The following is a 72,089-nucleotide window of genomic DNA, read 5'->3' as shown; positions in this document are numbered from 1 at the left end:
CGCATCAAGACCAGGTGAGGTCCACAGGGAGTGGGGGTTAAAGGCGAAGACATGGGTTGAATTAATTTATGATTGACTATCGAGTCTGTAGTCTATTGATTGAATGTCCTTAGTTCATAAAGCACATGGGTATGAGAGCTGGGTAGCAAATTACAATATAATAGGTCATAGAGTGTATTGTTAGCCATTGATGTCTTCCCCATAGACACAGGTTTATCAATATCCTATATAGAATATATCCTGTAAAATTGTATTAATTGCAGGATTTGCTGTGATTAACCACATATTTGGTTGTAATTTCATTATACAAGATGCATTACAAGAATATTGACGTCTTGATTTTGCACATAGTAACGGTTAGCAAAATCTGGTAAATTGATAAAGCACATTGCTAGCGAATTTGTCCTGGAAGATAAAATTAACATTCGGTTGATATTTTATCTGAAATGCATGTGGTCCTTTTTTAAGCTGGATCTTTGTAGAATTTTGACCCAGAGTCGTACAGAATCGTGTGATTCTCTACTCTGAGTATTAACACTAGAAAAGCTGGTCATCTAGCGATCCAGTTCTGAGCCAATGCATTCTAACAGTTTAATAAATACATTTCACATATGCTATTCAGGGTTTAATACCGGTGAATATCTGCATGAAACTGACAGCTATAAACTCTCTGGCTTCATTCATACATTAGATCAGTCATCACAATGCTATAGCAGCCGACCATATTTAGCCTACACAACGTAAAGTCCCCAATAGAAAACATAAATTACTTAAATTACTTCTATAAATTGCATTGCTGACTATCGTGTGTAGACTAGGCTACAAGTGATCTCTCCACTCAGTTACTGAGGGCAATCTCTGTCCCACATGAACAAATCCCCAAACTGGCGTTGTGGTACTGGCGGCTACTCACTGTTCACAAAATGGCTGGTACACCCTGTCCACAAACACGATCGAGAAAATAGACATTTGCAACATTGTTCCATGGTGTTACTATAACAAAAGTGCAGGATTGACTAGTCAGATTCGCGGGGATTTGATCAATCGCTCCGCAATCCATGGTGCTGAATCTCCACTACTGAACCTATTTGCTTGTCTGTTTGTTTAGCGAAGATGTTCCTTGTGACCACAATAATCAGGTTGTCATAAAGTAAAAACAGCCACAACCTTCTGATTTTCCCATGACAGCCAGATACAAGAGGAGAGAAAGGGGCCAAAACGCTGGTTGACATATTTAAGTCAAAGCTAAAACGCAAGGGTCATCTGGAAATTCTGTCAAATTCTGGTCGAAAGGGACACACCCCCCCCAAAAATGTGAGGTAAAAATAAAACACTGAAAAAGGTGATGTCCATGGGCTTTTTAAGATAAAACATTGAAAATGTTTGTACAATTTCTCTGTTATACTAATCTTGAATGAGCCTTTGGCTGATCTGCGGGCAACGGTTTTCTGATAGGCTGAGCTGAGGTCACACAAACTCAATTTTAAAGTAAAACGTGACATCAGCAAGAGACCTGCTCAGACTGTCATCAGTTACACAGCCAAGATCATGGAAAACGGAAAGGGTGCCTATAAAGGTATAAAAAACACTTTCCACATTACCTCACTCAAAACTTCACATTTTTTGGTCAAACCGTAAAGTGCATTATCCTCATGATTCCTGTAAATGAAAGTGTCTGTCCAACCTCTGTGCCTGTGCCCTCGCTGGAGCCTGCTGCTGTGATGAGCGAGCCACTCTCCTCTCCCCACATGTGTCCGAGATAAATACGTGTTCTGATCATATAACATTTAAAAATGCAACACCGGGAAAAAATTGCAACTATTTTTTCAACCAAGATATTTGAAATGGAGCGGTGTGCGCGCTAAATGCTCACCGACCATTGCGACGGCATAGGCCTGTGTCTCATGTTTTTTTTAGGACATTACATTTACTGATGGATGAACACATGGCTACTAGCAGTGGGTATTCTATTTAGAGTTATCGATCTAGTTAATGTGTTTAGAGTTTCCGCTTCCTCAGGTGTTAAAACCCAAATTAATTAGCCTATGGCATTAGTTAGTGAACATTAAGATATATGCTGAGTCTATAAAACATTAAGAACACCTGCTCTTTCCTTGACATAGACTGACCAGGTGAATCCAGATGAAAGTTATACCTTATTGGTGTCACTTGTTAAATCCACTTCAATCAGTGTAGATAAAGGGGGGAGACATGTTAAAGAAGGATTTTTAAGCCTTGAGACAATTGAGACATGGATTGTGTATGTGTGCCATTCAGAGGATGAATGGGCAAGACAAAAGATTTGTGCCTTTGAACGGGGTATGGTAGTAGGTGCCAGGTGCACCGGTTTGTGTCAAGAACAGAAACGCTGCTGGGTTTTTCACGCTCAACAGTTTCCTGTGTGTATCAAGAAGGGTCCACCACCCAAAGGATATCCAGCTAACTTGACACAACTGTGGGAAGCATCGGAGTCAACATGGGCCAGCATCCCTGTGGAATGCCTTGTAGAGGCAGCATCCCTGTGGAACACCTTGTAGAGTCCATGCTCCAACAAATTGAGGCTGTTCTGAGGGAAAAAGTGAAATTATGGAGTTTTAATTAATGTCATATTTTGACATTAAACTATAGTCTAATTGTCAACCAGATTCATGGCAATAACTCGATTAGGTTGCACATCAAAATACATTGAATCATGCATTCCTGCTTGGACGTGTTAGATGAAACAACTTATTTCTTGAATTCCTTAGTGTAGTATATTTATTATACTTCTTAATAAAACACTGAATTACTTTATTATATGTAAAAGTGACTTTATAACTGTAAATGTTAGTGGCACCAGTCACACCAGGGGAAAATGTTGGTCTGGAGCCCTGTAATAGTAATTAACACTTAGGGAGACCGGCAGACAGAGAACAAGAAGAAGCACAGTGACAGCAGAGAAGATGCTGACTGAGACAGATAGACAGCACAACAGAGGCAAACAAAATGGCTAGAGCAGATGCCCAGTTATAGTGGTGAGTTGTATCTCCAGTGGTGTTTTTACATATTGTAGTGTTTTTTAAACACGAGCTGGTTAAAAAAGAGGGGGAGGAACATGTCTGGCCAGTCAAGTCACTGGTACAGAAATGGTTGAGAAACACTGTACTGTCAATGTTATGTGTCAGCACTACTGCCTGTGTCTAATTATGGTGTGGAGGGTCATGGTCATATGTGTGAGGGTGGGGTGTGTGTGTATGGCTGGGGGTGAGTTGGCGGCGCGTAGTGATGTGGGCTGGTGTGGATATAATGCCATACCCAATTCTTGTCCCAGTCCGCTCCTGCTAAAACAAATGTAATTTTCACTACAAACGATTATGACCACTCTAAAAAGGGGAGACTCTCACAAACACAAAGGCGTTCTCCGTTTTGCTCTACAGCCTCCACAAGTGTCACAGGACTCATCTGTGTCACACCCTGTTTCACCTGTCCTCGTGATTGTCTCCACCCCCTTCCCCATTATCCCCTGTGTATTTATACCTGTGTTCTCTGCCTGTCTGTTGCCAGTTAGTTTTGTTTGTCAAGTCAACCAGCGGTTTGTTTGTCAGCTCTTGCTCCACCCCACTATGGAAAAGGGAGACTATCAGGACCAAGATGGTGTTCTCCTCCCATACAAACAAATGGAAGTATAGAGGTTGTTAAATGTGTCTCTAAAATGTTTACATTTCCAGAGTTTTCTTATATCACCTAGATATAGGATAGACACTTCAAAACCTTATTTCTTATCATTCCATTTTTGACAGTCTTTTTTGCCTTTTATGAATGTGTTATTCCTTGCGTTTCTATGAGCTATAGTAGTGAAGGCCAAATTTAATATTTTATCAAATCATTTTTAAATACATTTTCTTGATACCTAAAGGGTCCTACAATTCAATGTCAAATAGCTAAATGATCCATGGTATGAACATCTTAAAACAATTCCATATGTTAGGTTAGTACCCACCCAATAAAGCATCCAATACTCATACCAATTAGAATAATCTAGTATGGGTGTGCAGTGTTTGCGTCTCATATGGCACCCTATTCCTTATATATAATCCCTACTTTTGACTATAGGATTTTAGGCAACAGTAGTAGCAGTAGCGATGCGTGGGTAAAATCACTTGGGAAGCCAAGCCAGATAACAAGTCATATTATAACCTATGTGTTGTGGTAATTGCATTGTTTGCTCTCTAACCTTTTCTTTCATATGCCTTGCCACTGTTATACAGTACTAAGGCTGAGACAATATGAAGACACAGTGGCAGAATAAATTCAATCACACCTTTGTTTCATCACAAAACCGGAGAGCAACATCTGTCCGGTGAAGTCCACAAAGCACATTGCATATAACAAACAGTTACATGACCTACATCATGGTCAAGCAAGTTAATGTTTTCGGACTAATAAACAACTATTGATGAAGAACCACAGTTCTTGCAAGTTGCAAAGAAAACGGAAGCTGCATCCACTATTGCAGCACCATTTCAACATCATCAAATCATCTATGCTTAGTCTTATACAATAACAGCGAAAATAAACCAGAAACTATTTAGTCCAATCAACGTAAGCTAAATATGATGTGGCTGTCCCATGTTTCTGATTTCTGTGTGTGTACGTTCGTGCTAGTAGAAAACACATGTTGACTCACCCTACTTGCAGAGAAAAGCCAATGCCATCCTCTCATGTTGACGAAACAGTCTATGACTGTCATACAATGCACACTTATTTTTTGTTGTCCTAGGCTACCTGGCTAAAATGCTTCCTCGCTAGCCTAACATCATTTCATGGGCAATGTTAGCTAGTTAACATTAGCCTTCTACATCTAGCTACATATTGAATTTACATCCACTCAGTCCAGGGACACAATGTACAGTTGAGGTTGGAAGTTTACATACACTTAGGTTGGAGTCATTAAAACTCGTTTTTCAACCACTCCACTAATTTCTTGTTAACAAACTATAGTTTTGGCAAGTCGGCTAGGACATCTACTTTGTGCATGACACAAGTAATTTTTCCAACAATTGTTTACAGACAGATTATTTCACTTATAATTCACTATATCACAATTCCAGTGGGTCAGAAGTTTACATACACTGAGTTGACTGTGCCTTTAAACAGCTTGGAAAATTCCAGAAAATGCTTTCTGATAGGCTAATTGACATAATTTGAGTCAATTGGAGGTGTACCTGTGGATGTATTTCAAGGCATACCTTCAAACTCAGTGCCTCTTTGCTTGACATCATGGGAAAATCAAAAGATATCAGCCAAGACCTCAGAAAAAAATGTGTAGACCTCCACAAATCTGGTTTATCATTGGGAGCAATTTCCAAACGCCTGAAGGTACCATGTTCATCTGTACAAACAATAGTACGCAAGTATAAACACCATAGGACCACGCAGCCGTCATACTGCTCAGGAAGGAGATGAGTTCTGTCTCTCGAGAGATGAACGTACTTTGGTGCAAAAAGTGCAAATCAATCCTAGAACAACAGCAAAGGACCTTGTGAAGATGCTGGAGGAAACAGGTACAAAAGTATCTATATCCACAGTAAAACGAGTCCTATATCGACATAACCTGAAAGGCCGCTGAACAAGGACGAAGATACTGCTCCAAAACCGCCATAAAAAAGCCAGACTATGGTTTGCAACTGCACATGGGAACAAAGATCATTCTTTTTGGAGAAATGTCCTCTGGTCTGATGAAACAAAAATAGAACTGTCTGGCCTTAATCACCATCGTTATGTTTGGAGGAAAAAGGAAGAGGCTTGCAAGCCGAAGAACACCATCCCAACCGTGAAGCACGGGAGTGGCAGCAACATGTTGTGGGGGTGCTTTGCTGCAGGAGGGACTAGTGCACTTCACAAAATAGATGGAAGGATAATTATTTGGATATATTGAAGCAACATCTCAAGTCAGGAAGTTAAAGCTTGGTCGCAAATGGGTCTTCCAAATGGACAATGACCCCAAGCATACTTCCAAAATTGTGGCAAAATGGCTTAAGAAAAATGTTTCATAACCTATTGATGGACAACAAAGTCAAGGTATTGGAGGGGCCTTCACAAAGCCCTTACCTCAATCCTATGGAAAATGTGTGGGCAGAACTGAAAAGGCGTGTGCGAGCAAGGAGGCCTACAAACCTGACTCAGTTACACCAGCTCTGTCAGGATGAATGGGCCAGAATTCACCCAACTTACTGTGGGAAGCTTGTGGAAGGCTACCCAAAATGTCTGACCCAAGTTAAACATTTTTAAGGCAATGCTACCAAATACTAATTGAGTGTATGTAAAATTCTGACCCATTGGGAATGTGATGAAATAAATAAAAGCTGAGATAAATCATTCTCCCTACTATTATTCTGACATTTCACATTCTTAAAATAAAGTGGTGATCCTAACTGACCTAAGACGGGGGATTTTTACTGGGATTAAATGTCAGGAATTGTGAAAAACTGAGTTTAAATGTATTTGGCTAAGGTGTATGTAAACTTCCGACTTCAACTGTATTTTAAGGTTGGATCAGAATCGCCCTTATAATCATTGGCCAGTACAGAGAATGAAGTAAAACCACAAGTCCAAAATGGTTCATTTAAGGAAAGGGACAATTTTAGCTAGCTAGCCACTGGTGGACAACAACACAACAAAATGCAACAATTCAAGTTGTTTCCGTTAATTACGTATTTCTCTTGATGCGATGTGATAGGAGTGAAGCCAAATCCAAACTGGCTTCCCTTGACAATTTGTTTTGGCAAGTCAGGGCCATTCACGGTTTAGCTCGCTCAGTTTAGCTCAACACTGATTGGCTATTATTATTATACTTGATGGCTTCCCTTGCATTCAATGCTACGGTGGCAACAATGTCATACTCTTTATAACCATACAGCATCAGATAGATGGTGTACCCTTACAGAGACAGGGGGGCGCTGTTTCGCTCGCTTTAATGCTTTTTCCAGTGAGATACATTCAGCTTCTTGCCAATTAAAGGAAAATTATGAAAACAAAGATCCATTATTTCACATGCTTTTTTCTTTTAATCACATTTTTCTTCATCATTTTTTTGGGGGAAAGCCTGGGTTCCCTTGGCACACATGAATACACACCACTGATTCAGGAAAGTTTAAAGCTGCTCTGCCTCCTCTCTGATCCGAGCTGCGATACCTTGCGCACCTAGAACCCATAACACTTCAATAGCCTATCGCTATAGCCTATGTATTAACTTTTATGTGTAGCATGAACACAACCAGTCACAATGTGTTTATCTGATTAGGCTAATTCAAAAGTGGCACGTTCGTCCAAAATATAATTCCAGCATCCGAACTGTGCAGATTGTGCTGTTGCAAATGCAAACCATGATGTTGAAGAGCCCGAAGTCGGCATGCTTTGCTTATTGGTGGTGCATTGGCACAGAAACCTGTTGGTGGAAAATTTGTTGCATATATTTTATATAATTATACAGTGGCTTAAGAACAAAACAAGGACAGCGTCTGAACAGAGGGAACAAAATGACATTAATGCAGACACAGGGATCAAACTGAGGAACAGACAGATATAGAGGGGGCAATCAACAAAGTGAAGGAGTCCAGGTGAGTCGGCTGAGACGTGGGAGCCGGACAATCCACCTGAGACATGGGAGCCCAACAATCAGGCTGAGGCATGGGAGCCCGACGAGCCGGCTGAGGCATGAAAACCTCTTGAGCCAGCTAAGGCATAGAAGCCCAACAAGCCAGCTAAGGCACCCTCGGTTCCTTCGGCAGCGGCACCCGGACCCGATGTCACCAACCCCAACAAAAAAACAAAAGAACTCCCTGATGCTTCCAATGTTAGTGTCTGCATTCTGTAAGGACAGATGTTGGGGCACGAGAAGCAAGTACAGGGAGTGAACATTTAATAAATGACCGACATGAAACAAAACAAGGACAGCGTCTGGACACAGGGAACAAAACGACATTCATGCAGACACGGGGATCAAACTGAGGAACAGACAGATATAGAGGGGGCAATCAACAAAGTGAAGGAGTCCAGGTGAGTCCAATGAAGCGCTGATGAGCGTAATGATGGTGACAAGTGTGCGTAATGATGGGCAGCCTGGCAGCCTTAGCGCCAGAGAGGGGGAGCGGGAGCAGGCGTGACACTAACCTAATTGTGAAAAGAAGGAAACAAAAAATATTCCAAAACATGCATCCTGTTTGCAACAAGGCACTAAAGTAATAATGCAACATAATTGGCAAAGCAATTCACTTTTTGCCCTGAATACAAAGTGTTATGTTTGGGTACCACTCTCCAAAACGCCCAATTTTTCAGTTTTTGATTTGTTAAGAAAGTTTGAAATATCCAATAAATGTTGTTCCACTTCATGATTGTGTCCCACTTGTTGTTGATTCGTCACAAAAAAATACAGTTTTATATCTTTATGTTTGAAGCCTGAAATGTGGCAAAATGTCGCAAAGTTCAAGGGGGCCGAATACTTTCGCAAGGCACTGTATCTTTCTTTGCTGCAGATGACCTTACAACCGGACAGTACTCTAAGTGTGAAAGGACCAGAGATTGAATCACCTGATTCAGAGTGCTAGATGTTACATACTCTGAACATTTTCTTGTAACAGCAGTTCACTTACCCATCTTAACAACAATATTATCTATGTGTTCTGACCATGATAAAGCTTGCTCCAACATGACGCCGAGTAGTTTAAAAAAAAAACTTGCTCTACATGCGTTCTATTCATCGACACATTCAATTGGTGATCATCAGCAAGTATATATCTTGAAGCAAATACAATACAGTTAGTTTTAGAAATGTTCAACACCAATTTGTTCATATCAACCCACTCAGACACCATTCTTAGTTCACTGCTCAGTACATCTGTTAGCTCATTACATTCTGATGCTGCGCTATACATTGTAGAGTCATCAGCAAACATGACCTCTCTTGCTTTATTCATGACTGAATGTAAATGTAAATCATTAGTAAAGATAGAGTAGAGAAGTGGGCCTAGGCAACTTCTGAGCACTTGTTGGCTGCTTTTCCTTCACTCTGCAGTCTGACTCCATCTCAATTTGGTTGAGGTCGGGGGATTGTGGAGGCCAGGTCATCTGATGCAGCACTCCATCACTCTCCTTCTTGGTAAAAATAGCCCTTACACAGCCTGGAGGTGTGTGGGATCATTGTCCTGTTGAAAAACAAATGATAGTCCCACTAAGCCCAAACCAGATGGGATGCCGTATCACTGCAGAATGCTGTGGTAGCCATGCTGGTTAATTGTGCCTTGAATTCTAAATAAATCACAGACAGTTTCACCATCAAAGCACCCTCACACCATAACATCTCCTCCTCCATGCTTTACAGTGGTAAATACACATGCAGAGATAATCCGTTTCACCCACACCATAACATCTCCTCCTCCATGCTTTACAGTGGGAAATACACATGCAGAGATAATCCGTTTCACCCACACCATTACATCTCCTCCTCCATGCTTTACAGTGGGAAATACACATGCAGAGATAATCCGTTTCACCCACACCATTACATCTCCTCCTCCATGCTTTACAGTGGGAAATACACATGCAGAGATAATCCGTTTCACCCACACCATAACATCTCCTCCTCCATGCTTTACAGTGGGAAATACACATGCAGAGATAATCCGTTTCACCCACACCATAACATCTCCTCCTCCATGCTTTACAGTGGGAAATACACATGCAGAGATAATCCGTTTCACCCACACCATTACATCTCCTCCTCCATGCTTTACAGTGGGAAATACACATGCAGAGATAATCCGTTTCACCCACACCATAACATCTCCTCCTCCATGCTTTACAGTGGGAAATACACATGCAGAGATAATCCGTTTCACCCACACCATAACATCTCCTCCTCCATGCTTTACAGTGGGAAATACACATGCAGAGATAATCCGTTTCACCCACACCATTACATCTCCTCCTCCATGCTTTACAGTGGGAAATACACATGCAGAGATAATCCGTTTCACCCACACCATAACATCTCCTCCATGCTTTACAGTGGGAAATACACATGCAGAGATAATCCGTTTCACCCACACCACATTTCACAAAAACACGGCAGTTGGAACCAAAAATCTCCCATTTGGACTCGACAAAAGGACACATTTCCACCGGTCTAATGTCCATTGCTCGTGTTTCTTGGCCCATGCAAGTCTCTTCTTCTTGTTGGTGTTCTTTAGTACAGGTTTCTTTGCAGCAATTCGACCATGAAGCCCTGATTGAAAGTCTCCTCTGAACATTTGATTTTGAAATGTATCTGTTATTTGAACTCTGTGAAGCATTTATTTGGTCTGCAATTTCTGAGGCTGGTAACTCTAATAAACTTATCTGCAGCAGAGGTAACTCTGGGTCTTCCATTTCTGTGGCGGTCCTCATGAGAGCCAGTTTCATCATAGTGCTTGATAGTTTTTGCAACTGCACTTGAAGAAACTTTCAAAGTTCTTGAAATGTTCTGTTTTGACTCACCTACCTTGTCACAACACAGCTGATTGACTCAAACAGATTAAGAAAGAAAGAAATTCCACAAATTAACTTTTAAGAAGGCACACCTGTTAATTGAAATGCATTCCAGGTGACTACCTCATGAAGAGAATGCCAAGAGTGTGCAAAGCTGTCATCAAGGTAAAGGTTGGCTATTGGAAGAATCTCAAATATAACATATATTTTGATTTATTTAACACTTTTTTAGTTACTACATGATTCCATATGTGTTATTTCATAGTTTTGATGTCATCACTATTATTCTACAATGTAGAAAATAGTAAAAATAAAGAAAAGTCCTTGAATGAGTAGGTGTTCTAAAATGTCTTTATCGGTAGTGAAGTACTCTATCTTTGACCAGAGCCCAATGGGTTTCCCTATGGGACCTGGTCAAAATTTGTGCACTATATAGGACAAAGAGTGCCATTTAAGATCCACACATTGAAAACTCTTGAGCCTATACACTACCACCTCAGCAAACAGCTCTGTGTTGTTCAACTCCTAATGAACAATCAACAGGTCATGTTATTACATGTATGAGATTCATTTACTCCAAGCAGCAGCACACAGTGATGTTATTACAAGGTAATCAATGTCTCCCTGCTTGTGATTTCCAGATGGACCGGAGGACAGAGTGTGTCTCCCAAATGACACCATTCCCTATATAGTGCACTACTTTTGACCAAGATCCATAGGGACACATGGTGTATGCTAAGCAACTTTGGCTAAACTCTGCTGCTCTGCTCCTCTCACAATACAACTGCTGACCTTGCTGTCGTAAGAGAGCCAGCCAGGAAGCCACATGCAGCCAAATGGTGGTGGCTGGGGTTGTTTATCAAACCTTTATCATGCTGCTCACACACACGCACACACAAATGTAGACACATGCACACACAAAAAAACGTGCTTTCACACACACACGCACCAGACAGTGACACCAGTGTCAGACAGACAGAGAGGGAGCGTGTCGTATCCTCTCTCTCCCAGCCACCACCTGATAAACTTTTCATGACAAGTCTCAAATAGCACCCTATTCCCTACACAGTTAACTACTTTTGACCAGGGCCCCAAAATAGTGCACTATGTAGGGAATAGGGTGCCATTTGGGACAGAGCCTATCTCTCGGCTGGGGGCAGCAGGAGGAGAAATGGGTTGGGTTTCATTTTGGAGAAAAGCTGTTATAACATGTTCAGATGATCTTCAATTGCTTGGGCAAAAATAAATGATGAAAATGTATATTTAGTCATAACTGACCATAAAACAATTTGAGGTTAATGGCTACTTTAGCTGACTGAACTCCACTCCATGGTAAAGGTATTACTAATGAACTCCACCAACAGAGTGGAGCAGAGACCAGGCTTTGTTGAATTCAGCTCTGACTACATAAATTGGCCCAAGGTCAATACTTTCATACTTTTTCAATAAACTTTAATCAAATACAATCACTGACCGTTCGCTCATTGCTGTTGCTCTAAGATGGCAACTCAGCGGAAATGCGCATGTGCCAATTGAGTCTCAACAAGGAAACAGTCGGTGGTTGTATTTGATTAACATTTATTGAAAAAGTATGGATTTCAGCAAACAAAGATAGGCACGCAAATACGAAGGACAAATATAGGCACAAGTTAAGTGTTTTCTCATTTACATTTTTGGAGGTATTGACCTTGGGGCGAATTGATGCAGTCAGAGCTGAATTCCACAAAGTCTTCCCACTTGGCACACTACATCATTTCAACTTGGATAATTGGGTAATATTTGGCTGAGACGTTGATCAATGAGATTACAAGCTATATCCACCCACTCAAAGGGATAGCCAAAAGTTAGTTGAATTTCCAATGTGTCACTTTGCTTTCAAACTGTGACGTGGTGAGGTGCAAAGAAGAGACCAGACGAGGAAACAGCGGTTAAGGATAAACATAAACATTTACTGAGAAATGGTAATGAAAAGATCACAGTAACACTGGGAAAACAACAAACACTAAGTCTCGATAACTCACTGAGGAGACAAATGCACACAATTCAAGCTTCAGCAAAGGACAACAGAAAACACGCCTATTTTAACAGGGAAATCATAATGAGTAAATGGGACACACCTGAATGTCGTTAATGTCTCTGGGACGGTCTCTACCGCCCTCTGGTGACAGGTGGAACCATGACAGTACCTCCCCTTCTAGGAGCGGCTCCAGCCGCGGAGCCAGGGTGACCACCAAGTAGTTGGTTGAAGTCCCGAACGAGTCCCGGATCCAGGATGTCCCGGGCAGGCATCCACGCCCGCTCCTCGGGGCCATAGCCCTCCCAGTCTACCAGGTACTGCAGGGTGCCTCCGTTTGCCCATTTGACAGTGGGTGGAACCCCGAGTAGAGACTCAACAACACCCCCAACAGGGAGCATAAGGCTTTCCAATACCGTGCAACGAACTGGGGCCCACGATCCGAGACAATATCCTGGGGAAGTCCGTGTAGTCGAAAGACATGGGTAATCATGAGATCAGCGGTCTCCTTCGCTGAGGGCAACTTGTGTAAGGCAATATCATGGGCTGCCTTGGAGAACCGATCAACGACCACCAGGATAGTGGTAAGCCCTTGGGATGGAGGCAACCCTGTGATAAATAGTCTACGGACAGGTGGGACCAGGGCCGGCTGGGGATGGGCAGAGGTTGGAGCAACCCAGCCGGTCGCTGTCGTGAAGACTTGCTTGGGCACAGGTGGAACAGGCTGCAACAAAGGATCTCACATCCTCAATCATGTTAGGCCACCAGAATTTCCACCTCAGGAACTCCAGTGTCCAATTAACCCCTGGATGCCCAGTTAATTTAGAGGAATGTCCCAATTGTAGCACTCAAGAACGGGCTGATCGCAGAACATGAAGTATGTTAGTGGGACCCCTGCCGGGCTCAGGTTCTCGGGCTTGTCGTACTGTGGTCTCTATACTCCATTACACGGGAGCCACAATCCTGGAGCTGGGGATGATGGGTTCAGAGTCCCTCTCCCGTGTTGGCGGGACAGGGCATCTGCTTTCTGATTCTTGTTACCCTGGCGATAGGCTAAAGTGAAGTTGAACCTGCAAAAAAACAGAGCCTGGCGAGCGTTCAACCTCCTGTCTTCTTGAATGGAGACCAAGTTCTAATGGTCCGTCCAGATCACGAAAGGATGAAGTGCCCCCTCCAACTAGTGTCTCCACCCCTCAAGGGCCCACTTGACTGCCAAGAGCTCCAATTTGCCTACATTTTAGTTGCGTTCCTGCTGGCGAGAACCGCTTGGAAATCCTTGGGGGTCCAGCCAAAACGGGTCTGGGACTTGCGGGTTAGGGCAGAGGCGATGCCACCGCACAAAGGTTCTGTATAAAACGCCTGTAAAAAATTGGCAAACCCGAGGAACCGCTGGACTTGTTTGAGTGAGGCGGGACGGGGCCAGTCAGTGACCACCCTAACTTTAACAGGGTCCATTTGGATGTCGGCGGTAGATATAATGTGACCCAGGAAAGACACTGGAGATATATGGAACTCACACTTCTCAATCTTGACATATAGTTGACTCTGCAGGAGGCATATCAGGACTTGGCGGATGTGCAGGATGTGTTCCGGAAGGGTCTTGGAGAAGATCAGGATGTCGTCGAGGTACACAAAGATGAACCGATTCAACATATCCATAAGAGTGTCATTGACCAATGCTTGGAAGACTGCCGGTGAGTTCACAAATCCGAATGGCATGACTAAATACTCAGAGTGGCCACTCCGGGTGTTAAAGGCAGTCTTCCATTCATCTCCCTCCCTGATTCTCACCAGTTTGTAAGCATTGCGGAGGTCCAGTTTGGTTAAGAATTGTTCCCCCTAGGCCAGCTCCAAGGTGCCGGACATCATGGGTAGGGGGTAACGGTTCTGAACCGTGATCCTTTTCAGCCCTTGGTAGTCGATGCAGGGACGCAGACCTCCACCCTTCTTTCCCACAAAAAAGAAACCTGAACCAGCTGAGGATATTGAGGAGCAAATGCAAAAAAAATCAAAAAACCTGTTTTGACTTTGACATTATGTGGTATTGTGTGTAGATTGATGAGGATTTTTAATTTTTAAAATCCATTTTAGAACAAGGCTGTAACGTTACAAAATGTGGAAAAAGTCAAGGGGTCTGAATACTTTCCAAATGCACCGTGTGTATGCTATCTTGAACATGCACGCTTTAAATGATTTCATAAGAAGAAACTTTAACTTTTTTCTAAATATCATTCAATTTGAAATCAACCAGAGCTTGAAACCCTAGGCCTATTGTATTGTCTATTTTTTGTTAAATTCTGTGTTGAATTGAAACAATAGCTGTGGATGGGAGACCAAAAGGTAGCCGTAGATAGATAAATTCTCCAAAGGAGAACACTACGTTGACACATTACATTTAAACAACGTTGGTTTTACCAGTTTGTGCCCAGTGAGTGGTCTCTGTTCCACTCCGTTGGTGGAGTTTAGCAGAAACTTCCTTCACCATGGAGTGGAGTTTAGTCAGCTATGGCTACTTTAAACAATCAAAGAAATGTGACCTAAAATATGTTGTAATGATCTCTATCTGCCTGACAGAAGAGTGAACTTTTGACATTTACTTTCCTCTGTATATTAACACATTTTACTGCCAATCTCTGAAAGGGATTGCCTAGTGTATAGAAAGTGAGTCCAATATGAAACATTATACAGTCCCTTTAAGTACACTTATATAGTATACAACTCCTCTAGCCCTTCTGGTTCAGGTCCTCAGGGAGGATGTAGGGCTTGAAACAGTATCTGGACAATAGATAGAACTGAATTCAGACCTCCATTGCCCCTTCCCTTCCCACTTGTAAAAACATGTAAAAACATGAATGGCTCATTCATGATACAGGTATGAGTCTGAGGAAGCCACAGCAGCAGCAACCCAGTCAGAGGTGTAAATCATCTCTATGTACATCCTAAATGGTACCATATTTCCTATATACAGGTATAGGATCTTAATTGGGCCTCTCTGCCTCAGTTTGCTCCTCAATTCATGCACCTTGGTTAGAAAGCGAGGTAGCAGCAGTGATCCATTCTCTCCTTTGACCCAACTGTTGCAGCATAACTTTCCTGCAATTCAGGGAATGTAACACTTGTAGTGTATTTGAGGTTAAAAAGCTTTGTTTGATATTTTTTGGGGACCTTCAGTGTAACGTGGCTCATTTAGCGAACATCGCTAGAATATGTTGATTATTTAAGACACATAGGGAATTGTTTCAAATAAAACATATTATTAATAGTTGGGCCTTTGAAAAGAACACACACCTTGACTAATATGTAACCTATTTAAATATTTTACAGGTCTGGACATCAATGACAAAACGAATGGGAAACAAAACAAATCGTTATGGCCGGTGAGAGAGCGCAACATTCTCTCCCTGTCCACTGCAGATGAAGGCAACACAAACCAACCAGACTGCGAGACAGACACCCCTGCACACTGTTTCCGTGACGTGCCCAATTCGAGTCTGGGTGACGTATCTCCGTTAGTGATGTGACGTTGCGGGGCTCTAGATGTAGTGGTTTCTAGCTGCATCTTGTTGACGCTCGGTATTACAGAGGAGAACCGAGAGAAGAGGAGCCGAAACGACCTCACTCAGTCTTTTTAATCGGGGTTCGGTACGTCCTTATTTGCTTCTATGTACATGATGAAATGGGTAATGTGATGTATCGGGTGTTGGATTATTTTGACGGTTTACCGAAATGGTGGCATGCTTTAAGGGTTTAACAAGCGTTCGCTAATTGTTAACTAGCCTAGGCTAGTTTGCTATGGCTTCATACAGCGCAGGGTGTGTAACAGTAGTGGCTATGCTAACCTAACCTGGCTAATCCGTTTCCCCAGCTCGGGTATAACGTAGTACATTTTTGTAGCTAAAGCAATGCTAATTCGAGCTATCGAATTGTCTTTATCTGTTTTCTGTTACGCGGTCCTCAGATGTGTTGCCATAATCATTGTAACGTTATTGGTTTCCTTACCATTAATACCCAATATTCGATATTTTATGTTTTATTTCCTTCAAGACAAGTATTTATCGAGGTTCGCATTTGCCAGCTAATTCTCATGTCCGCTCAACTTGCTGCTACAAGCCGGGTATTTGGTTCTACGTTTAGCTAATGTTAGCTGGAAATTGCAGGTAGCTAACTAGGTCGATAGACCGTCCAGTCGCAGATGGTAGTTGAGCCAGTGAACGTCATTATCAGTGCTGTCTGCATACCGGTGCCACCGTGGCGAGCCAGAGGAATGGAACAGAGCGCAGGCTGTGCGCGGTGTCCTTGCTAGCTACGAAGAAGGGGGTGACACTGCTCGAGATGGAGGGAAAACGACAGCAATGGAATCTCAGCGATATTTTCTGGGGAAATAGTTAGATTTGTAAGAATATTAATATGGTCTAAAAACCTTTCTTAGCCGGAACTCTATTTTGTTGCGTGGGGACAATGTCAGTTTTGGTTGTAAAATCCACGCAGGAATCACGGGTGGTGAAGCTTGCATCGCCGCATACCTCCTTGCATTGATAGTAATGTAATTATTACTGCGACCAAAGCCTGCTCTGTGGTCCGACTTTTTGTACCCGGATAGTGCTAGCTTTGGTGGAAAGATCTGGCGGCGGTGTACTTACTGTAATTACTGCATGGAGGTCAGTGCTGGTTCTGGTATAATCTAGCTAACGCGTTAGTGTTGTCGCTGTAGTCCGCACAGAGCTACATTTGAACTGCCTAAACGCATGTATAGTCTCTCTTCAGTTGTTTTTATATATATATATACATACATACATACACACACACACACACATGTAACCCCATTTTGTATTTGGCAGTCGATTTTACATGGATGATATTGCAGTGTAAAATACATTGGTCACCCACAAGCAAATACGATTGTAGCTTTATTGGAGGGTGGTTGTTTACACCGCCCAATGTTGAGGGTTCCCAGTGAAATGTTGTAGCCACATATGTACATGATCCTAAAATTGGATCACAGTACAATTTCCTGTTAATAAAACCATCGTTTATAGATGTAGCTAGGTATGAACAGTTTTTTATTTGAATTGATGCAGTGTAAATGCAGCTAGATTCCGGGGCATAGGGAAGATACCTCTTCAACATCCATTCCATGTCACGCTGTGCATTTCGATAACAATTGAACCGGTTGAATGAGAGCCTTTATTATACTCCTTTATCAATTGTTTTCACATAGTTGATGGGGTCAGCGTGGGGTTACCAGCAGAGCAGACATTGGCTTGAGGACAGCAAGCAGGACAACTGGTGGGGTTGGGGTGGCTAGCTATTTGGTCAATTTACAGCCATTTGGGCAAATTGTTAATTTGATTACCTAGGCTACACCAAGTGTGAACTTTTTTGTCACAGTTTCTAGTGACTGAAAGAAGGCCAGAGAGAATTGTTAGAAACTAGTTGTTGGTTGCCTGGCCACCTGGTTGGTTTTACTTGACAAAACTAGCACTTTCTGTTGGCAATGAAATGGTGTGGTGGGTGAAAACTTGTCATTGCCCCATGGGGTTCAATGACAAGGGCTGAATGGGCAGATGTTTGGGTGGTGAGGTATGGTAAATAGCCATTTGGCCCCCAATGGGTCTATTGAGCCACTCAACCCCCAACCAGGATAGCCTCCATAAAACATGTAAACACCTTCAATGTTGTTTTATGCTCAGAGAAAAAAGGCATCTGATGGGATAGTCTTCTACTTAGACAAATCCTTTCAGTTGACATGAAAAATGCTTCATGCAGGCTTAACATAGTTTGAGTTTTACTAGGGAGAAAAATGTAAATGTTCTCCCTTCGGTTTGTGTTAACGCCTGAACCATTCCACTCCCCCACTACCCCACCTCTCGTCCCCTACAGGAAGCAGACATACAGACAACAATCTGAACAGAAACACAGCAGTCTCCACCATGTACCTTTCTGAACACCAGAAGATCTGGAACATTTGAAATGAGAATAAAACAAACTAACAAAACCCACATTAACTCAAAGGGTTCTATAAATCCAAGTGAAGGTGGTATTGGAACGAAACGGACCTCTATCAACGCCGACATGGCCAGTACTCAGACGAGTCTGAAAACCTCATTCAAAGATCTGACCTCGTTCAAGGGCAACATGAAGCGGCTGTACCGAGAGAGGCTAGAGGACGCGCCCATCAAGAAGAGGCTGATGGCTGAGATGAACCTGAAGCGATGCAGCCTAGACACCCTGCCCCAGACCCCCAAGGTGAAGAGGGAGTCTGGGGAGGAGTACACCCAGCACCGGGAGGCAGATAGAGGCATGGATAGATCCATAGAGATGGACAGTAGAGGGGAGCTCCAGGTATGTGGAGCCAAGGCTCTGGATCTCAGTCCTGGGCTGAAACACACACTGGCTGCCTTCACCCTCAGCAGCCAAAGCTCTCTGGGGGGCCCAGCAGCCTTCTCAGCCCGCTCCGGCCACGAAGCCTCCCCCGAGGTCAGCCCTGATTCCTGCCCCAGCGTGGCCCCTCTACCCTCCCCACCAGTCCTAGGAGGTGGACCCCTCTTGGTGCCCAGCGACAGCTCCACAGAGTTAAGCCACTCCCTTCTAGAGGGGGAATCCATCTCCTGCTTTGCTGTCGGTGGGGAGAAACGCCTCTGCCTCCCCCAGGTGCTCAACTCGGTGCTCCGCGACTTCTCCTTGCAGCAGATCAATGCGGTGTGCGACGAGCTCTACGTGTACTGCTCGCGCTGCGACGGTGAACAGCTCCACATCCTCAAGGTGCTGGGTATTTTACCCTTCAACGCCCCGTCTTGCGGCCTCATCACCCTTACCGACGCCCAGCGCCTCTGCAACTCCTTGCTCCGCCCGGGGGCTGCCCTGTCCTCTGACCCCAGCACCAAGCGGCCCGGCCAGGGGCTCCTAAAGGAGACGGAGTCTAGCTTCCAGGTGGAGCACCAGTGTCTAGGGAAATGCCAGGGTCTGTTTGTACCCCAGTTCTACACACAGCCTGAGGCGCCCTGTGTTCAGTGCGTGGAGTGCCAGCTGCTTTTCTCACCGCAGAAGTTTGTGATGCACTCACACAAGTCCCCGGACAAGAGGACCTGTCACTGGGGCTTTGACTCTGCCAAGTGGCCGTGCTACCTGCAGCTGGGGAGGAAGTATATGGGAATGCCTGAGGAGCCGCAGCTCAAACTGCTGCTAGAGGACATGAAGGACAAGTTCCACTACAACAGGACCACTGACAAAGTAAGCACTGATTCTCTTATTGTGTGTGTCAGACTTCTTTACATTTTATCAGTTCGTTTGGTTGCACTGTCGATATAACTACCAATACATGGTATCTATTGAATCTCTAGAAGCCAGCCCCCAACTATGGGTTTCATTAGGTAGGTGTGTGTGTGTAAGACAGGGGACAGGTGTTACCCCTCCTGCTGGCTGTAGTGTAGTAGATCCGAGCATTTCGCTGCACCTGCGATAACATATGCAAATTCGTGTACGTGATCAATAAACTGATTTTGAGGGGCGGACAGGATGACCGCTGACCAGCTGGTCTCTCTCTTTCGGTTGGTCCCTGTGTGTGTGTGTGTGTGTGTGTGTGTCACGGGGAAGGGCATCATTTGTCTTCCAGGTCAGCTGGAGGTCACTAGAACCATCACTAGACAATAGGCCACAACACTAACCGAACTAGTGGACTCTCTCACAGACCTTTGGGCTTGAATGGATTGGCTGACAATTTACATCCATTGCATCCACCCCGCTTCACCCTTCCATATTTAAATTACTTTTTAAGTATTTTTAAGTAATTTAGTTAATTGATACTTAGGGATCGTTAAAAGAAATATATATATATATATATATATATATATATACATACATAAATACATACAGTGGGGCAAAAAAGTATTGACAGCCACCAATTGTGCAAGTTCTCCCACTTAAAAAGATGAGAGGCCTGTAATTTTTATCATCATACACTTCAAGTGTGACAGACAAAATGAGAAAAAAAAATCTAGAAAATCACATTGTAGAATTTTTAATGAATTTATTTGCAAATTATGGTGGAAAATAAGTATTTGGTCACCTACAAACAAGCAAGATTTCTGGCTCTCACAGACTTGTAACTTCTTCTTTAAGAGGCTCCTCTGTCCTCCACTCGTTACCTATATTAATGGCACCTGTTTGAACTTGTTATCAGTATAAAAGACACCTGTCTACAACCCCACAGTCACACTCCAAACTCCACTATGGCCAAGACCAAAGAGCTGTCAAAGGACACCAGAAACAAAATTGTAGACCTGCACCAGGCTGGGAAGACTGAATCTGCAATAGGTAAGCAGCTTGGTTTGAAGAAATCAACTGTGGGAGCAATTATTAGGAAATGGAAGACATACAAGACCACTGATAATCTCCCTCGATCTGGGGCTCCACGCAAGATCTCTCCCCATGGGGTCAAAATGATCACAAGAACGGTGAGCAAAAATCCCAGAACCACACGGGGGACCTAGTGAATGACCTGCAGAGAGCTGGGACCAAAGTAACAAAGCCTACCATCAGTAACACACTACGCCGCCAGGGACTCAAATCCTGCAGTGCCAGACGTGTCCCCCTGCTTAAGCCAGTACATGTCCAGGCCCGTCTGAAGTTTGCTAGAGAGCATTTGGATGATCCAGAAGAAGATTGGGAGAATGTCATATGGTCAGATGAAACCAAAATATAACTTTTTGGTAAAAACTTAACTCGTCGTGTTTGGAAGACAAAGAATGCTGAGTTGCATCCAAAGAACACCATACCTACTGTGAAGCATGGGGGTGGAAACACCTTGCTTTGGGGCTTTTTTTCAGCAAAGGTACCAGGACTACTGATCCGTGTAAAGGAAAGAATGAATGGGGCCATGTATCGTGAGATTTTGAGTGAAAACCTCCTTCCATCTGCAATGGCATTAAAGATGAAACGTGGCTGGGTCTTTCAGCATGACAATGATCCCAAACACACCGCCAGGGCAACGAAGGAGTGGCTTCGTATGAAGCATTTCAAGGGCCTGGAGTGGCCTAGCCAGTCTCCAGATCTCAACCCCATAGAAAATCTTTGAAGGGAGTTGAAAGTCCGTGTTGCCCAGCAACAGCCCCAAAACATCACTGCTCTAGAGATCTGCATGGAGGAATGGGCCAAAATACCAGCAACGGTGTGTGAAAACCTTGTGAAGACTTACAGAAAACATTCGACCTCTGTCATTGCCAACAAAGGGTATATTTTGTTATTGACCAAATACTTATTTTCCACCATAATTTGCAAATAAATTCATTAAAAATCCTACAATGTGATTCTGGATTTTTTTCCCTTCTCATTTTGTCTGTCATAGTTGAAGTGTACCTATGATGAAAATTACAGGCGTCATCTTTTTAAGTGGGAGAACTTGCACAATTGGTGGCTGACTAAATACATTTTTGCCCCACTGCATATATATTTGACCGATATCAGATTTTCTTTGCCAAAAACGATACCAATACCATATATATATATATATATATATATATATATATATATATATATATATATATATATATATATATATTTTAGCTGCCTTTTTAAGCTTCTAGAAGGCGGCTAGTACAGTTAAATAGTTAACACACACATGAATGCATTGGTCTAAGGCACGTCATCTCAGTGCAAGAGGCGTCACTACTGTCCCTGGTTCGAATCCAGGCTGTATCACATCCGGCCGTGATTGGGAGTCCCACAGGGCAGCGCACAATTGGCCCAGCATCGTCCGTTACCGTCATTGTAAATAAGAATTTGTTCTTAACCTTCTTGCCTAGTTAAATAAAGGTTATACACAAACACACCACACTGACCAAAAAGGTTTTTTGTTGGCATTTACGTATGTCCCCATTACCGGTAAAACAATCATAACCTATTTCTTTCACATACTTGCTGTGCTGTTTCATTGTTCAGTTTTCATTCTCAACCAGGTTTTCTATGGAACGCCGTTTGGGTCTTTGCATGTCAAAAAAGATTCAAATGAGCTTCCCTGAATATGACTGCACGTCACATAATAATTTAACGCGTTCATACATGTTTTACATAGTGTAATAACTATCACTGGTATTTCATATGTTACAGGGATTCTTCGATACATATGTTATGACGCTGGTAAAGTTGTCTCGCGCATCTACAGTGCTGGTCATTTAAAAAAAGCTAGCTTGCTAATTGATACAAACAATGTTCTTCCCCCAAAACATAGCAAAACGACAATCTCTTTCAGTAGCTATAGTTAGCTAGCTAACTATTTAGCTAGGTGTCATCATCTAAAATAACCCTAATTTATAAGACATTTGATTAATGGTGGTCAGAACCATCTTTGTGAAGCTAGTCACAATAAGGATTTGCTGCAATAGTGGACTTTGCGGTTAGCCTTCAAAATAAAAGTATGGCATAAATATTTATTTTGACCGCGACCCACAATTTCCACTATTGTGCCTAATCCTTATTTTGGCTAGCTTCATAACAGATAACCCGTTCAGGTCGAGCCTCACTAGCCAGATGAAGCTAGCTGGCTGCTTATAACGTTAGCTTTGGGAAACCGGGTTAAGTAGCTAGTTAGCTATTTATTTTCATGAACTGAAGTTCAATTTCAGTAGGTAAACAACAAGTGGCAACCTAGCTAATACTTACTCACAAGGATTCCTAAATCATTGCTAAAGAATAATGAAAATGACTTCAGTTTCTAATGGTCATTGTTTTCAGGCTGGTTGTATTGGTGCTAGCTAGGTACCAAGCTAAAGCTATCTACCCCAGAAGTTGCGGTCAAACAAATGATGCTTTATTACCAACGAGGTATTGTAAACTCATCGTTCTTGGCCGGTGTTTGCTTGTTTGCAGACTTTTTTGTACATCATTGACAGTGCTACCGTATCTTTTTTGATATGCAAAGACCCAAACTGCGTTCCATAGTATGTATGTCATGAAGCTAATAGCAGCGACGCTATTACTGTGTAGCTCTGGTAGGGCAACATCTGAAAAATAGCGCACTTAGTAATGTGTACTGGTGCTCGTTCAGTCGGCGAAAGCAAACATCACCCACGACAGAGAACAGTTGATTGTCAAGGGGATGAATTCCATTATCTCGGCTTTAATGGATTTCGCCTTTGAGTTGTCTTGCTGAAATGTTCTTACTTTTTCAAATGACTGCTCGGTTTGTTGACTGCTCGATCCACACAGCAAACATTGTGGGCTAGGTTAGGAATGCTGTGTTGCTCATGTAGCGCACAATTTTACGTGGTATCATTGCACGGTAGCTTTGACATCGGTTTTTAACATCGGCGTTACACTAGACATCTGGCCGATACTGATGTTGGCATTTTTAGCTAATATCAGCCGATTCCCATATGTTCACCGATTTATATCGGTGAACTGTCATAAATTTGAAAAATATCTTGATATGAAATTTAGGCCATATTACCCAGCACTACCCTAAACTAAGAAGCATTCTCAATGTAGATTCTCAATTAATATATATAATATATATATACGTTGAATGCTTCTTAGTTCAGGGTAGTGCTGGGCAGTAATGGCCTAATTTTCATATCATGATATTTTTCAAATTTATGACAGTATTTTATGTTTTTGAATAATACAATTCTAAATATGAGTTGTTCAGTACCCTAGAGTGGCAACACCTATATAAGTGATTTCAATATGGCTTGCTCCGTTCTGATAGTTTTATACTGTTCAATCTAACCTCAACCCCCTAAAAATTCAGCATTTTTCATACATTTCTGCATTTCTTGCCCTTTTTAAAATATTTTCCACACTGTGCCATGTTGGGCTCCATAATGGATATGGGCAAACAATCTAGGCCTAGTTTATTGGTGAACTGTTGGAATCATGGACATACAAGGATTCTTGTAATTCAGTAGTTGGAATATAGCGGACAGCACTTTGAATACATTTTTGTTTGACATGACACGACAAATGAATAAGCCTGGAAGGAATTATTGTGACAGGGTATTGTTGGTCAGTGTTTCCCAGGGGATCCTATACGATGTTACATATTTTCTCATGTAACTAGCTAGCTCTCTGGCTAACATATTAATACTAAGCCTGTTCCTTTCTGATTTAGAAGATACTGTTGTCCAAACCACATGCTGATCTAGGCCTACACCAGTACTGGTATCTGGCTCTATTAGTTAGCTACGTTTGCTCTGACTCTGAATACATTTAGCTAGTGATTAGCATTAGCAGATAACATAATTTATTTTAGTCATGTGCTAAGAAAAGACAAACTAGCTGTTTGCAGACAAACAAACTAACAGTGTAATTATGTAACGCTTGAAAGCAGCATCCATGTCACCAACATTTTGACCATACAGACTGCAGAGTGAACGGCAAGTGAAGTGTTCGTGACTTCGTGGTCAAGCAACAACATGCTCTCCTTGAGTGACCGAGCAGGGCTTTGTGTGGGAACCGGCATGCTATATCCGGGATCCTTGGTCTCTACCGTAACCTTAAACCTTAACCATAACCTTTACCCTACCTTAACCCTTTTAAATGTAAACTTCAATGGGGGGGGTAGGGACGTCCCAAGGGTCCCAGATAGCAAGGACCAAAGCGGCATACAGGAGGAGCGATGACTTGCATGTTGCAAACGGAGTAAACTATAAAAACGGACATTAAACTCGCCGGAGTTGCGTATCACATTTAACAAACCAAACATTGAAATACTGTTATATGGTAAATTTAAAAACCCAAATCTGTCAAATCCATCAAATGACCCCGCAGTGGGAGATGAGAAGTACCGTACTACAAACAAGCCGCCTTTATGACAGTCACACATGTGACTAGTAACTACAGTAACTGTTGGCATTTAATTTACCCCTGTAACCGAGCTGTGATTCCATACCGCAATACATACTGAACTTTGGGTTTGGTGAACCTTTTAGACCCCTAAATACCGGTGTGTGTGTGTGTGTGTGTGTATAGAAATAATACGGTATACCGCCCAACCCTAGTTTAGGGCCCTATCATTTAAAAAAAATTATTATTATTATTATTTTTTTGCACTGATTACAGTTTCACCTGTTTTTTGCTCTCAAAACCACACATTTTTAATGTAAAGCAACTCAATTTTATGTTTTTAGTTCACAACAATACTTAAAACGCATCAGGAGACTTTTGAGGTCCGTAAAAAGAGGAGGAGACCGTTGTTTGGTTAGCAATTTTTCTGTAGCGCTCATGTGATTGCAGAGTTGGCAAAACAAATGGACACTGGATTTATGCAAATAATCATCATTCTGCCATGTAGGCATAGGCTACTTTGTAGTTAACATTTCATTTAGGTGGTTTTTGGGAAAGCTGTTCCATCTCTACCAGAAGGTTATGATTAGCATCATCACTGGCAGCTACACAAAGTGGGCATTCGTGTTCCATTTCAGAAAGTTGCAGGAAAATACGAATCACTGGTTCATTTTGTTCATGTCTTGTGATTATCTTGGGCAAATTATCTTGGGTTGGCAAGTAACCTAGTGGTTAGAGTGTTGGGCCAGTAACCGAAACGTTGCTAGATCGAGTCCCCGAGCTGACAAGGTAAAAATCTGTTTTTCCTACCCAGACAAGGCAGTTAACAAGGCAGTTAACCCACTATTCCTAGGCCGTCATTGTAAATAAGAATTTGTTCTTCACTGACTTGTCTAGTTAAATTAAGGTTAAATATATTTAAAAAACATTTATATTTTTTATAAGTTCATTGCATTTAAGTTTTTCATATAGTTCAATAAAAAAAAATCTATTGTTGAATTATGTTTTAATGTCTTCGCAACGGGGACTAGGCTTAAGATGTTTCCGGGAAACCATCCTTTGATCTTTTTTTGTACCACTTAGCTGGAAGTGCACAGAAACAGGCAACCCAAGCCCTTGCATGGGGGAATGCCCATGTTGCATCACCACCACCACCAGTGCTTTCCACTAAAGACCAGATAGGGGGTTTTGATGTTTTTTTTCTTTCCGTCATTCTTACAAAAAAGAAAGTGACAGTGGGAGAGAGAGAGCAGTGCACAGGCTGGGACCTATAGAAATGTCAGACACCCTGAAGAAGGCAGGGATGCTGAAACGTTGGTTCTTTTACTCAATAAATTACTTGGAGTTTATACATCTATATGGAGTGTGCGACTCTCTTTTTTGTTTTTATAGCTGAAAACACAAAAAGCTATAGATTGTTTCCCTTCCATTGACTGGTTCACATCCATGTCTCATGTTTTCTTCTTGACCAAACCGGACTATCATGTGCGTCCCAAATGGCACTCTATTCTCTATATAGTGCACTACTTTTAACCAGGACCCATAAGTCTGATCAAAAGTAGCGCACTATCTTTGGAATAGGGTGCCATTTGGGACGTAGGCTCAGTTTTGTATTGCTGAGATAAACACTGTCTTTAATTGGTGTTTTCTAGGTCAAGTAATTTGTCTTCTCTGTAGCCGCCTGGCACATGGGTTAAATAAGAGACTATGGACTCGGAGCAGACAGGCTTTAGTTTCTGTGTGTGTGTGTGTGTGTGTGTGTGTGTGTGTGTGTGTGTGCGCGCAGACAGGTGTGAGAACACTACCTGCTGTACAGTCATTTGGCACTCCCTGTCCACTGTGTTTTGTGTTTGGCAGAAAGAGAGAGAAAGAGCGTGAGGAGAGAGAGAAGCCCCAGCCTCCCCCTCCCTGTGTGTTTGACGTGTGTGCGTGATTCTGCCGGAAATACTGTCTGGTGTCTAGTCTAGTGCCCAAACCACATTCCTACCCCCCCTTTTCTCTCTCCCTCTCCTCCCTCGCTCCTCGGCTTGTCTCACTTTCGTCTGAGAGTGTCAGACAGATCGACCTGGGGCCACTCAGTCACGCAGACACGTCTCCACCACAGAGCAGACTAATCACACACACACACACACACGTACCTTATGGTGTATCATGTAGCCTACCACTGACTGGTTAGGTAAGCCTATCACATGCTATCCAGTCAGCGGTTCGTGCATATATTATGATGAGATTTTGTGATGTTTTTGTTAGTTTAGGTGTTTGGCTGTGTTTTTTTTGTGGCTGTTCGCTACGGCCTGGACGATACCAGTATCGCGAGACTCATGGCAAGGAAACAAAATCCAAAGCAGATTTAACTTCTTGAATGAATCATAAATAATGAGTGAGGAAGTTTGAGGCATAAATATCATACCCCCCCCCAAAAAATGCTAACCTCCCCTGTTATTGTAATGGTGAGGTTAGCATGTCTTGGTATGGCATTTGAGCGTCTGTGACTTTCTCACTCATCATTGTTCACGATTCATTCAGGACTTACCGTATTCATGGTAACATCCATATTAATGTAAACGTTTTTAGAAACATATTCTATTCTTATTTACAGTAACAGTGACTCCAAAATGACACACTACGTTATTTACCATTCATTTCTATTTACCATTCATTTCTATTTACCATTCATTTCTATTGGGCACAAAATAATCAGAAACGCAACCAAAACAGCAAATGCATCCAACACATTTGTAGAGTCCCAAGCTAGATGTAGTCATTGTGTGCTAGGAATACGGGACCAAATACAAACCTTTTCCTTCTTTAATACACATACACTAGGTGTACAAAACATTAGGAACACCTTCAGGTTATGGTTACCCTTTGGGTTAGGATTCCCAATTATCAGTCGTTCTCTAGTAATGATAGTGTCAACCGAGATGTTGGTGAGACAACAGACAGATGCTACAACAGATGACTATAACTGGCGGCTCTTTACAGCGTTTGTGTGTTTGGCGTCTAAAACAATGATGTAATGAGCCTGCGGGGATGACAAGCAGCTTGTACTTCCCTCTCGGACAGACACGCACACAGATTGATAGGGTGGCGTCATCTATGTTGGGAGGCGTTTTGTCTCTGTTCCCTGATTAGAGGAAAGCAGAAATTCCCAGTGTGTGACTCCTCCTTGGCCTGGTTGTGAAATACCTGCTAGACTGTCTGGAGGGACACAGTGTCCTGATATACACACATTCAGATTAGGAAAAACACTTTGTGACGTACTTGTTAGGATAGTGTGTGAGGCTGGGAACATTTACATGTCTGTCTGTGTGCCTGAGAGTTGTCCAGAAGAGCCAGCCATGTTGCCCTATAGCAATCCACCCCTGTAGTTCTAGCCCTGGCACCATGTCAGCTGTGGTAGACAGACAACACTCCCTGTGCGTGTCTGTGTCGGCAGGTCCCAGACGACGACGACTGCTGTTCAGACAGCTGCTTCTCTATGCTTCCTCTATTGGCTATTTACACACCAGTGACTGCATTACCACAGACCAGACCTGCATTCTGTCTCACGTGCTCTCTCAAGTTCTCTCTCTCTCGCTCTTGCTCTCTAATCAATTGGCTTTATTGGCATGGAAAGTGTTACCACATACATTGCCAAAGCAAATATACACACATATCAAATCAATGAGGATGCAGATTGATAATAGGAAAAATGATAATACTCAGTAGCAATTAACAGGACAATGCAATAAGAAATGAATGAGGACAATCATGAAATAGTGAGAAAAACACAGGTAGAAATGTTATTACTGTGGTTTGTCATTCTGCTGGTTGTCCCTACCCGTGTGTCAGGATTCAGGGAGCTACATCATTTGCAACTAATATGGCAAAAAGGGGTTTTTCAGATTTTGTTTAAAAATCTTTGGATTTTTTTTCAATTTTGGGGAAGAAAAAAGATTGCCACTAAGTCTGTGTAGTTCTCGCAGCTCTCTCTCTCGACCTCTGAGGGCAGAGTGGGCACAACCTGTCCTCTCTGGGTAGCCAGATCTGCTGTGATGGCCTGTTTCTATTGAGTCTGTGCTCATTGAATCTGTACATAGTCAATGTTTTTCTCAATTTTCTATTGTGTACCAAATCGCATGGAGGTTCGACCATTTTTTTTGTTTGTGTGTCTTTCCAATAGGTGATATATTTTGCTTTGTGATCATTTGGTTGGGCCTGATTTTCTGAGTGCTGTCCTGAGGCTTTATTGGGTTGGTAGTGGTTAGTGAACTTAGCTTCAGGGCCAGCTGGCTGAGGGGACTCTTCTCTATGGCACCTCATGGCATTTGAGGGCTTTGGAATTATAGGAGTGGGGGTCACTTGTCTGTCTCTTCCAAATTATTCTAGACTAGAGCATTCTACTCTCTGCAGATTTCTTGAACAGAACAGACTTTCCCACTTCGTGTCTGGAGCCCTGCCCCACCACATTTTTTACATTTTAAACAGTCAACATCCCTGAGGGCCCAATTAGAAGACCATAGCAAAATAAGCATTGAAACTAGACGATAAGTTGATGCTTACATAACTCAGCAGACCACTCTTGTTTCTGACTCTCTCTTTCGCTCTACGCACGGCTCAGGCATGCAAAACCCTCATGAAGTATGTTATAAAGCCGCTTTACCCCCTCGTCTCCCACTATACTCCCAGTGTTTGTACGGTCATGGAAAAGTGATGGAATTTTAAAATGGTGTGGAAAAGTTTTGGAAAATGATCAAATCTGAAAAGTAATGGAAATTCACTTAATTTCTGTTAATATCAGTTATTTAGGAAAAGTTTTTAAATATTTTAGCAACCAAATAAAAATCTACATATCAGCCAGGATCTGAATGACACATTATCTGGTTGTGCGCATCACCAGCATGTGTTTGTGAGATGTGTAGGCTGTTCCTCAAGGAGAGAGAGACAGTCTGACAAGAGTGTGCAAAGCTGTCATCAAGGCAGAGGGTGGCTACTTCAAAGAATAGAAAATATATTTTGAATTGTTTAACACTTTTTTTTTTTTTTTTTTTTTTTTTTTGGTTACTACATGATTCCATGTGTGTTATTTCATAGTTTTGATAGTCTTCACTATTATTCTACAATGTAGACAATAGTAAAGTAAAGAAACCCTTGAATGAGTAGGTGTGTCCAAACCTTGACTGGCACTGTACATCAAGGTTGGTCAACTGTCCTTCAGGAGAGCTAATGGGCGTGCAAACTTTTATTACAGTTCCCCTCTAACAAACCACATTTTCGAAATGAGCTGCTCAACGGGACCTTCGTAAACTGGCTCTGATGTGTTTGTGTTTGAGCAGGGCTTGATCAAAAGCCTGCACACCCAGTAGGTCTCCAGCCTTAGGGTTGACCACGTGTGTGTGTGTGTTATACAGTTGACTAACAACAACGACAGGAGGTGGTACATGGCATCAGAGAGCAGCCTCCCAGTGTTGTTACCACAATATGCTTACTTTTTTTGTAAATACATAGAGACGCTGCCAATTGTTGATCATGGAAATTTGGTTAAAAGTCATGAAGTCACAGAAAAGTCATGAAATTCCATCTGTCAACATGTGTATGAACCCTGCTCTCCTCTCCCTCTTTCCTCCCCCTCCTCGCTCCTCTGCTCTTCTTCTCCTTGTCCAGGGGGAGACTAACCTCACAAGACCTCGTCTGAACGAAATACTCAGCCTGTTTCAACCCTCATGTTCAGCCAATCACACGCTAGAGCTGGACTCCTCCCTATGTCTCCCTCTCGCTCCCAGCCTCTTTCTCTCGCCCCCCCCGTGTGGATGTGTTAGTCTTTTTTTTCTCTCCCCGTTTTTATTTATTTTCCTCTGCTGTAATAACAACCTGCTCACAGTTGTGGTTGTAGATGTTTAATGAGAGTCACTACGTTATTTCTAAACAGCCACAGCTAAGGAAAGGAAGGAAAGTTTTTTGACTAACACCAGTGGTTACACTAGGTGTGTAATGGTTCATCAAAACCATGGTTCAGTACGTATTGCGGTTTTTGGGTCACGTTTTGGTACAGCTGGGAAATTAAATGCTATTGACAATTTTCCGCAGTCACAATGTTTCTTGCGTTGTCTGTTGAGACCGGATTGTTATAATGTGCCTCAAGTTTCCACTCTGATGCTGTGTTTGTAGCCATGTGGGAGGTGGGAATTTACCAGTTGTGAAGTTGTAAGTACCAGTTGGATGCGTTCATGTGATTTTGAACTCATTGAGAAATGCCGATTGGCTAATGGCCAATAAACCGTCAACCATAAACAAAAAGTACAGCTATCATGCTTGTAAACAAATTTTTGTGTTAAAAAAAACACATTAATAGATTGCTTTTTATAAATAATGTTTTGTTGCATTTAACTGCCGAAAATGCTGTTGGAGGCCCTTTTCTTAGTAGGTGACATCAGAGGTCACCATGTGTGAGAAGTGGGTGCTCGGGATGAAAGACGAGTTTCCCACTAGTAATTACCAGTTTGGTTACACTAGGTGTGTAATGGTTCATCAAAACCATGGTTCAGTACGTATTGCGGTTTTTGGGTCACGTTTTGGTACAGCTGGGAAATTAAATGCTATTGACAATTTTCCGCAGTCACAATGTTTCTTGCGTTGTCTGTTGAGACCGGATTGTTATAATGTGCCTCAAGTTTCCACTCTGATGCTGTGTTTGTAGCCATGTGGGAGGTGGGAATTTACCAGTTGTGAAGTTGTAAGTACCAGTTGGATGCGTTCATGTGATTTTGAACTCATTGAGAAATGCCGATTGGCTAATGGCCAATAAACCGTCAACCATAAACAAAAAGTACAGCTATCATGCTTGTAAACAAATTTTTGTGTTAAAAAAAACACATTAATAGATTGCTTTTTATAAATAATGTTTTGTTGCATTTAACTGCCGAAAATGCTGTTGGAGGCCCTTTTCTTAGTAGGTGACATCAGAGGTCACCATGTGTGAGAAGTGGGTGCTCGGGATGAAAGACGAGTTTCCCACTAGTAATTACCAGTTTGAGGGCCGTTAAAGTGGATTTTCCCCAGTTGTATGTGGTAAATTCCCACTTTCCACTTGGCTACGAACGCACCATGACACTGCTTCCTTCAGTGCGGGATGGGTCCGTGCAATCCGGTATCCTTGAAGTTGCCATTTAAAATGGTTAAGGAAGGGTTATGGTGAGGTTAGAGGTTGGCGTTCAGTGTAGGGGCGATCCAGGATTGCACTGACCGTGCCAGATGTGCACTCGTGATTCTCATAAAGGTTGCGTGTCTGTAGCACGGTATGTCTCCCACTCTGGGGTAATGTGATGGGCTAACACAACAGAGTGCATTGGCCAATTCAATAAAAACTGCAAGAGGGAAGTTTGTAACGTGGCTCAAGCACTTTCACGATGTGCTGAAACCCTCTATTCTCAACCACCGAAAACGGGCGCATATCCTCGGCTATAAACCAGAGACTGTAAATATATAAACCGCCTACCTATCGCTCCTTTAATTTCTTTGGCCCGTTCAGAATCAGCTGCCAAGTGCTACTTGAATGCAGAGGGGGAATGTTTTTTTTTTTTTTTTGCGTTTCCATCTTTCTCTGGTATACTGGGGGGGTGTCAGCGTAAATGTGTCAACATATTGGAGGTATTGGCAGCTGCATAGGCTATTCTCATTGAGCGTGGCGACATGCTGTTAACATTTTATCCACATCTGTCCATCACCGTTTTAATCTACTGGGAAGCCAACATTTTCCCAAACTGTTGGTTTAAATGCTGATTTGAGGATCCTCCTGGTTTATCGACCCCACCACTCACTGTCGCACAGAACGAGTTCTCGGCTGCGCCTCGCAAAAGGACAGTTTGAAATGTGCCAATTAAGATTATAGTTTTGAATAGGACGTGCGCATAGGCTCTAGTTTTAACAGAATAACCTGAAATGTGTTTTCAGTTCAGATTTACTTCGAGGCATTAGGCCTACTTCGAGGCGTAGGCATAGCCTGTTACCTAGTGTTTTATTGCCTGGCCTAGTGTTTTTTTATTTTTTTATTTTCATTTTGTACATTTTTTTTATTGTATTCGTTCAGGTTCACGGTCTGAATGGTACGGTAAGTGTACCGTTACACCCCTAGTACACACCCTTATGTTATACTAGAGAAATTGTGTTTCGATAGCTTGGGTAATACACTGAGGTAAATCCTGTATGGAAATGCGCTGTAGAATTACTAGGGAAACTTCACTTCTCTCCATAGAGCTATGCTCCTGCCCTGTTGTTTCTGGCAGTGAGGGGCCCTGTCAGGGGGAGGGGGAAGGGGTTTTCTAACTGCAGCTTGCTTCATACGCACTCCAGCCCAGAGCCAACCAGCCAGTCAGGCAGCAGACTAAACACACACAAACACGCCTGTTCCCTTGTCTCACTACCTAAAGTCGACAGATAGACAGAGCTGGCTCCAACAACATAGAGGAAGGCGGGAGGATCGAGAGGAGAACATGGAGATGAGGTTGTTAGCATGGGACCAGGGTTGTGTCCCAAATGGCACCCTATTTTCTATATACAGCCTGAGCCTCGATCAAAAAGTAGTGCACTATATAGAGAATATGTTGCCTTTTAGTGCTAGTAGTACATAAATACATTGGTCAATGAGAAGATTAACTGCCCAGTGTCTAGTCTCCCAGAGCAACCAGACGGATGTGTGTATGCACACACACACAGGAACATATTAAAACTGCACATTCTCTAGTCTCTGTACATCTCTTTTCTCCATCCTTCTCTCCTTCCACCATCTATCTCTCCATTATACATGATGCAAATGTGGGAAGAGGGAAAAGACCGTATTCCATTAAAGGAATCCTCTTCGCTCCCCTTTACTACTTCTATATCTGCAGCAGGTTCTGTAATGGCTGTCATTTCCATGGGGAAGCGATGACGTGCATCCTAAATAAATAATCCCTTTTATAGTGCACTACTTTTGACCAGTGCCCATTAGGGTCTGGTGAAAAGTAGAGCACTATGAAGGGAATGGGGTCAGGGTCTAAAATTAACACCCGCGACCTGCCAAATGTCGGTAGATTTTGGAATTGGCAGGTAATATGTATATTTCGCCAGCCACGTTGGTGCGTGGTCAGGGCTCCAGAGCGCAAGCATTTCATTCGCAGTCACGTATGAGCTCAAATTCTAGCGAAATGAATGAAGCAGTAGCTGTTTTCAAAGTGTTTGTCATTTTGTTTCATCGCTGGTGGCTAATCACACAGAACTATTAATCCTATAATACAGCTGAAGTTGGAAGTTTACATACACTTAGGTTGGAGTCATTAAAACATTTTTTAACCACTCCACAAATGTCTTGTTAACAAACTATAGTTTTGACAAGTCGGTTAGGACATCTACTTTGTGCAGAACACAAGTAATTTTTCTAACAATTGTTTACAGGCAGATTATTTCACTTATAATTCACTGTATCACAATTCCAGTGGGTCAGAAGTTTAAATACACTAAGTTGACTGTGCCTTTAAACCACTTGGAAGATTCCAGAAAATGATGTCATGGCTTTAGAAGCTTCTGATAGGCTAATTGACATAATTTGAGTCAATTGCAGGTGTACCTGTGGATGTATTTCAAGGCCTGCCTTCAAACTCAGTGCCTCTTTGCTTGACATCATGGGAAAATCAGAAGATATCAGCCAAGACATCAGAAAAAAAATTGGAGACCTCCACAGGTCTGGTTCATCCTTGGTAGCAATTTCCACATGCTTGAAGGTACCACATTCATCTGTACAAACAATCGTACTCAAGTATAAACACCATGGGACCACGCAGCTGTCATACCGCTCAGGGAGGAGACGCGTTCTGTCTCCTAGAGATGAATGTACTTTGGTGCGAAAAGTGCAAATCAATCCCAGAAGAACAGCAAAGGACCTTGTGAAGATGCTGGAGGAAACCGGTACAAAAGTATCTATATCCACAGTAAAACGAGTCCTAGATCGACATAACCTGAAAGGCCGCTCAACAAGGACAAAGACATTGCTCCAAAACCGCCATAAAAAAGCCAGACTACAGTTTGCAACTGCACATGGGAACAAAGATTGTACTTTTTAGAGAAATGTCCTCTGGTCTGATGAAACAAAATAGAACTGTTTGGCCATAATGACCATTGTTGTGTTTGGAGGGAAAAGGGGGAGGCTTGCAAGCCGAAGAACATCATCCCAACCGTGAAGCACAGGGGTGGCCGCATCATGTTGTGGGGGTGCTTTGCTGCAGGAGGGACTGGTGCACTTCACAAAAATGCAAATGCTACCAAATACTAATTGAGTGTAAGTAAAATTTTGACCCACTGGGAATGTGATGAAAGAAATAAAACCTGAAATAAATCTCTCTACTATTATTCTGACATTTCACGTTCTTAAAATAAAGTGGTGATCCTAACTGACCTAAGACAGAGAATTTTTACTGGGATTAAATATCAGGAATTGTGAAAAACTGAGTTTAAATGTATTTTGCTAATGTGTATATAAACTTCCGACTTCAACTGTTTATCCCACACAGCCACACTGCCTGGCTGGGGAGCTGTGCGTACTGTGATTTGGCTCATTTTTAGAAGCGCTGTGCACAGGCATGAAAGTTAGTGTAATTTTCTCAAAAGTACTAAAGTGAAACTTTATCCTTGTGTCTTGGCTATTTACATTGTTTTGTTTACAAGAAAGGTTGTCTTCCAATGTTTGAGTTTGCTTCAACTGCTAGCAAAGATGCATCGGCTACTGGTCAAATTCTCTACCCCATAGGCACACTGTCACAAGACTTGAGAGTTTGAGTGCCCTGCCCTCGTTGCCAAGGTAACCTCCCGCCCTTAAAGTGACAGCCAACTTTTTTTTTTTGTCTGTTCAGTGATACTCTGGTTACAAAAAAAAGGAAATAAAATGTATCAATATACCACATCACTTCTTACTAGTAATACATTTATTGTTTAACAAACATTACAAAGCATGCTCATTCATGTAAAACAAGTAATTATGACAAAATATTTTGTCTGGTAAAACATCTGTGGCTGTTTTTTTGTTTGTTGTCTCCCTGCCACAGTGGCTGGTGGACCAAAAAGTTTGTTTTAGGCTCTGAATAGGGTGCTATGTGGGACGCACCCACCCATGGTGTGTGATTAGGTATTCACACTGTCTGTGTGTGTAATGGTGTGTGTTAATGGAATGCGTGGTGGTAGCTGGTTGCTCTCATGTCCCTTGTTTTAATGAAAGCAAGTTTGTCCTCATTTTGGTTGGTAGCTCCCATGTCAACATGGCTGCCAATGTGTTTGAATTTGAAGCTTGCTAGTTACAGAAGCAACAGTCTCGCATTACTTTACTACAAAGTCTCGTTCATCACTATGGCTTATTGGAAAAAAACACGAGGAAGCCTGGAAGCAGAGGCGATAGAGGCGGAGGATCTTCTGCGAGCTAGCTGCACTTACACCGTGTCCTCTTGTCATTAGGAACCTCAGGAGAATCTCCTCCAACCTTTTGGGCTCCCAGAATAGAACTGTTTTCCCTCCTTACCCAACTGGGTGCTGACAGTCAGGCCTCTAGTCGTGAGGTAGCTGAGGAAAACACAGCCTTTAGGAGAATATACAGTACTGTTGTATCTGTTGTCATAAACGGATAGTACACACACTGCCTATTGCACATCACTGAGACACTACACACACAGCATGTGTGTCATCCATGGACATGAGGGGGGTTCAATCCTGTATAGTTTGGGCACGTTGAGGGTTTAAACGGATCCTTAACGTTAAGAAGAAAATAAACATTTTGACGTCGATGCAGAAAGTAAACAGTGTAGTGGTTCAATTTCTGCAACAATTTAGAGTGTTGAAGTTAGAGGCTCAACTTCTCCACTATTTTGGTGCCCTGGCTACCATGCTGTGAACAGCCTGAAGTGAACCTGTGCGGAGATGCTGTGTGAGAGCGTCGTGTTGCATCTCACTCATCTCAGTATCCTAGTTTATTAATTGACGATAGGCTTTACTGAAGTTGGGAGACATTGCAAGCCACGAAATTGCGAGATACAGCATTCCATTGCGAGATGCAGCTTTTGATTGCCGATAGATGGGCCTAGTGCACTAACTCTGCCTGGTGGTTGATCCTCTCTCGCTCGCTATGAAAGATGCAGGTATTTGTGTTCTTGGAAGTACGGCAACTAATCTTGAAACTCAGAAATAGGAGTTGATGTGCAAGGAGTCCACTACGTCATTGTCGTTATGTTGGAGAAATGGCAGCGAAGGCAAGCCACATGAACGAAGTGGAGAACCAGTCTTTTTTTTGTGTTTTGTTTAAACATTCAGATTTTTCTCTCCATCTGTCACATCCCTAATGTACGTTACTTTGTTGCTACTGGACTGTGAAGGTATGACGTGGGGCCATTATCAGCATGCTCGAGGGAGTGACACACTCTGTGTAGTGGCATCATCAGGGTTCCTGTGACACACAGGCTATGGTACCCATGGGCAGAGGGTCAGGGCCATCTGTCTACACACACACAGCTCCCAGCCTCTTCACTTGGGTCACTTCCTCCCCGTCACTGCTCTGCTTCCTGTAGCTCTGTAGCCTGATGACTCATGGATGGCTGTGTGTGTGTGTGTGTGTGTGTGTGTTACTTGCTTGTTGCATGCCCTCTGCTTCTCTCCTCTCATCATCACAACAACATGACAGATTCATCATCAGATGGGATTCTGACTGACAGGAATCAATTCCTCCGTTTGTACATCCATTAGAGAAATACTACTGTACTGTACTCCCAAAGCAATATCCCCTGGTGCCGGTCCTGTCCGTTTGTCTATGTCCCTTTACTGTTTGTTTACGTTTGTGTGTACACTGGTGTGCTTACTGTGAGGTGCGTCATCATCCTGTCCTCCCACTCACTCTCTATGTGTGTGTGTTTTTTGAGATGACTCAGAGGTAAGCAGTGACAGCTGGGTAATTAATTATCTAGACGAAACTAGGCTGCAGACTAGACGAAACTAGTCTTCAGCCTGGAGATGGCTGAAAAGGGAGAGATTGGACTGAGGGGCTGGGAGGGGCAGACGGAGTGTGTGTGACGCTGCCACTGATGACAGGCGTCTAGACAGTGCCCATGTGGCCTGAAAAATGTGCCTCAGGCCAGCAGCCAACTCTGGTCAGGAACAAACCTGTCCTTATCTCTGTGTGTGTGTGTGTGTGTGTGTGTGTGTGTGTGTTGACTGATATTTATGTCTGTCTGCTTTTGTTTTTCCTTCCTGTGTTTGTATGAAGGAAAGAGACAGAGGAACAGGTGTGTGTCTGTGTGTTTGTTTAACCAGACAGTCACAAGGGTTATTTCAGCATGTTTTTCTTAGGGCACAGAGAGAATCAAGTGAGAGAGAGACACACACACACAGAGTGAACTCTGATACTGCTCTAACAACAGTGAGCTCTGGAACAGGATGTGGTAGACTGCAGACAGGGCGGACCCACTGACTGCTGTGTGTCTTTTTCTCCCTTGTTCTCTGTCTGGGAGAGGGAGAATACTAACCCAAACAGAGTTTTACTTCCTTGTAGAGACCAGCTCCTCTGTCTTTTCCTGGCCCCTTCTTAACCGTCTAGAGTCTAAGCCCTGTCTAATCCGGGGGTGTGGGGTTCTAGGGTAACATATGGAATTGTTAAGATGGTCATGCCAATGATCATTTAGCTATTTGATTTAAAATTTTAAGACCCCTTAAATATAAAAAAAATATAATAATTATTGGGTGAAAGAATGAATTTGGCATTACTGCTATTAGCCAATGCAAATGCATTGAATAACATATTCACTACATGGAACAACAGATATCCCCCCCAAATCTAAAATACCATTTTTCTAAAATGCCATATATCTGAGAGAGATTTTTTATTTTACCTTTATTTAACTAGGCAAGTCAGTTAAGAACAAATTCTTATTTTCAATGATGGCCTAGGAACAGTGGGTTAACTGCCTGTTCAGGGGCAGAACGACAGATTTGTACCTTGTCAGCTCGGGGGTTTGAACTTGCAACCTTCCGGTTACTAGTCCAACGCTCTAACCACTAGGCTACCCTGCCGCCCCTATATATAGAGATATAAGAAAGATCAGGAAACTTTTAAGTGTTTTGTATCTCTGTCTGTCTGTCTTTTCCTAAAATGGATTAAAATATTTTTCCCCCTCATCAATCTATACACAATACCCCATAACGACAAAGCGAAAACAGGATTGTAGAAATGTTTTATAATTTATTTGAACCCCCACCTATTACATACCCTTTTTCAATGAGACTCGAAATTGAGCGCAGGTGCATCCTGTATCCATTGATCGTCCTTGATGTTTCTACAACTTGGAGTTCACCTGTGATAAATTCAATTGATTGGACATGCTTTGGAAAGGCATGCACCTGTCTATATACAGCTCCCACAGTTGACAGTGCATGAAACCAAGCTTGAACTCTTTGGCCTGAATGCCAAGTGCCACGTCAGGAGGAAACCTGGCACCATCCCAAGGGTGAAAGCATGGTGGTGGCAGCATCATGCTGTGGGGATGCCTGTTGCGCACGGCACCGCACAAAAATCGGTCAGAATTTTGAAACTATCTAACCAGGAACATAATTGTTTAAAACCTGGAGATTTTGTGTAATTTTATGAAGCTGGTCTTACTTTGTTTCAAAGTAGCCTAGCATGGTAGCCAAAATGGGACCTTAGAAATATTGAGGAATTATTTGATAAACACTTAATATGCCATTGAAACGAGCATTTTTCTCATGTTCTTTTGGTTTTCAAATCAACTTTTTTTTTTATTGTTCAACAGCAAAGGCATAATCCTTATCATATAAGTAACCAATGCTAGTTGATGACAATCCTAGTCATATTAGTAACCCTGCTAGTTGATGATAATCCTTGTCATATTAGTAACCCTGCTAGTTGATGATAATCCTTGTCATATTAGTAACCCTGCTCATTGATGATAATCCTAGTCATATTAGTAACCCTGCTAGTTGATGATAATCCTAATCCTATAAGTAACCCATGCTAGTAGATGACAATCCTAGTCAGATTAGTAACCATGCTAGTTGATGATAATCCTAGTCATATTAGTAACCCTACTAGTTGATGATAATCCTAATCCTATAAATAACCCTGCTAGTTGATGCATCTTTAGATCTCCCCTCTTCATTTGTAATGGATATTTTAATTTCTGACACATGAAACCACTCACAGGTGCCTTTGAGAACAATGTTTTCCCACTAATTGTGTTTTGGAACATTTCTGCATTGCCTACATCCATGTCTGCATTGCTGAGCTTATAATATGAGGTAGAGACAAAATGATAACCCATTGTTGATGTTATTAAACATGGATGAAGTGGTGATACATGTGTACAATTGAACCTTACATGGCATGATGAATACAAAAAGACCATTGAACCTGGTGTTTTTTTACAGTCTGAGTGAACGAGTTCCTAGGTTCATTGTACTTAGAGTTAACTATTGGTCTTCTTGACTCTAATGCAGTTTCTTTTTACTGGCTTCATTGGGGAGTATTTTACATCAGATCTTAAATTGGTCAGCGGTGTTGAAAACATTATTATGGGATCATGCGTTAACTTCTCCAGCTGACATTATAGTAATCGACATTTTGTTTTTTAGAAGATAAATACACATTTTATTTCATTAGAGACAAATACATAGTATTGTATGAACTGAAAGAAGCCAATACTTTCTCAATAAAAATGGAAAATATAAAAACATTTTAGAGTCCACACTACAACAAAGAAATACTTAAATGCATGTGTTTTTGTCCTTGAAAAATGACATTGAAATGCTGTCAATTTCTATGGAGGCTGTTCCTTGGGAGTGTCATTACTGACGGACGGCGCCCCCTGTCATTCATCTAATGAATACATGTATATCATTGGTCTGACCCTCAGCAGTGGATGAGATGTGGAGTAGAGACATGAACCCTGGCAGTTTGTGTGTTTGTGGCTGGTAGATTATAACAGTAGGGAAAAGCTGTTCCTGTGCCTAGAATACTAATCCACATTGTCATGCAGTTTGTGGGGCTCCCACATAGCTACTTGTGTGTGTGTATATATAGGTATATAAGCACACATGCTCACACACTAGAGTCACGCAATAATCCGTTTGTGTGTATGTATATGTTTAATTTAGTTTATTAGTCACATGCACAGGGTTACAGCTGTGTCCTGGAGTACAGGCAGTGAGCAACCAATGGTGCGTTGGGCTGAGCGTACCACCCTCTGTAGAGCCTTGCAGTCAGAGGCGGTGGAGTTGCCTTACCAGGCCGTGATGCAGCCCGACAGTATGTTCTGGTGCTCCTGTAGAACACTGTGTGCTCTCGGGGATGTGTCACATCAGCACAGATTTCTAATGGTTCCCTGTTTCTCCCTGGTGTTTGTGTGGTTTAATATGAGATGGAGGTGATGGAGAGAAAAAGGGGGAGGGAGGAATGGCGAGAGAGGGAGACGGACTGCCTCACCACTGCAGTGGCTGATTTGTTGTTGGTTATCTTTTCTCTCTCACTCTCGCTCGCAGTGTGCACTGCCTCTGAGAAATACAGCAAAAAATTTCAGACACAGATCGCGCACCCCATACACACAGTCGGGAATATTCACACTGGCTTCCACTGCTGAGGAGGGTCAGACCAATGATATACATGTAAACACACACATGGCCAAGCCTAATGCGTAAACACACACATTAGAGGTCGACCGATTTATGATTTTTCGATGCCGATTATTGGAGGACCCCAAAAAGCCGATACCGATTTAAAAAAAAATATCTATAAAAATATTTTACAAATATATATATATATATATATATATATATATAGATAATAATAATACTAATTATTTACTTATTTGTAATAATGACAATTACAACAATACTGAATGAACACTTATTTTAACGTAATACATCAATAAAATCAATTTAGCCTCAAATAAATAATGAAACGTGGTTTAAATAATGCATAAACAAAGTGTTGGAGAAGAAAGTAAAAGTGCAATATGTGCCATGTAAGAAAGCTAACATTTCAGTTCCTTGCTCAGAACATGAGAACATATGAAAGCTGGTGGTTCCTTTAACATGAGTCTTCAATATTCCCAGGTAAGAAGTTTTAGGTTGTAGTTATTATAGGACTTTCCCTCTATACCATTTTGTATTTCATTAACCTTTGACTATTGGATGTTCTTATAGGCACTTTAGTATTGCCAGTGTAACAGTATAGCTTCCGTCCCTCTCCTCGCTCCTCCCTGGGCTCGAACCAGCAACACAACAACAATTAGTGCGCGCTAACTAGCTGGCCATTTCACTTCGGTTACACCAGCCTCATCTCTGGAGTTGATAGGCTTGAAGTCATAAACAACGCAATGCTTGACGCACAACGAAGAGCTGCTGGCAAAACGCCCGAAAGTGCTGTTTGAATGAATGTTTACGCGCCTGCTTCTGCCTACCACCGCTCAGTCAGATACTTAGATACTTGTATGCTCAGTCAGATTATATGCAACGCAGGACACGCTAGGTAATATCATCAACCATGTGTAGTTAACTAGTGATTATGATTGATTGTTTTTTATAAGATAAGTTTAATGCTAGCTAGCAATTTACCTTGGCTTTACTGCATTCGCGTAACAGGCAGTCTCCTTGTGGAGTGCAACGAGAGAGAGGCAGGTCGTTATTGCGTTGGACTAGTTAACTGTAAGGTTGCAAGAATGGATCCCCCGAGCTGACAATGTGAAAATCTGTCGTTCTGCCCCTGAACGAGGCAGTTAACCCACCGTTCCTAGGCCGTCATTGAAAATAAGAATGTGTTCTTAATTAACTGACCTGCCTAGTTAAATAAAGGTATAAAAGTATATATATTTCTTTTAAATCGGCGCCCAAAAAATACAGATTTCCGATTGTTATGAAAACTCGAAATCGGCCCTAATTAATCGGCCATTCCGATTAATCGGTCGACCTCTAACACACACACACACCTCTCTCGCTTACCTACTACTGGCTTCTCTCACGCTCTTCATCCCTCCTTCCCTTAGCTGCGTGTTAGAAATGTTATTGAGCTGTGAACCGTCCTGTTGCATTAGTACTGTGTGTGTGTCAGCCCTGTCTGTCCGCGATGAGCATTAACACATTAGCTCATGGCCTCTTGCTGAGAGTGACCTGGATAAAAACACACATGCACACAACCGGCAGCAGCTTCAGCAGAGCGAGATTGGACTGCGTGGATGGGAGTGGCAGACATTTTTGTTGCAGCCCCATACATAAAACAACTGATGCCTGTGTGTGCAGTCAATGCTGCCCCCCCCCCCAAAAAAAATAATTGAAAAGTCCTGGAAAATAACATCTTGAAAAGAGTGGAAGTGTCTGGCTAATCTGCGCCATAACACAGAGGCCCGTCTCGCTCTCTCTCCAGTGTCTAACCCTCTTCTCTCTCTCTCTCTCTCTCTCTGGAAGATGGAAGATGAGGACAGGGACACCCAGGTGAAGAGATCGCGTCCTCCCGAGCCTCTGGTTTCTCCTAACAGTAAACTGGCCGACAGCGATGCAGCAACCAAGGTACACACACACACACACACACACACACACACACACACACACACACACACACACACACACACACACACACACACACACACAGGAAGCAGTGTACTGCTGACGATGTAACATTGAATCGACTACACTCACCCCCCCCCAACCTTCCTCGAATCCCCTACGACCCTAACCCAACCCCCTTACCACGTAACCCCACACAAAAAGCACGCCATGCTCTCTCTCCTTCTCTCTTCTCACCCTCCCCTAAACACACACAGCCATTGAAAAATCCATGTGTTTTTATGACAATCTTCTCAAACATGCACACACAATTATAGCTACAAACATTGACATTCAGGTATAGGTTTTATATGATAATTAATAAACATCTACAGATCTCTCCTTTTTGGTTTTTCTTTGATTTTTGATTTTTTTTATCTACAGTATATTAACATGTGTATTAATGTATTATTATGTTGTTTACAGGCTAAAGCCCAGGCTACTCTGGTGTTCAACCGCCTGTTCCCCCACATTAAGGAAGAGCCTGGCCACCCTGCCATGGTCCATCCCAGGTACTTTTGTTTTCCTATTTTCATATATTTTAGCCCACAATGGAGGCTAATCTTCCAAGAGTCCTGGGGACTGGCTAGCTACAGTCTTCCTCCTGGGAAGACCTGGCCCTTGAGAATCCATTCCAAGTAACTTTCCCAGCGTCCTCTCGGGGAGCGTTACTAGAGCAGCGCTGAAACCCCGCTCTGCCTCTTTACCCTGTCTCTAGTTAACCCGACCGTGGGCCCGTGCCAGTGTGACCTTTTGTGTTCTTCTGATCAATAATCGGTTCCAGATTCATGTGGAGACTAGCTGCATTATAGGAGGCATGGCAGCATGTGACCACAGGGAGGAAACAGACAGGCTAGACTATGGGATTACAACTGACCGCTCGACAGGACATGTCTGCCTTAGACTTCAGACCCGACCAGACCAAAGCTGGTTTCCCCGCATTCGGTTGTTTTTACAGTGGTCGTTACGGAAGTGCAACTTTAGAACCGAGTGTTTTCTAGAACACCAGGGAGTCTCGCTAGCCTGTGAAAACTTGCCCCATATTAAAGGTGTGCACTATGCAGAAGTCGATCTGCCATTTCGTGGTTGCTAAAATTCAAATAGTTTTGGGCCTACCGAGTGCCGTAGTGGGCTAAGGCACTGCAGTGCTGAGTCCTGGGGCCGTGGCCGGGAGCCTCATAGGACGGAGCACAATTTGGCTCAGCGCCGTCCGGGTTAGGGAAGAGTTTGGCCGGGGAGCTCATCACGCTCTAGCCTCCTTGGGCCGGTCGCATGCAAGCTGACTTCAGTCTCATCGGTTGAACAGTGTTTTCTCTGTCACATTGGTGCGGATGACTTCCAGGTCTAGAAGCGGTGCGAAGCGGCGCGTTTAGAAGCAGCGCGTTTAGAAGCGGCGCGTTTAGAAGCGCGTGCCAAAAATGCACAAGTGGTATACGTAGAATAACGGTGAGCATGTGTAACTCTGTACCTGTATATATTTGATAAAGTCTACTCTCTCTTTCTCTCCCTAGTCACTTCCTGTATACATATGATAAGATGGTGGCTCCTAACGTGTCTCTGAAGGGTCAGCCGGAGGTCAGCCCTGAGGTACTGGGGGTGCTGCTCAAACACCACTACAGCAGGAGACTGACCCACGGCCACGGCGACACTGCTATGGGTCAGTACCACACACACACACACACACACATGGATGAATCAGCCATGCTGCTGCACCCTCCTGTCACACAGGTCGTAAATTAGTGCGTTAAAGTCCCAGGTCGTGTCCCAAATGTCACCCTATTCCCTATAGAGCACTACTTTTGACCAGAGCTCTGTGGGCCAAAAGTGTATTGGTCAAAAGTAGTGCAAGTGAATAGGGCTGCCATTGGGGGTTCAGCCCTAGAAGTGCGTGTGTATGAGGGGACCATTTGTGTGGGTGAATATGTGGTGTCGGGTTGTTAGGTGAATGGTTCTTCTCCAGCTGTGTGGGAGGATGTGTGTATTTGTCCATATATCTGCGTTGCACATGCATGTGTGTGGGTTGGCTATGCTGTGTAGGTGGATGAGACTTTGTACGGCTTCCATCTCTCAACTTCCCTCTCTTCTTCTTCTCCTTCTTCCTCCTCAGATCTCCACGCCTCTCCTGTAGTTGACGAGACCAAGTCTCAGCAGCGCGTCGTTTCCGCTGCCGACCGGGAGCGCCAGCAGCCAGTTTCCATGGAAACCAGCCCCGGCAACAAGAGTTATTCTGCTGTAGTGGGAGCCGCAGCGACTGCGGCGGTAGCGTCATCGGTAGCGGCGCTGGGGAGTAAAGATGTTCTGTCTTCAGGCTGTGAGGACGACAAGGACAGGATCGTAGTGGAGATCGTTCAGATGTACAGCAGACAGCAGGAGAAACTGCACTCCACCCTGCACAAACAACTGCATCTAGAGATGGTGAGACACAAGACACAGTGAGACAACTAGAGGTTGTCTACTCCACCCATAGAAACAGATTTAGCCAGGGAGTCAATAGCATAAAACAATATTTCTCAATCTGTTCATCAGGGACTCCTCAGGTCTTCTTAGTTCCTGCCCAGCACTAACACTCCTGATTCAATCAACAAGAGGGCTTGGTAGACCAAAGAACCAAGATGTTAGGTTGTCTCAAATATTGAGTCCCTTCAATTCATTGAATTCAACATGTTGAATTTAATGAAATCACGCTTCAGGTATAGGACAGCATTTCAAAAGCATTTAGTATGTCCATGTACACCTCAATGACCTGAACTGCTTATGGGGAATGTACCATCCCCCGTATCGCTCTCTTTCTGTGTCTGTCTCTCGCTCCCTCTGTCTCTGTGTAATATAGTGTAATTTAGAGCTATGTAACTGACCATGCCCCCCTCCGTCTCTAGGAGTTGGAGGCGCTGCGTGGAGGCGAGGCGGCCAGGCTGCAGCAGTTGTCTGCAGAGCAGCGTGAGCTGCAGAGTGAACTGGAGGCAGTCCACACTGAGCACACTCAGAAACTGGGGCAGGTGAGGGAGGAACAGAGGGAGTTGGAGCACAGGCTGGAACAGCTGCGACAGCAGAGCTGTGTGTGTGACAACAGCATACACACGCACCAGGAGGCACACTACGCCAATCAGGTAGGCACTGGAGATACACCCATACACACACCACCACATCCTGCTTGACCTCAGACAACACAACACTTAGTCATTCTGGGAAAATATACTCATATCTGTTTGTGACACTGTAGTGGTGTGTAGAGGACACTGGGTCTTTGTTTGGGTTTCCAGTACATAGCTTTATTTTCAGATAGTGCTGCTGAGCTCAGGAAGGAATGTAACACACACACACACACCCCTCCTGTCCTGCTGTCTCCTTCAGCCTTGGTTTCTGGCTCAGACTGTCTGGCTGTGTGTTTCTGTGTGTGTGTGTCCAAGTGTGTGTGTGTCTAAGTGTGTGAGTGTCTGTGTGCTGTTCAGACAGTTCAGACTAACCTGACCTCATCTCTCTTACTTCTTACGTCCTCCCTTCCTCCTCCTCTTTAGCTGGCAGAGCTGCGTGGGAGGTTGGATGGTGCGGAGGCTGACAGGGAGGAGCTCCAGGAGGAGTTGAAGAGGGAGCGGGATGCTCGGGAGAAGCTGGAGAGAATCATCTCTCAGCTCAAACACCAGATGGCCTCTTCCTCGTCTTCCTCGGCCACCACAATTGCTACAGGGAGCCCCTCTTCAAACCCCGCCCCCTCCACACAAGCACCCCACAAAGAGGGACACATCGCAGGCCTCGAGCAGCAGAATGGCCACGCTCAGAAGTAGCCCCTCACGAAACTCCCCTTTTCCATTTGTCTCTCAACCCCCCACCCCCAAGCGCCCTCTGTTTGTTCCTCCAACTCACTCCCTCATCCCTCACCTCCTGCTGGCAGAGACGGCAGCCCTAGACAGACAGACAGACAGAGTACTCTGTCTCCCAATGCTGCTTCTCTGCTCTGTCTCACCCCCTTCCTTCCTGGTCCCTCCCTCGTCTTTACTTCTTTGGAAAAGGAACTCCGGTTGGTTTTTATTTAACATCACATGAAATGAGTTTTATGTTTGTTTTTTATTCCTCCTCACACCCCCTATCCTTAAACAGTATTTACATTTTGGGAAGTATATGTTTGTTTTAATTTATAGTTTTACTGAACAAACTAATGACTGCTTGGCAGACCGATAGGAGTTGGATGTTTTTAGGACCCTTTCCTCCATCCCTCCCTCCTTCCTTGGACTTGATGTTTTGTCGCCCCCATAGAGACCGGGAAGTCAGTCAGACAGAAAGACAGTTCTCTCCTGCACCACTCGACTCTGTTCTGAACTGTGGTTACACTAGCGCTCAGTCGCTCTTTCTACTACTACCTTGCACGCCAACTGGAGCCAAGATGGTGCCCGTGTGGGTGCTCTCAATCTTTGTACAGACACCCAGCCATTCTGGACCAGCTACCAGCCACACACAGCAGTAGACTGCATTGACAGACATTATCATTTCACCCATGTTTGTTTTTGTACTCTTATTCTTGGTAAGAAGTGAAGTTGAAAGACAAAAGTTCTAAATGTGTAAAACAAAGGTATAGGAAAACGTTATTACAGAGCATTTGCAGTCGTCATTGTTAAGCCTACTGAAAATGCTGCAGTGATATTAAGATGTAAAGACATATGAGTGATGTGACTCTGAGGACTGCTTAGGTTGTTGTGGTCTGGAACAACAACAAACCCCTGAACTAGTCTGGCTCGGTCTGTTTTAATAGGACATGTCACTCACACACATACACACACCAAATTTCCTTGTAGAAATCTGCAGTTTGTCCTGTTTTAGTTTTGATTTCCCTGTTGGCAGCAGTTGGTGTGTTTGCCATCCTCATCTCTCCTTCTCGTGAGAGCAGCAGAACCTAGCTGTCTGCTTAGTGGAATGTGGGTCACAGGTGAATGGAATTAGTGCAGATTGACAGAGTGTGGTGTGGGCTGGCTGCTGCCTTGGATCCAGGCCCCTGCTTCCTCTGCGTTATTCCAACTCACTAAACAAACAGATCCCGAGAGGGAGGAGGGAAAGACCAGGATGCAGGGAGGGAGGTACAGTCAAGCGGAGAGAAATGGAGGCGGGGGAAGAGAGGAGTGAGAGAGAGAAAGGGGATTGAGGTAGTGCAGGGGGCTGATGCCCTCTCTCTCTCTCGAGATGGGTGGGCCGGGTGCGGGTGATGAGGAGGAGAGAGGAGCCTCTTTTGTCCTGTCAGAATTGGGGCAGTTTCTATAGTCTGGGGCCTCTCTCTCTCCTGCCCCCGGGGAGCTGGTACAGGAGCCCCTCTCTCTGCCCCACACACACATCGCCATCTCTCCCTCCCACAAACGTACACACAGAACTGGGGTTTTGTCTAGTTGCCAGACAGTTTTTCATTTATAGCCTCCAGGCAGAGCCAGGCAGCGTGTAAATAGTTGTTTAAAAGAGGTTTTGGCCTTGGCTTTAACTACAAGCTGCTTTTTTTATGCATCTGCTTTACATGCAAGTTGATAGACATTCCACTGTGCTCAACCATTCAATGCAGATCTCTAAAGAGAATTCCCTACAACATACTCAATGCTCTGCCAGAGTACTAAAGTATAGTAGGTCTTATTTTGTAATCGAGTTTCAACTAAGCTACAAAAAGTTATTTTCATGAGGAGAAAAACGACAACGATGAAACTAACACCCTTGGTGTGTGACGTGAAGTTCACTCGCATGCAGAAAAATCCAATCCATACTGCAAATGTATGCTCTCTACCGACCATTGTTCCATATAAACCTTTCTTGGAAATTGTAAACAATAAATAAAAATATATTTAATGTATTAACTAAAGATTTATATTCACTTTGTACATACATTATTCATTTAATATATTTACTGTGTTGTTATGGGATGATCTTTTAAAGGTTATTATAATATTAACTAGGCCAGGCCCGAAGCTCTAAACAGCCCTGATGTTTTTGTTAACTCTGAATTCTTCAAAGATTCACTTAACTTGTTGTTTACCCTGTTAAAGGGGCAATACGCAGCGGAGTGACTTCCTATTCACACATTATCAACAACCTAATTCAAGATTGACACTTGGCTCTTAAAAATAAAAAAAGGGCCATGCCTACATGGGGACTAACCAATAGTGGCAGATTTGAATTTGTTGTCGCTCTGCTGTGTACGATGATATCATATTGCACCTTTTTAAAGGATGTAATCTTGCTGTTGGGAGTTGAAATGCATGGCGTTCAGATGTGACCACCTGACACAGGACAGAGGTCAGAGTTGAATAGGAAAGAAAGAGCATTGTTACAGCACTTCCCCAGAACTGATTGCTTTCATTTAGTTTCTTTTGTGGATGATTTCACCTTGATAGACTGTGTAATAATGATGTATAATCTTTCTCCCTTAATACCTTCCCTTTTTGTACGCTAAACCCTCAACCCAGACAATTTGAAAATGCACCAAACATTTGTTTAAAGAGAAAAAAAGAAACTGAAAACAAACAAAACTAAAGTTTGCATATAACGAGTGGATCGATACCCCTAAGTTGTTTTGTTAGGTGAATGATTTCTTACTTCTCACTGGGCCACTCAATTGATACGTTTTGTAAAAAATAAATAAAAAGAGCCTGTCCTAAATGGCACCCTATTCCTGATTTGTAGTGCACTATATAGGGAATATGTTGCCATTTGGGATGCCGCCAGTGTCTCCAACGTACAAGTTGTTGACCTGTCTCACTACTAGCAAGGAGACGCAATGGCTGAGGGCATCTGAGCTAGTTTGACCGTTGAAATATACTTCTGGCTTTAGAAGATGGCTAAATAGAACTAAAGTCCAACTACCGAATCATACCATACAAATGTAGCCTCATGAGATTCTGCAAAGATGAGCGCGAGAAGTGTGTGTGTCGAGTTTGTGTCTGACTGACTCTATGCCATTGATTTGAAAGTGACCGAAGCACAGTAGCTATGAAAAAGCGAGAGCCGTATTCTCAAGTAGCACTGTGGTTGTCCTCATTTTTGTCCAACACACAGAGACAATTGTCCTCTTCGGGGTATAGAGTCTTTAACTGCAGTGTGTTGACATCACAAGATAAATCAGTATTCAGTTATCATCACCATAATTACCTATCTCTACAGTCTACTGCATTTAGTTTTTTAACAATCGTTCTGGGGTATCTAATGTATTTCTGTATTTTATTTTCTGTCGGTGTAAATTGAATTTTATATACAAGAGGGCGCTCTATATTGACTTTAGTTAAATGTCATAATAATGATATGATAGACACAATGGATTAAAAGAAGTCAAAAATACTATGTAACACAGCGGGCTGGGCCCTCTTGCATTCGCATTGTTATGAGAACTAATGTTGTGTCCCAAAAGGCACCCTGTTCTCTACCCCGTAAGCAACTTTTTGTTCCCTATGGGCCCTGGTCAAAAGTAGTGCACTATATAGGGAATGGGGTGCCATTTAGGACAGAGCCTAAGATGGATGTGCTTTGTACAGAGTTTAAAATAAAATAAAAAATGTTTTTAGAGGGGCGCATTTTACCCAACTCACTACTAACTAGACCATTACCATTAGGCTTGGTCCTGGCCTTGCTTCAGAAGCACAGCTAAACAGTAACTATCGTTTCCATTTTATATATATTTTACATACATCCCCAATGGATTGTTCTCAGACATAAAAGGATAGTTCAGCAATTTTTTTATCTATTTATTTTTAACATTTTGAGATATATACAATGGCTCAACTTTCCATTTGAATGAAGAAGGCGATGAAGTGTAGAAGTGGCGCTCTTTAACAATGGCAACAAGTTATTTTGGATGGGTGATATAATGCCAGATCAATTGTTTCCAATTATGCTTTGTAGTTTAATTTTTATTTACAAACACCCTTATCTACAAGCGTGGGACCTGGACATTACACCCTGTCCTAGCTAGGTCCCATCTTGTTAATGATTTCACAAAATGGTTCTTAATATTATGTGTGCCTGGGATAAACATGCCATGTTTTCAGTTTAGAGTTATTAGGCTACACCTGACAAATCATAACATTTCTTCTTTAAACTATCTTTTTATGGCTTTTTATTCTTCAGAAACCTGTATGGCAGTGAGTGTCTATGTATGATCATTGCATACCATGTTGCCAACAACGATACAGTGTGATTGAGACTTTTTTTTGTTGCATGAAACGAGACACTGTTCTCCTACCTCATGTTGTGATATAAAATGTTTTTTAAGCAGAGGACACTGCGTCTTTAATCGTGGATCATAATTGATATATACTAGTAAATGATGACGACATACCTGTACTTGCTTTTAGCGAATACCTCAGTTGTATATCTCGTGTTGTGTTTTTCCTCCCGCCCTTATTTCACATCTTGTAAATATACACTGTATAAACAATGAACTTGGATCACGTTCAAGTAAAGTTCTGTAGTGTCACAATTGGTGTCGGGAATCTTCTTTTCTTTGGGAGTCGAGACTGATGTCATGTGTTGTCGTAGACGATCACTGATAGCTTAAAGTAGAATAGATTATCTTTATTATCCCTCATAGGCAATTAGCTGTACATCAGCCAGTCAAAGTTTAGACTAACTAGAGTACAAAAAACAGAACTGTACATCATAAAATTAACTCATTACATTGTATACATCATTATCCAAAATACAACAATGGCCTACACATCACTATGTGAATATGCAGATATTTTTGTGTTCATGTTAAAAACAAGTTAACATGAGTGACAACTGACCAGTCGGTCTTATTATTATTCTCGGTACCCAGAACCAAACCTTGCGTTGTGTAATATTTAATATTTCATGAGATACGACAATCTTACAAGTCGAGACCAAGAGTGTGATTTATAAATACCCTGTTAAGATTTGTACAGCTCTCTCGCCTGATAATGACAAAAAAAACAATGGACCTACAATATATGGACTCCATTGTTTGTCTTGTCACTGGACTTACAGAGTGGCCCTTAAGGCATCAGTTACAGCTCAGTGTGGCGTTAAGCATTAGGGGACAAGTGTAGCTCCTCCAGAGCATCATGTGGTGCAGTAGGTCTGTCAGTAGTCACTGAGCCCTGAGCTAGCTGAAATGCTAGCCAGGCAGCACACGCACAACACAACCCCAAGAAGGAAGCTATTGAGTAAACAGAGCCAGGGATCATTCAGCCCCAGGTATCTAGGGATCCCAACTTGGAAGACCAGACACAGGCAGGAACACCAGGAACAGAGCCCACTCTGAGGATAATCCACAACACCTGGCGAAACACCTCTACTCTGCACTGCCTGCCAGTGTGACTCCAAAATGGAGGATGAATCCATGTGAGCATCCTTCCACCCCTGTGGATCCCCATAGTAGACCCTGTGTGGCTATGAACGTACAGCACTGCACAGGCCACAGTCAGTAGCAGCACTTCGGCCAACTGAGGTATGAGCGCTAGTGAACACCCAGCACTGATGCAGCTGGTGAAAAGACTGGTTCCGCAACACTAGAATGACCCCAGACACCAGGAACACATAGAGCAGGGCCACAATCCACAGCAGAGAGATGACCGCTAAGAACACGATCTTTAGATCCCAGCATGGAGTCCTCATGGTGTAGGGTGAAGTTGCCCCTAGATGGAGATGCTGGGTGAGTTTAGCATTTTGCCCGCTAATGGTTACCGCCAGGATTGGGGAGACTGGGAAGCTGATCCTAGATCTCTAACTTCGCCCCAGAGCGAAGTGGTCTCAGTCCAGTAGTGGTCTAGCCCAGTCAGAACCACCACAGGCCAGAGGAGGCGGTTGTAAGACCAGTGGGCGATCTGGACTAGCAGACAGATGTGGTGCCTGGTGAGGTGCTAGCCCAAGAGGGAGGTGTCTCCCTGAGAGATGGAGAGAGAGAATGTTGTTTATTTTACTCAGCAAGACATTGTACAAGTGGCAGCAACAAGCTCAATTGCGAGTACAACTTACACTGAAATATTACAATAAGACAATATTAAATGAAAAAATAAGCAAACAATGAAAGTAAAAAATAAGTTCAGTAATTTTGACTCCGGCTGAGCAGCCTTCTATCAAAATCAATCAATCAGCTGTACCGGGAGAACAAGCTCAGTAGGGTGTCCACCACGGTCAGAGAGAAGAGAACAGACCCAGGAAGCTTTGGTTTAGGTTAGAGGTCGACCGATTAATCGGAATGGCTGATTAATTAGGGCCGATTTCAAGTTATCATAACAATCGGAAATCTGTATTTTTGGGCACCGATTTGCCATTTTTAATATTTTTTATATATACCTTTATTTAACTATGCAAGTCAGTTAAGAACACATTCTTATTTTCAATGACGGCCTAGGAATGGTGCGTTAACTGCCTTGTTCAGGGGCAGAACGACAGATTTTTACCTTGTCAGCTCGGGGATACAATCTTGCAACCTTACAGTTAACTTGTCCAACGCAATAACGACCTGCCTCTCTCTCGTTGCACTCCACAAGGAGGCTGCCTGTTACGAGAATGCAGTAAGCCAAGGTAAATTGCTAGCTAGCATTAAACGTATCTTATAAAAAACAATCACGAGTTAACTACACATGGTTGATGATATTACTAGATATTATCTAGCGTGTCCTGCGTTGCATATAATCTGACTGAGCATACAAGTATCTAAGTATCTGACCGACTGGTGGTAGGCAGAAGCAGGCGAGTAAACGGCACTTTCGGGCGTTTTGCCAGCAGCTCTTCGTTGTGCGTCAAGCATTGCGCTGTTTATGACTACACAAGCCAATCAACTCCCGTGATGAGGCTGGTGTAACCGAAGTGAAATGGCTAGATAATTAACACGCGCTAATAGCGTTTCAAACCTCACTAGCTCTGAGCCTTCTAGTAGTTGTTCCCCTTGCTCAGCATGGGTAACGCTGCTTCGATGGTGGCTGTTGTCGTTGTGTTGCTGGTTCGAGCCCAGGGAGGAGCGAGGAGAGGGACGGAAGCTATACTGTTACACTGGCAATACTAAAGTGCCTATAAGAATATCCAATAGTCAAAGGTTAATGAAATATAAATGGTATAGAGGGAAATAGTCCTATAATTCCTATAATAACAACAACCTAAAACTTCTTACCTGGGAATATTGAAGACCCATGTTAAAAGGAACCACCAGCTTTCATATGTTCTCATGTTCTGAGCAAGGAACTGAAACTTAGCTTTCTTACATGGCACATATTGCACTTTTACTTTCTTCTCCAACACTTTGTGTTTGCATTATTTAAACCAAATTGAACATATTTCATTATTTACTTGAGGCTAAATTCTTTTATTGATGTATTATATTAAAATAAAATATGTGTTCATTCAGTATGGTTAAAACATTTTTTTTTTAAATTGGCCGATTAATCGGTATCGGCTTTTTTGATCTTCCAAATAATCTGTATCGGCGTTGAAAAATCATAATCGGTCAACCTCTAGTTTAGGTATGCTCGGTGGAAGAGGAGCAGGGACAAGCCTTGCATAATCCCCCCACCCTTCAGACGGAACAGGATTGAGGGGATGGACACGTCCATGATGTGGCCTGAGTTCCGGATGAGTCCTGCTGCCCTCAGGGGTCCTGGAGAGGGTTATACTGCTGCCCTTAGGGGTCCTGGAGAGGGTTATACTACTGCCTTAGGGGTCCTGGAGTGGCGGTGACCTTGTGGCTTGAGAGGCAGGCCAGTAGGCTACTCAGAGCCTTGCCTGCTTGAATCCCAAGGCTGACAGCAAAGAAGGACAAATTTTCGTTTTTATGTTATGTTATCGAGGAGCTAACATGAGAATGCCCCAGAGGCAGTTGAGAGGTCTAGAGTCTACAGTGCAATCCCAGTGGCTAGCAAGAGCTGGGGGTCAATACCTTAGAGAAACACACTGGTATTAAAGATACATTGTGTGTTACTGTTATTCCATTAGGAACTCAAATATTTACAGTACTGTATGTTCATTTCACCAGGTACAGCATACCACATGGGGCTGCTGAAGGGAGGATGGCTCATTACAATGGCTGGAATGGAGAAAATGGAATGGCATCAAACAAATGGAAACCATGTGTTGGATGTATTTGATACCGTTCCACTATTACCACGAGCCAGTCTTCCCCAACTAAGGTGCCACCAACCTCCTGGGCTCCACATGTCCCGAAAATAAGGTTTAAGATGGAATCGAGATGTCGATGAATCATCAACAAAAAATGGCTATAAAAATGGTTTGTTTGTTGAATTGAAACTAAAAAGCCAAGGCACTAATTCTTTAATCTGAATTTAAAAAGCCTTAATTGAGTTGGCTATCGTCTTTTAGAAAATATTTCTCCAGCAGGATGTGGTCAAAAAGACCATACCTTGATGATATGGAAGACACATACATTCCTTCTCTGTTCATACACCCTTGGATTCAATGAGAACCCATTTGATACAGTATATAATACAGAATATATACATTTTTATAAACACATCTTCTGTATTTCATTGACACATATGCCACTTAGCAGACACTTTTATGAGTTTCATCCAAAGCGACTTACAGTCATTCACGCATACATTTCACATATGGCTGCCTCCAGTGGGAATTGAACCCTAGGCATTGCATGTGCCATGCCCTACCAACTGAGCCACACAAGATCAATGCATAGATACCTATTCTCTACCACTTTAAAAGTTGTAGATGCAGCACAGAATAATAAACAGTGTTTTCTTTGACACTATTCTCCATACATCATTCATATCTACCAGATAAACAGAACACATGAAATTAAGCACATGAAGTGAACTTGATAAATAACACAAAAAAAGGCATCAATCACAACTTGTCATGGAGTGGTAGGAGGAACAAAAAGCACACACCTTTGAATGGTATTCAAGCTGCTCTGCTCTGCTCTCTGCTGCTCTCCACTTTTTTTCAAATGTGATTCCCATAGATTACTATTTGTCTCATCTGATGGTCAAATTTCTGCCATGTCAAATAAAATCAGTTAAAATATATATACATACACTACTGGTCAAAAGTTTTAGAACACCTACTCATTCAAGGGTTTTTCTTTATTTGTACTATTTTCTACATTGTAGAATAATAGTGAAGACATCAAAACTGTTAAATAAAACACATGGAATCATGTACTAACCAAAAATGTGTTAAACAAAACAAAATATATTTTATATTTGAGATTCTTCGAATAGCCACCCTTTGCCTTGACAGCTTTGCACACGCTTGGCATTCTCTCAACCAACTTCAACTGGAATGCTTTTCCAACAGTCTTGAAGAGTTCCCATATATGCTGAGCAATTGTTGGCTGCTTTTCCTTCGCTCTGCGGTCCAACTCATCCCAAACCATCTCAATTTGTTTGAGGTCAGGGGATTGTGGAGGCCAGCAAAGCACCCCGACACCATAACACCTCCTCCTCCATGCTTTACGGTGGGAAATACACATGCGGAGATCACAAAGACACAGCGGTTGGAACCAAAAATCTCCAATTTGGACTCCAGACCAAAGGACAAATTTCCACTGGTCTAATGTCAATTGCTCATGTTTCTTGGCCCAAGCAAGTCTCTTCTTCTTATTGGTGTCCTTTAGTAGTGGTTTCTTTGCAGCAATTTGATTATGAAGGCCTGATTCACACAGTCTCTTCTGAACAGTTGATGTTGAGAGGTGTCTGTTACTTGAACTCTGTGAAGGATTTATTTGGGATGCAATTTCTGAGGCTGGTAACTCTAATGAATTATCCTCTGCAGCAGAGGTAACTCTGGGTCTTCCTTTCCTGTGGCGGTCCTCATGACAGCCAGTTTCATCATAGCGCTTGATGGTTTTTGCGACTGCACTTGAAGAAACCTTCAAAGTTCTTGAAATGTTACATATTGACTCATCTTCATGTCTTAATGTAATGATGGACTGTCGTTTCTCTTTGCTTATTTGAGCTGTTATTGCCATAATATGGACCTGGTCTTTTAGCAAATAGGGCTATCTTCTGTATACCCCCCTACCTTGTCACAACACAACTGATTGGCTCAAACACATTAAGAAGGAAAGAAATTCCATAAATTAACTTTTAAGAAGACACACCTGTTAATTGAAATGCATTCCAGGTGACTACCTCATGAAGCTGGTTGTGAGAATTCCAAGAGTGTGCAAAGCTGTCATCAAGTCAAAGGGTGGCTATTTGAAGAATCTCAAATATCAAATATATTTTGATTTGTTTAACACTTTTTTGGTTACTACATGATTCCATATGTGTTATTTCAAAGCTTTGATGTCTTCACTATTATTCTACAACGTAGAAAATAGTAAAAATAAAGATAACCCTTTAATGAGTAGGTGTTCTAGAACTTTTGACTGGTAGTGTATATTTCTATTAACCAGTAAAGAAATATATTCTCTAGTTGTATTGCATGTTTTATGATGGCAGTTTGCTTGAATAGCTTCATCACAAGCTGTTTTTCAGTGTGTTGAATACAGAACATATCAATTAGCATACAATGATAGATTTATTCAAATATATGTTGGCTACCTCATTGTTCATCAAACATTCATATTTAAATTACCACAATGAATGAATGAATGTAATGGCTCTGGGCTACACCTGTAGCCCAGAGCCATAATATTTAGAGAGTTGGGACAGCTTTGAGGTTTATGTGTTATGATGCATTTACATTAAATATGGCAGCTATGTTAGCTCTCTGTTAACTTAACATTGGGAATATTAAGCAACTGAATGTCTTTTATTCAATCAATATTCTAAATTCTCAAAGTTGTCCGAACTCTAAATATATGCCACTGTTGTAGCCTTATTGGGTGAACAAACATTTCAACTTAAGTAGAAGTAATATTCTCAATGTACCTTTGGCTGATGTGTAATGCAGACCTACCGTGTAGCTGTGAGTCTCTTGTGGTTCCCATATGAGCGTTGGGAATAAAAAGCAGTGTAGTTGATGTTGATATCAATCATCTTACAGTGTTAAGTGACCTGTCTGTCCATAGGCTGGACAATGATATATATAAGTACCAGAAAGGAAATATAAGTACATAGGGTGTTTATTCACACAGCAGGTGTGTCAATATAGCGGGAAGATCTATAGACAGTAGACACATATTGCTGTCACAGGTGTGTATCACAGGTCCTATTGTCGAAGGGTAGAAAAACATGAATCCTCAATTGTATGTTGTCCGAGGGGTTGGAAGCCAGGGATTAGTTGCCTCTGGAGCGGATTTCTTGATTAAGTGCATCGTGGGTACTGATGCCAGAAACCCTCTTTGTTGGCAGCTCACTTCCCACCACATTTAAATGGCTGACTCAGGATTCAAATGTTAATGTGTTTTCAATCTAAACTTAAAAACAGGGAAATACATAAGCTGCTCAATTGGCAATAGTCTGTTGAAAGTACTAAATGGTAGGTTACACAGAATGCTTATGTTAGAGCAGTGGTTACCGACTGAAGTTTGCTCTGGCCAGGAAGTACCCCCTCTCCTCATGTGCATGTTACCAGTTATGGTCTCATAAGTCTTCCCCTGTGAATAGCCCAAGTACCCCCGGGGGTCCTAGTAGCCTACTACTGGTTGTGAACCACTGTTAGAGAGAGGAAGAATCCATAGACTCTAACCACTTCTGGGAAAATTGGAAAAGACTAAACAAACAACAAACAAGAATTATCTATCCAGAATGGAAATGTATGGGTAAAACACTTCTCCAATCTTTTTGGCTCTATAACAAAGAACAAACAGCAAACGCATATACATGATCAAATAAAAATCTTAGAATCAACTATTAAAGACTACCAGAACCCACTGGATTCTTCAATTACCTTGAATGAGCTACAGGACAAAATAAAAACCCTCCAACCCAAAAGGCCTGTGGTATTGATGGTATCCTCAATGAAATGATCAAATTAACAGACAACAAATTCCAATCGGATATACTTAAACTCTTTAACATCATCCTTAGGTCTGGCATCTTCCCCAATATTTGGAACCAAGGACTGACCACCCCAATCCACAAAAGTGGAGACAAATTTGACCCCAATAACTACCGTGGGATATGCATCCACAGCAACCTTGGGGAAATCCTCTGCATTATCATTAACAGCAGACTTGTACATTTCCTCTCTGAAAACAATGTACTGAGCAAATGTCAATATGTCTTTTTACCAAATTATCGTACGACAGAACACGTATTCACCCTGCACACCCTAATTGAGAACAAACAAATCAAAACAAAGGCAAAGTCTTCTCATGCGTTGTTGATTTTTTTTAAAAGCCTTCGACTCTGGTACCCAAATTGGTCTACACGGACAAGTTCTGGCCTGGTTTAGATCTTATCTGTCGGAAAGATATCAGTTTGTCTCTGTGAATGGTTTGTCCTCTGACAAATCAACTGTAAATTTCGGTGTTCCTCAAGGTTCCGTTTTGGGACCACTATTGTTTTCACTATATATTTTACCTCTTGGGGATGTTATTCGAAAACATAATGTTAACTTTCACTGCTATGCGGATGACACACAGCTGTACATTTCAATGAAACATGGTGAAGCCCCAAAATTGCCCTTGCTAGAAGCATGTGTTTCAGACATAAGGAAGTGGATGGCTGCAAACTTTCTACTTTTAAACTCGGACAAAACAGAGATGCTTGTTCTAGGTCCCAAGAAACAAAGAGATCTTCTGTTGAATCTGACAATTAATCTTAATGGTTGTACAGTCGTCTCAAATAAAACTGTGAAGGACCTCGGCGTTACTCTGGACCCTGATCTCTCTTTTGAAGAACATATCAAGACCATTTCAAGGACAGCTTTTTTCCATCTATGTAACATTGCAAAAATCAGAAACTTTCTGTCCAAAAATGATGCAGAAAAATTAATCCATGCTTTTGTCACTTCTAGGTTAGACTACTGCAATGCTCTACTTTCCGGCTACCCGGATAAAGCACTAAATAAACTTCAGTTAGTACTAAATACGGCTACTCAAATTCTGACTAGAACCAAAAAATTTGATCATATTACTCCAGTGCTAGCCTCTCTACACTGGCTTCCTGTCAAAGCAAGGGCTGATTTCAAGGTTTTACTGCTAACCTACAAAGCATTACATGGGCTTGCTCCTACCTATCTCTCTGATTTGGTCCTGCCGTACATACCTACACGTACGCTACGGTCACAAGACGCAGGCCTCCTAATTGTCCCTAGAATTTCTAAGCAAACAGCTGGAGGCAGGGCTTTCTCCTATAGAGCTCCATTTTTATGGAACGGTCTGCCTACCCATGTCAGAGACGCAAACTCGGTCTCAACCTTTAAGTCCTTACTGCAGACTTATCTCTTCAGTGGGTCATATGATTGAGTGTAGTCTGGCCCAGGAGTGGGAAGGTGAACGGAAAGGCTCTGGAGCAACGAACCACCCTTGCTGTCTCTGCCTGGCCGGTTCCCCTCTTCCCACTGGGATTCTCTGCCTCTAACCCTATTACAGGGGCTGAGTCACTGGCTTACTGGGGCTCTCTCTTGCCGTCCCTGGAAGGGGTGCGTCACCTGAGTGGGTTGATTCACTGATGTGGTCATCCTGTCTGGGATGGCGCCCCCCCTTGGGTTGTGCCATGGCGGAGTTCTTTGTGGGCTATACTCAGCCTTGTCTCAGGATGGTAAGTTGGTAGTTGAAGATATCCCTCTAGTGGTGTGGGGGCTGTGCTTTGGCAAAGTGGGTGGGGTTATATCCTTCCTGTTTGACCCTGTCTGGGGGTGTCCTCGGATGGGGCCACAGTGTCTCCTGACCCCTCCTGTCTCAGCCTCCAGTATTTATGCTGCAGTAGTTAATGTGTCGGGTGGCTAGGGTCAGTTTGTTATATCTGGAGTACCTCTCCTGTCCTATTCGGTGTCCTGTGTGAATCTAAGTGTGCATTCTCTAATTCTCTCTTTCTCTCTCTCTCTCTCTCTCTCTCTCTCTCTCTCTCTCTCTCTCTCTCTCTCTCTCTCTCTCGGAGGACCTGAGCCCTAGGACCATGCCCCAGGACTACCTGACATGATGACTCCTTGCTGTCCCCAGTCCACCTGGCCGTGCTGCTGCTCCAGTTTCAACTGTTCTGCCTTATTATTATACGACCATGCTGGTCATTTATGAACATTTGAACATCTTGGCCATGTTCTGTTATAATCTCCACCCGGCACAGCCAGAAGAGGACTGGCCACCCCACATAGCCTGGTTCCTCTCTAGGTTTCTTCCTAGGTTTTGGCCTTTCTAGGGAGTTTTTCCTAGCCACTGTACTTCTACACCTGCATTGCTTGCTGTTTGGGGTTTTAGGCTGGGTTTCTGTACAGCACTTTGAGATATCAGCCGATGTACGAAGGGCTATATAAATAAATTTGATTTGATTTGATTTGACTCAATTTGGCATGAGGGTCTGCCATACAACTTGATGGAAAGTGGTGTTGGGGGAAAAACATAGGACATTATAAAATCCATGTACACAAACAAGTGTGCGGTTAAAATAGGCAAAAAACACACACATTTCTTCCCACAGGGCCGTGGGATGAGACAGGGATGCAGCTTAAGCCCCACCGTCTTCAACATATATATCAACGAATTGGCGAGGGCACTAGAACAGTCTGCAGCACCCGGCCTCACCCTACTAGAATCTGAGGTCAAATATCCACTGTTTGCTGATGATCTGGTGCTTCTGTCACCAACCAAGGAGGGCCTACAGCAGCACCTAGATCTTCTGCACAGATTCTGCCAGACCTGGGCCCTGACAGTAAATCTCAGTAAGACCAAAATAATGGTGTCCAAAAAAGGTCCAGTCGCCAGGACCACAAATACAAATTCCATCTAGACACCGTTGCCCTAGAGCACCCAAAAAACTATTATCAAAATCCAGAAAATAGCCGTTAAATTCTACAACCACCTAAAAGGAAGCGATTCCCAAACCTTCCATAACAAAGCCATCACCTACAGAGAGATGAACCTGGAGAAGAGTCCCCTAAGCAAGCTGGTCCTGGGGCTCTGTCCACAAACACACCCCACAGAGCCCTAGGACAGCAACAGAATTAGACCTAACCAAATCATGAGAAAACAAAAAGATAATTACTTGACACATTGGAAAGAATTTACAAAAAAAACAGAGCAACAGAGTTCCAGTAAACATGTGTATAAGGTTACATAATAAATAAAGTTATACTGAATGCCAGCCCCCCTGACCTGTTTGTGTTTGTTTCCTGTCCAGGTTAAGATGACATCTCTAACTGTATTGACCCGTATTGACCTGTATTGATCTGTTTGGGAGGAGATGGGACTCTACTCTACGCCTTCTTTCTCTTCAAGGTACCCACTAACACAGATACAGTATATCAGGGTAGCCAACACACCTCCAAGGGAGCTACTGTCTATGCAGGTCTTTGATCCAACCCTGCGCCAACACACCTGCTTAATCTGTCCAGGGTCTTGTACTTGAGTGCCTCAGGGCAGGCTGGGTGTGTGTGTGTATGGTGATGTAAATATCTGAGGCAGTGTGTTTGGGTTAGTCATTGTTGTACTTGGAACATAACGTGGTGTTGAGCTGAGTTGTCCTTGGCCAGACTTGGTTGCGTCCAAAATGGAAGCACCCTATTCCCTACATAGTTCACTACTTTTGACCAGAGCCCATAGGGTGCCATTTGGGACACAGTCTTGGAATGAGACATGCTGTTAGGTAATGTTCTAGAAATCAGGCCAGATTTTTTTTTTTCATATTTCCAGTATGTTATACAATGTTCTCTCTCTCTCTGTCTCTCTGTCTCTCTCTCTCTCTGCAGTGTTTCTCCACTTATGGCGTTCCATTTAGGTTCTCTGACTGCGTTCAAGTTTGAATCATACAAAACAGAGGTGGCTAAAGTATTTAATGGTTGAGGATTCTTTTCAAAGAAAAAGTTATAGTGCTGTGCATCAGTGATCTGTCTGTCGGTCTGTCTGTACCAGGTAATGCAACCATCACGCTGCATAGTCGTCTGAAGGTAAAGATGGTGAGGTACATGCTCCATAGGACAAGCCAGCCAGGCCAGCATCAGTACCAGGGCCTATGGACGCCAGGGACCTGGGGGCCAGGAGTATGGGGGCCTGGGCCAACCTGGGGTCCACATCTGGGGCCAGCCGGACACAGAGCACAACACCACAGTTACACCAACAACAAGTTACTCTGCAAATGCAGGTGAAGATAATACCACCAAGGACTTAATCCCTAACCCCTAGCTCCTAACCTTTACTCACTAGGCACTAACCTCTAGCTCCTACACTTAGCCTCTTCCCTGTAGCCTCTGACCCCTAACCCCTAGTCCTTACACCTAGCCCCTAGCTCCTAAGCCCTATCCCCTAATCCTAGTCCCTTCTCCTAGCCCCTAACCCCTAGGCACGATTGTGGATCTGAGAGGATTGGATAGGTGTATAAGCAATAGGACTGGGCTAGACTGGGCAGATAAAGCCTGTAGTTCTTCCTGATATTTACACTGGGTCATGTATGAGTTAGTAAACCTACTCCTCTGACCTGGCTAAATCAGAGGGAGAATGGAGCAGAGCCATTATGGTGAACATTTACATTTCATTGCCATTTTCTCAAACTCCTTTTGAGTTTTTGTTCCTTTCCCGTAACAGGTAAAATAAGAACTTCTACATAAGACAGCTTAGCAGTACATTTAACAAGTTATCCAACACATCAGATCAAGATTAAACAGAGTACTAAATTGATATAGACAATCTCCCCCAGACCTATAAAATATATCCTGGTATTAAATAGATTCAGGTTAGTGTCCAGAGCCAAACAGACTCATAGGCTTTCAGACAACAGCTGTGAAACATTCAGGTGAACTTTATCAGTGGAGAAATCTCAGAAAGCTTCTTTAGTCTAACTGGATTCATCCTTCAGACATGGTATAAATACTATTCCCTTAATAGTGCACTACTTTTGATTGTGGCCCATAGGGCTCTGGTCAAAAGGAGTTCACTATAGTGGACAGAGTGCCATTTGGGATGCATCCTGAAAGTGTCAAGCCTTGTGACGTTCTTCCCAGGCATTCCCTCTTCCCCTTCTCTCCCTCCTCTCCTCCTCCAACCGTTCTGTCTGGGAGCGTCACCAGTCTCCATGGCAGCAGTCAAAATAAAGTGGATGTAAGCGGCCCTGTTGAGACAGTTGCCGTGGTTACGACAGCGTCACACAGACTGATTCAGACTGGGGACCCTAATGTGCTCTGACGCTTTTAGTCGGACACACACACACTAGTCTGTTGAACAACATGCCTCAGTCTGTCATACAGAGGAGAGACATTATACTGTGTTTTTTCCCCTGCAAAACCATTTCCTCTCCTGCTACTCGTGAGTGATTTTTCTCACACTGATGTAATGCTGATTTACTAGTTTTTTTAGAGGGAGCTGAAGTTGAGCTTTTGCTTTAACGTTATTCTCCAGATGCATTTTCTCCTCTTCAGAAAGGTGGGGATATCTAGTAAGTCCTAGATCAACCATCATGAGCTTTATGATCTTTTCAAGGGGCAATCTGCAATTCAAACAATAGCAAAGCATAGGCCACACCACTGTTTTGGTAAAGTAATGCGGGTTGGGGCTGGAGGAATGTAACCACTTTCAAATTCATAGACAGGGCTATGGATGTAAAGACTGACCATCCATGACATCAACATAGTTTTAACCATGTTTTGAGACTATACAGGGTTTGTTTACACTTACACAAGCACATGGACTAGCCAGCCAAATAGAATAAGTAGCCAGCCAGACTCCCCCTGGGTTAATCATTTTTGCTGAACAAGCTCTATTTTGTTGGCCCTTGATTCCATCCAAAATACTCAGTGAAATTATTGAATACTTTATTGAGTTTACCTCCCAGATTGGAAAAAGGTTACATTTAAAATCAAACAAATTGTGTGAAGGCCACTTTTTCAAATTACAAAATGGGTCTCTAAAATAAACAGAACAGATGCTCAATTAAGTTCTGGGTCCACACTTGTTAAGAGAACAGAGAGAACGACATCAGTTAAATTACTGAATTTCAACAAGTGTTTGCAACTCTCTTTTGTGAATAAAAAAAATACTTGTTTAGCAACTGACCCACAGATTTCTTCTTAAAGGTCTAATTACAGCCCTTTTTATATCAGTATCAAATAATTTCTCAGTAAAAATTAACTACCTTACTGTAATAGATATCAAAAAATGGGCAAAAAACAGAAAACTAGCTGTTATTGGCAGAGATGTCTGGAACTGTCTTTGTTATTGGTCTGTTAACCAATTTGCCGCATTGGGGATGTCACCATGGAAAGACAAAACTCCCGCCCATGCAAGCTTTCTGATTAAAAGGTCATGTGTAGATTATATTTTCTACCAGCAACTATAAGAAAATAACTGATCAACATTTTTCACAATTTTACAGTGTTAGTTTCATCAGCTGTTGTACAATATGATATAAAACAGAGACAAACTTAATTTTGACTGCACTGGGCCTTTAAAGAATCCATTGAGAGTCTGCTGACTTCAACAGGCTTTGAGCTTCCTTTTAATAGACATTTGATCAGTTATTTGCAATAAAGGGATGATTGAAGAATGAAGCAGGTGTTAAACGTGGGCCATGCTACACAGAAAGCAGCAGTTGACTACACCATTGTCAACACTTTGATTAAATTAGTAGACATATAGCAATATCTTGGAAAATACCATAAGCATCATTAGCTTTTAAAACAATTCAATATGTTTTCTTTTATCATATTTTGGACCACAGTGAGGCTCTCTCTCCACTAGCCTACCTGTTTTTCCTGCAGTGAGGAAGATTCACCATCTTCATTTAATTTTTTGCTAGTAATTTATCTGCTGATAATCGCCAAAAAGCCAAATGAACAGCTCTCTTACCGATTCGGTAGGCTACTGACGAGTCACTCACTTCTGTTGGACTTCATATGGAAAATAAAAAGGAGATCTTTAGTTTACTTGTCCCGGTGTGATATAATAGACATAACTACATTGTGTGATTTATGAATGGCAAAGATACAGTGCCTTTAGAAAAGCATTATTCTTTTGCTCTTTTACATTTTTTTTAAATCCTGAAAAACTCCCCAGTCCTTAAATATTACAAGCATACCCATAACATGATGCAACCACCACTATGCTTGAAAATATGTAGAGTGATACTCCAACCAACTCTGTTTAGTTGGATTTGCCCCAAACGTAACACTTTATATCATATTTAGAGTAGTACTTTAGAGCCTTGTTGCAAACAGGATGCATGTTTTGGAATAGTTGTACGCTGTACAGGCTTCCTTCTATTCACTCTGTCAATTAGTTTAGTATTGTGGAGTAACTGCAATGTTATTGATCCATCCTCAGATCTCCTATCACACCCATTCAACTCTAAATGTTTTAAAGTTACCATTGGCCTTCTGGTGAAATCCCTGAATGGTTTCCTTCCTTTCCGGGCAACTGAATTAGGAAGGACGCCTTTATCTTTGTAGTGACTGGGTGTATTTACAGTGCATTCAGAAAGTATTCAGACCACTTGACTTTTTCACATTTTGTTACGTTACAGCCTTATTCTAAACTTGATTAAACCCCCCCCCCCTCCCATCAATCTACACACAATACCCCATAATGACAAAGCTCAAACATGTTTAGAAATATTTGCAAATGTAATAAATATAAAAAACAGATAACTAAATTTACTTAAGTATTCAGACCCTTTACTCAGTACTTTGTTGAAGCACCTTTGGCAGCGATTTACAGCCTCGAGTCTTCTTGGGTATGACGCTACAAGCTCGGCACACCTGTATTTGGGGAGTTTCTACCATTCTTCTCTGCAAATCCTCTCAAGCTCTGTCAAGTTGGATGGGGAGCGTAGCTGCACAGCTATTTTCAGGTCTCTCCAGAGATGTTCAATTGGGTTCAAGTCTGGGCTCTGGCTGGGCCACTCAAGGACATTGAGACTTGTCCTGAAGCCACTCCTGAGTTGTTTTGGCTGTGTGCTTAGGGTCGTTGTCCTGTTGGAAGGTGAACCTTCGCCCCAGTCTGAGGATCAGAGCGCTCTGGAGCAGGTTTTCATCAAGGATCTCGCTGTACTTTCCTCTGTTCATCTTTCCCTTGATCCTGACTAGTCTCCCAGTCCCTGCCACTGAAAAATATCCCCACAGCATGATGCTGCCACCCCCATGCTTCACCGTAGGGATGGTGCCAGGTTTCCTCCAGACATTACGCTTGGCCAAAGAGTTCAATCTTGGTTTCATCAGACCAGAGAATCTTGTTTCTCATGGTCTGAGAGTCCTTTAGGTGCCTTTTGGCAAACTCCAAGCAGGCTGTCATGTGCCTTTTACTGAGGAGTGGCTCCCGTCTGGCCACTACCATAATGGCCTGATTGGTGGAGTGCTGCAGAGATGGTTGTACTCCTGGAAGGTTCTCCAATCTCCACAGAGGAACTGTGGAGCTCTGTCAGAGTGACCATTGGGTTCTTGGTCACCTCTCTGACCAAGGCCCTTCTCCCCCGATTACTCAGTTTGGCCGGGCAGCCAGCTTTAGGAAGAGTCTTGGTGGTTCCAAACTTCTTATATTTAAGAATGATGTAGGCCACTGTGTTCTTGGGGACCTTCAATGCTGCAAAAGAAATGTGGTACCCTTCCCCAGATCTGTGCCTCGACATAATCCTGTCTCGGAGCTCTACGGACAATTCCTTCTCCCTCATGGCTTGTTTTTTGCTCTGACATGCACTGTCAACTGTGGGACCTTATATAGACAGGTGTGTGCCTTTCCCAATCATGTCCAATCAATTGAATTTACCACAGGTGGACTCCAATCAAGTTGTAGAAACATCTCAAGGATGATAAATGGAAACAAGATGCACGTGAGTTCAATTTTGAGTCTCATAGCAAAGGGTCTGAATACTTATGTAAATAAGGAATTTCTGTTATTTATTTTTAATACATTTGATAACATTGATTAAAATCTGTTTTTCGCTTTGTCATTATGGGGTATTGTGTGTAGATTGATGAGTAAAAAAAATATTTCATCCCATTTTAGAATAAGGCTGTACGTAACAAAATGTGGAAAAAGACAATGGGCCTGAATACAGGCTCGTCTGGCCGACGATGTTTCTGACTCCTCAGATACAGAGAACTGAACACACACACGCACGCACGCACGCACGCACACACACACGCACGCACACACACACGCGCGCACGTGCAAACACGCAAACACACTGACATACACATAGATTTACACAGGAACTGAAAACACGCAAGCACAGACACTGTCTTGGCTGGGAAGTGCTATAGCAGAACAGTCGCATGCTGAACAGGTTATGATGCTAAGTGACTGGTTTTCATGGGGCCCATGGATGATTCACTTCACATGCAGCATGTATTAGTGTAGTTATAATCATCACTCTTTTGTAGTATCCAGTTACATTCCAAATATTTTAATTAAACTGACCTGTACAGACCGCACAAGTTGAGGGAGATGCCATAGAAATAAAATGAGAGAACCCATTCTAGTTCTGTGGATGATACTGTACATGTTTCTCACTCAAGGTTGAAAACCAATGGCCACTAGATGGCCATGCTGCAAAGAGAAATACACAGTGTACAGAACATTATGAACACCTGCACTTTCCATCACATTGACTGACCAGGTGAATCCAGGTGAAAGCATTGTCACTTGTTAAATCCTCTTCAATCAGTGTAGATGAAGGAGAGGAGACAGGTTAAAGAAGGATTTTTAAGCCTTGAGACATGGTTTGCCATTCAGAGGGTGAATGAACAAGACAAAATATTTAAGTTCATTTGGGGTATGGTAGTAGGTGCCAAGCTGTAACGCTCAATGAGTGATTGGGTGTGGAGTCAGGCGCAGAGAGCAAAGGATGCGGGAAAAAACACGCTTTAATGTCCAAAATCAAAAAGAACAAAATAGTTATACCCAACACAGGTGTAACTATTACTACAATAAGTACCCTTAGGTAAAAATACCAGGACAGCGAGAAAACCCAACAAAACACTAACACCTCTCACAAAATACAGAAGAACAAGCCCGCACAAACAGATGCGGGCTAAACGAACTTAAAAAACACCACCCTAACAACCAAACAATGAACAGGTGAAAACAATTAGACAAAACCAAACGAACACGGAACAAAGGATCGGTGGCAGCTAGTAGACCGGCGACGACGACCGCCGAGCGCCACCCGAACAAGAAGGGGAGCCACCTTCGGTAATATTCGTGACACAAGCGCACCGGTTTGTGTCAAGAACTGCAACGCTGCTGGGTTTTTCACGCTCAACAGTTTCCTGTGTGTATCAAGAATGATCCACCACCCAAAGGACATCCAGCTTTCTTGACACAACTGTGAGAAGCATTGGGAGTCAACATGGGCCAGCATCCCTGTGGAACGCTTTCACCACCTTGTAGAGTCCATGCCCCGACAAATTGTGTTTTTTTTCTGATGGCAAAAGGGGGAGGGGGGGTGCAACCCAATATTAAGAAGGTGATCTTAATTTTTTGTGCACTCAGTGTAGATATTCTTCTATACATTACATTGCAGCCTGGCATAGTATTTATCTAACTTCCTGATGTTAAAGATATTCCACGGTACTTTTGTATACTTTTTAGCCAGTAGTTCTGAAAGTAGTGCCTACGAGCCAAAAATGGGTACTACGCCACAAATGTGCAGATACTGTATGTGCGCCATGTCATTGCTCTCTCTCCCTCTACTGTGTGTGCATCTTGCTAGCTATCACTCAAATGGCGAGGGGCTGAAGTTAATTGGCTGAAACTAATATCTAGGGGGATGGCCCACATGGGGGTAAATGTAAGGAAAATGGCACGCACAACTTCCAGAAAACTGTTGCATTCAAAGTAGGGATTTCCTGGCTAGTTGAGGTAAGACAGTAATTCTGCTCATACAGTTGAAGTCAGAAGTTTACATACACGTAGGTTGGAGTCATTAAAACTCGTTTATCAACCACTCCACAAATGTCTTGTTAATAAACTATAGTTTTGGCAAGTCGGTTAGTACATCTACTTTGTGCATGTGTAGTCGATGCGAAATGGCTAGCTAGTTAGCGGTGGTGCGCGGTGGTAGCGTTTCAATCGGTGACGTCACTTGCTCTGAGACCTTGAAGTAGTGGTTCCCCTTGCTCTGCGAGGTCCGCGGCATTTGTGGAGCGATGGGTAACGATGCTTCGAGGGTGACTGTTGATGTGTGCATCATTCCCTGGTTCACGCCCGGGGCGAGGGGACGGACGTAGAGTCTATACTGTTACACATGACACAGGTAATTTTTCCAACAATTGTTTACAGACAGATTATTTCACTTATAATTCACTGTATCACAATTCCGGTGGGTCAGAAGTTTACATACACTAAGTTGACTGAGCCTTAAACAGCTTGGAAAATTCCAGAAAATTATGTCATGGCTTTAGGAGCTTCTGATAAGCTAATTGACAACATTTGAGTCAATTGGAAGTCTACCTGTGGATGTATTTCAAGACCAACCTTCAAACACAGTGCCTCTTTGCTTGACATCATGGGGAAATCTAAAGAAATCAGCCAAGACCTCAGGGAAAGAATTGTGGACCTCCACAAGTCTGGTTCATCCTTGGGAGCAATTTCCAAACGCCTGAAGGTACCACGTTCATCTGTACAAACAATACTACACAAGTATAAACACCATAGGACCACGCAGCCGTCATACAGCTCAGATAGGAGAAGCGTTCTGTCTTATAGAGATGAACGTACTTTGGTGTGAAAAGTGCAAATGAATCCCAGAACAACAGCAAAGGACCTTGTGAAGATGCTGGAGGAAACAGGTACAAAAGTATCTATATCCACAGTAAAACAAGTCCCATATCAACATAACCTGAAAGGCCGCTCAGCAAGGAAGAGGCCACTGCTCCAAAACCGGCATTAAAAAAGCCAGACTACAGTTTGCAACTGCACATGGGGACAAAGATCGTACTTTTTGGAGAAATGTCCTCTGGTCTGATGAAACAAAAATATAACTGTTTGGCCATAATGACCATCGTTATGTTTGGAGGAAAAAGGGGGAGGCTTACAAGCCGAAGAACACCATCCCAACCGTGAAGCACGGGGGTGGCAGCATCATGTTGTGGGGGTGCTTTGCTGCAGGAGGGACTGGTGCACTTCACAAAATAGATGGCGTCATGAGGGACGAAAATGATGTGGATATAATGAAGCAACATCTCAAGACATCAGTCAGGAAGTTAAAGCTTGGTCGCA

General features: G+C 42.8%; 1 protein-coding gene and 1 long non-coding RNA gene across 2 annotated transcripts; one reads left to right on the top strand and one right to left on the bottom strand.

The window, feature by feature from the left end:
• The first annotated feature begins 16,009 nt into the window (after window positions 1-16,009).
• LOC112227314 (ski-like protein) lies at window positions 16,010-52,325 on the top strand. The gene is made up of 8 exons (XM_042308392.1): window positions 16,010-16,159; window positions 18,398-19,747; window positions 43,751-43,852; window positions 44,315-44,400; window positions 45,400-45,545; window positions 45,996-46,303; window positions 46,765-46,995; window positions 47,404-52,325. The coding sequence occupies exons 2-8, from the start codon at window positions 18,488-18,490 to the stop codon at window positions 47,668-47,670; spliced, it is 2,400 nt and encodes a 799-aa protein (XP_042164326.1). The 5' UTR covers window positions 16,010-16,159; window positions 18,398-18,487; the 3' UTR covers window positions 47,671-52,325.
• LOC121841235 lies at window positions 51,742-54,328 on the bottom strand. The gene is made up of 2 exons (XR_006080262.1): window positions 54,271-54,328; window positions 51,742-53,751 (listed from the first exon to the last, which is right to left on the bottom strand). It is a non-coding gene; the product is annotated as an uncharacterized LOC121841235 (long non-coding RNA).
• Between the last annotated feature and the right edge of the window lie 17,761 nt (window positions 54,329-72,089).

This window comes from Oncorhynchus tshawytscha, linkage group LG28 (assembly GCF_018296145.1).
Source record: "Oncorhynchus tshawytscha isolate Ot180627B linkage group LG28, Otsh_v2.0, whole genome shotgun sequence".
Taxonomy (NCBI): Eukaryota; Metazoa; Chordata; class Actinopteri; order Salmoniformes; family Salmonidae; genus Oncorhynchus; species Oncorhynchus tshawytscha.
Note: the sequence above shows the minus strand (reverse complement) of the source record. Positions and strands in the feature narration are given on the sequence as shown.

What these genes read in the sequence shown, in the direction of transcription:
- LOC112227314 (XM_042308392.1), top strand. Translation starts at nt 18,488, where the DNA reads ATGAGAATAAAACAAACTAACAAAACCCACATTAACTCAAAGGGTTCT. An exon ending in ACAGCGATGCAGCAACCAAG is followed by an intron (nt 43,853 to 44,314) that starts GTACACACACAC and finishes TGTTGTTTACAG; the next exon opens with GCTAAAGCCCAGGCTACTCT. An exon ending in AACAACTGCATCTAGAGATG is followed by an intron (nt 46,304 to 46,764) that starts GTGAGACACAAG and finishes CTCCGTCTCTAG; the next exon opens with GAGTTGGAGGCGCTGCGTGG.